Here is a 61,606-nt window from a genome sequence, read left to right on the forward strand (position 1 = left end):
AAACATCTAAATAGGATAGACGTTAAGAAAACTGAGTTAGAAAACACACTATAGTCCAAATATATTAAAAAAAAACCATCTAAACAAGATAGACGTTAAGAAAACTGAGTTATGAAATACACTATCGGCCAAATATATTTTAAAAACCATCTAAATAGGATAGACGTTAAGAAAACTGAGTTATAAAATACACTATAGTCCAAATATATTTTAAAAACCATCTGAAGAGGATAGACGTTAAGAAAACTGAGTTATGAAATACACTATAGTCCAAATATATTTAAAAAAAAATCTAAATAGGATAGACGTTAAGAAAACTGAGTTAGAAAATACACTATAGGCCAAATATATTTAAAAAAACATCTAAATAGGATAGACGTTAAGAAAACTGAGTTAGAAAATACACTATAGTCCAAATATATTAAAAAAAACCCATCTAAACAGGATAGACGTTAAGAAAACTGAGTTATAAAATACACTATAGTCCAAATATATTTAAAAAAAAATCTAAATAGGATAGACGTTAAGAAAACTGAGTTAGAAAATACACTATAGTCCAAATATATTTAAAAAAACATCTAAATAGGATAGACGTTAAGAAAACTGAGTTAGAAAATACACTATAGTCCAAATATATTAAAAAAAAACCATCTAAACAGGATAGACGTTAAGAAAACTGAGTTATGAAATACACTATCGGCCAAATATATTTTAAAAACCATCTAAATAGGATAGACGTTAAGAAAACTGAGTTATAAAATACACTATAGTCCACATATATTTTAAAAACCATCTGAAGAGGATAGACGTTAAGAAAACTGAGTTATAAAATACACTATAATCCAAATATATTTAAAAAAAACATCTAAATAGGATAGACGTTAAGAAAACTAAGTTAGAAAATACACTATAGTCCAAATATATTTTAAAAACCATCTAAATAGGATAAACGTTAAGAAAACTAAGTTAGAAAACACACTATAGTCCAAATATATTAAAAAAAACATCTAAATAGGATAGACGTTAAGAAAACTGAGTTATAAAATACACTATAGTCCAAATATATTTAAAAAAACATCTAAATAGGATAGACGTTAAGAAAACTGAGTTATAAAATACACTATAGTCCAAATATATTTTAAAAACCATCTAAATAGGATAGACGTTAAGGAAACTGAGTTATAAAATACACTATAATCCAAATATGTTTTAAAAACCATCTAAATAGGATAGACGTTAAGAAAACTGAGTTATAAAATACACTATAGTCCAAATATATTTAAAAAAAAATCTAAATAGGATAGACGTTAAGAAAACTGAGTTAGAAAATACACTATAGTCCAAATATATTTAAAAAAACATCTAAATAGGATAGACGTTAAGAAAACTGAGTTAGAAAATACACTATAGTCCAAATATATTAAAAAAAAACATCTAAATAGGATAGACGTTAAGAAAACTGAGATATAAAATACACTATAATCCAAATATATTTTAAAAACCATCTAAATAGGATAGACGTTAAGAAAACAAAGTTAGAAAATACACTATAGTCCAAATATATTTTAAAAAACATCTAAATAGGATAGACGTTAAGAAAACTAAGTTAGAAAATACACTATAGTCCAAATATATTTTAAAAAACATCTAAATAGGATAGACGTTAAGAAAACAGAGTTATAAAATACACTATAATCCAAATATATTTTAAAAAACATCTAAATAGGATAGACGTTAAGAAAACTGAGTTAGAAAATACACTATAGTCCAAATATATTTTAGAAACCATCTAAATAGGATAGACGTTAAGAAAACAGAGTTATAAAATCCACTATAATCCAAATATATTTAAAAAAACATCTAAATAGGATAGACGTTAAGAAAACTGAGTTAGAAAATACACTATAGTCCAAATATATTTTAAAAACCATCTAAATAGGATAGACGTTAAGAAAACTGAGTTATAAAATACACTATAATCCAAATATATTTTAAAAACCATCTAAATAGGATAGACGTTAAGAAAACTGAGTTAGAAAACACACTGTAGTCCAAATATATTTAAAAAAAAACATCTAAATAGGATAGATGTTAAGAAAACTAAGTTAGAAAATACACTATAGTCCAAATATATTTAAAAAAAACATCTAAATAGGATAGACGTTAAGAAAACTGAGTTATAAAATACACTATAGTCCAAATATATTTAAAAAAACATCTAAATAGGATAGACGTTAAGAAAACTGAGTTATAAAATACACTATAGTCCAAATATATTTAAAAAAACATCTAAATAGGATAGACGTTAAGAAAACTGAGTTAGAAAATACACTATAGTCCAAAAATATTTTAGAAACCATCTAAATAGGATAGACGTTAAGAAAACTGAGTTAGAAAATACACTATAGTCCAAATATATTTAAAAAACCATCTAAATAGGATAGACGTTAAGAAAACTGAGTTAGAAAATACACTATAGTCCAAATATATTTAAAAAAAACCATCCAAATAGGATAGACGTTAAGAAAACTGAGTTAGAAAATACACTATCGGCCAAATATATTTTAAAAACCATCTAAATAGGATAGACGTTAAGAAAACTGAGTTATAAAATACACTATCGGCCAAATATATTTTAAAAACCATCTAAATAGGATAGACGTTAAGAAAACTGAGTTAGAAAATACACTATAGTCCAAATATATTAAAAAAACATCTAAATAGGATAGACGTTAAGAAAACTGAGGTAGAAAACACACTATAGTCCAAATATATTTAAAAAAACCCATCTAAACAGGATAGACGTTAAGAAAACTGAGTTATGAAATACACTATCGGCCAAATATATTTTAAAAACCATCTAAATAGGATAGACGTTAAGAAAACTGAGTTATAAAATACACTATAGTCCAAATATATTTTAAAAACCATCTGAAGAGGATAGACGTTAAGAAAACTGAGTTATGAAATACACTATAGTCCAAATATATTTAAAAAAAAATCTAAATAGGATAGACGTTAAGAAAACTGAGTTAGAAAATACACTATAGGCCAAATATATTTAAAAAAACATCTAAATAGGATAGACGTTAAGAAAACTGAGTTAGAAAATGCACTATAGTCCAAATATATTAAAAAAAACCCATCTAAACAGGATAGACGTTAAGAAAACTGAGTTATAAAATACACTATAGTCCAAATATATTTAAAAAAAAATCTAAATAGGATAGACGTTAAGAAAACTGAGTTAGAAAATACACTATAGTCCAAATATATTTAAAAAAACATCTAAATAGGATAGACGTTAAGAAAACTGAGTTAGAAAACACACTATAGTCCAAATATATTTAAAAAAAAACATCCAAATAGGATAGACGTTAAGAAAACTGAGTTAGAAAATACACTATAGTCCAAATATATTAAAAAAAAACCATCTAAACAGGATAGACGTTAAGAAAACTGAGTTATGAAATACACTATCGGCCAAATATATTTTAAAAACCATCTAAATAGGATAGACGTTAAGAAAACTGAGTTAGAAAACACACTATAGTCCAAATATATTTAAAAAAAAACATCCAAATAGGATAGACGTTAAGAAAACTGAGTTAGAAAATACACTATAGTCCAAATATATTAAAAAAAAACCATCTAAACAGGATAGACGTTAAGAAAACTGAGTTATGAAATACACTATCGGCCAAATATATTTTAAAAACCATCTAAATAGGATAGACGTTAAGAAAACTGAGTTATAAAATACACTATAGTCCACATATATTTTAAAAACCATCTGAAGAGGATAGACGTTAAGAAAACTGAGTTATAAAATACACTATAGTCCAAATATATTTTAAAAACCATCTGAAGAGGATAGACGTTAAGAAAACTGAGTTATAAAATACACTATAGTCCAAATATATTTAAAAAAAAATCTAAATAGGATAGACGTTAAGAAAACTGAGTTAGAAAATACACTATAGTCCAAATATATTTAAAAAAACATCTAAATAGGATAGACGTTAAGAAAACTGAGTTATAAAATACACTATAGTCCAAATATATAAAAAAAACCCCATCTAAACAGGATAGACGTTAAGAAAACTGAGTTATAAAATACACTATCGGCCAAATATATTTTAAAAACCATCTAAATAGGATAGACGTTAAGAAAACTGAGTTAGAAAATACACTATAGTCCAAATATATTAAAAAAAAACATCTAAATAGGATAGACGTTAAGAAAACTGAGTTGGAAAATACACTATAGTCCAAATATATTTTAAAAACCATCTAAATAGGATAAACTTTAAGAAAACTGATATATAAAATACACTATAGTCCAAATATATTTTAAAAACCATCTAAATAGGATAGACGTTAAGAAAACTGAGTTAGAAAATACACTATAGTCCAAATATTTTAAAAACCAACTATGAAATAGGCAATTATGCGTTGACTGATAGTATGTTTAAGGCAGGAGTGTCCAAAGGTTTTCAACTGAGGGCCATGTAATGAAAAATCAAAAGAATGAGGTAGACACTTTGATATGTTTCATTTTATCAGGCACGGCAAGCTCTGTTCTACTTGGTATCTATCGTATTGAAAAGAACAGTTAGGGTCAGAAGAATCGTTATTGGACAAGTAGTACTGACCAACATTTTAGTCAACAGGATTTTTATTCGTCCAAAAAAGGTAACTGCAACAGGCATGTATCAAAAAGTCGAAAAGAGCAAAAAGCCTTTTACAAAAATCTGGCTCGACACTCAAGTCTTCCTAAAAAAAAATGGCTGTCGCGACAAATTGTAAACAGTTTCATCAACAGTCTTACAGCACTTTATAACAGCCAAAACACACATCAGCTAAAGTAACTACAACAACAAAAAGCACCTGTTGAGAAAGGTGGAGTTGTGCCGCTGTACAGAATTGGAGAAAGTAAAAAGATGAAACCCAAACAAAATGGAATGTTTAACTGGAGTAGTTCTAGCGCTAATATTCATAACAACAGAAGGCAAAAGGGATGGAAGGACAGTGCATTCAAAGACAAGCACACCATGCACTTGATGGGAACAGGAGTGGGTTTGGTCACTTAGCGTGGTTTGTGCATAGTTCTAAGGCATCCACGGAGCAAGTCGGACTGCTTGCATGCGGCCGCGCAGGACACAACACAACCTAATCCCACCGCCTCCTTTCTTCCTCTTCTTTATGGTAGAACCCTGAGCGACTTGTTTCAGGTGAGATGCAACCTGCAAGAGTGGAAGAATCCTCAAACTCCATCGCCGAGTGTCTTCTGCACACTCCACATTGGGGAGTACTTATGGCATCTGGTGCGTGTGTGTGTGTGTGTGTGTGTGTAAGGTTCTGCTCATGGCTTCAACAACGCTTCTTCACATTTATGCTTCCAAGGCAAATGTGTGAAGCCGCGGCGGGAGAGAAAGAAGAAAAAGCGTAAACAGTCTTAGTAGAGGCAGCAAAACGACTCGGGCTTGTCACGTTTTGTTTTTACAAAAAAAGGTGAGGAAGAATCTTCGATACAAACGCAATACTCGGCTTGTCAAAATGGCACTTATGAAAGTTTCCATACTGCTTTCAAATCGGGTGGCGTCACTATAATGCCACAAAAAAAACAACAACAACCCCAAGACAAATAAATAAAAAGTGAAGTAAAAGAAATTACAGCAGGAGCCAAATGAGGTATCTATGTATTGCTATGTGTCCAAACAAAAAGGAGGAATTAAAACTTAAATAAATTAAATAAAATCAGTGGTTTATCAAGATGGGAAGTGGAAAAGAAAAAAAGTGTTCGGATCAGGCTGCGGACGCCCCGCCCGCTCCCCCAGTGTGTGGCGAAACCCCGACGAGGGGGCGTCAGGATGCGCCGCTTCCCTGAGGTATGTCTTTGGAGGCTCCGGTGGCGGCGGCAGCGCCGAGCTCCGCCTCCTCGGCGGCAGATGAGCTTTGTTCCTGCTGCTGGAGGCTGACCCAGCTGGCCTTGTTCAGTCCCATGTGACCCAGCATGGTCTGGGACAAGCGGGTGTCGGAGAAACGGGCCCACTCGGCGAACAGCGGCTTTGCTACGTACGTCATGAAGCCTGGAGGAGGGACAAAACCACAAAAGGATATCATTTAATACATACAACTTTTATGTGGCACTCCTTATTGATTGTGGTCAAAATGCTTGAAAAGACATGCTAGCATACATAATAGTGGCCGTTGTTTATTACTACTACCAGAGCCTGCTCGAGGCTTTTTAAAACACACCTAAAACCCTGAATAAGATTAACCTATCTCGATGAGGTAATTTTAAACCCGTTCCCTGCATGATTACACTCCCATCCATCGATCATCTGATCCGGCGTTCTACCAGGGTTTCCCACACATTCCCACCACCATTCGGGGTGGTACAGCTCAATTGGTGCAGGTTCGAATCCCGCTTCCGCCATTCTAGTCGCTGCCATTGTGTCCTTGGGCAAGACACTTTACCCACCTGCTCCCAGTGCCACCCACACTGGTTTGAATGTAAATTAAAAAAAAAAAAATTAGATATTGGGTTTCACTATGTAAAGCGCTTTGAGTCACTAGAGAAAAAGCGCTATATAAAATATAATTCACTTCACTTCACTTCATTTATTTGTGGTGGCCCGCCACAAAAAAAATACAAATAAATAAATAAATAAAATTAAATCAGTTTTCTTTTTTTCCGGCTTTGGACTCGCTCGACCGCTCATAAAAGCAATGGGACTGTCTGTGAATGGCGCTTGTAGTTACATATTATGTAAATATGTAAATATTATATAAATATGTATATAAATATGTACATAAAGTGTTGTAATTATATTCCAACTCCGCGTTCTTCTTGGTCTTCGCTGCCACCACTTTTTAAAATGTTTATCATTGTGGCAATATGGTTGATAAAGTAAAGAATTTTTGTGATTTCTGATCATTAGTGAAGGCATCAGAGGGACTTCTACAGTGCCCTCCATAATTATTGGCACCCCTGGTTGAGATGTGTTAAAAGCCTTAAAATAAATTCAGTGTTTATTGCAGAAGAATACTGTCACACTGAAAATTGTAGGAAAATGTAGCCTTCAACTCAAATGAATTGTAAGAAAATAAAAAAATCCCTGACTAAAAAATAATTATTTTTCATTAAATCACCTGTTCCACAATTATTGGCACCCTTAACAATTCCCAGGAAATAAATATAATTGAAGCATTTCTGTCATTTCTACAGTAGTTTACAAAGTTTACCAGAGTACGTAGGAACATTTAATTAGTAATTCATCACTTCCTGTTTCCCTGGGGTATAAATATGACGTGACACCGAGGCCATTTCTCTTATCCACTCTTAAACATGGGAAAGACAAAGGAACACAGCATACAAGTGAGGCAGATGTGCGTCGACCTTCACAGGTCAGGCAGAGGCTACAAGAAGATTGCCACTCAACTGCAGCTGCCCATATCCACTGTGAGAGGAATAATTAAGAAGTTCAAAACAACTGGAACAGTGGTAAATAAGCCTGGACGAGGACCCAAGTTTATTTTGCCACCACGCACAGTGAGGAGGATGGTAAGAGAAATCAAAAGATCTCCAAAGCTCACTGTTACAGAATTACAACAAATGGTAGCATCCTGGGGTCACAAAGTCTCCAAATCAACCATCAGGCGCTGTCTACACGCCAACAAGCTGTTTGGGAGGCATGCACGGAGAAAACCTTTCCTCACTCACAATCATAAACGCAAGCGTCTGGAGTTCGCCAAACGGTATTGGGGCTTCAACTGGGACCGTGTGCTTTGGTCAGATGAGACCAAGATTGAGCTTTTTGGCAACAAACACTCTAAGTGGGTCTGGCGTACCACGAAAGATGCGCATGCTGAAAAGCACCTCATACCCACTGTGAAGTATGGGGGTGGGTCAGTGATGCTGTGGGGCTGTTTCACTTCCAAAGGCCCTGGGAACCTTGTTAGGGTGCATGGCATCATGAATGCTTTGAAATACCAGGACATTTTAAATCAAAATCTGTTGCCCTCTGCCCGAAAGCTGAAGCTGGGTCGTCACTGGGTCTTTCAGCAAGACAATGACCCTAAACATATGGCCAAATCTACACAGAAATGGTTCACCAGACACAAAATCAAGCTCCTCCCATGGCCATCTCAGTCCCCTGACCTCAACCCCATTGAGAACCTGTGGGGTGAGCTGAAAAGGAGAGTACAGAGGAGAGGACCCAGGTCTCTGGATGATTTAGAGAGATTCTGCAAAGAGGAATGGCTGAAAATCCCTCTTTCTGTCTTTGCCCATCTTGTGAAACATTATAGGAGAAGATTAGGTGCTGTTTTGTTGGCAAAAGGGGGTTGTACAAAATATTAACACCAGGGGTGCTAATAATTGTGACACACATTATTTGATGTCAAATAATTATTTCTTTATGTGGGATTTTTTCCCCACTGAATAAATGCACTTGTATTGAAGGTTGGATTTTTCTCTTTTTTTCCATTAAGGTCCCATATTATTTAGAAAAAAAATAAAATAATTGGAAGCTAAAAAACACATCTCAACCAGGGGTGCCAATAATTATGGAGGGCACTGTATGTGCGCGCTCGTGTTGGCAAAGCAGTGCATGCAGCAGTTACGCTTGTTGTCGTTTTGGCTTGTTATCAAATAAAACGTTGATCCAGCTCTTCGTTTTGTTTGTTTGGTATACAGTAATGTATATCACTTTATATTGTGTTCAAAGATATACAGTACTGTATGGCTCTTTATATTGTGTTCAAAGTATATCAAAATGTATATACAGTATCGTATAGCACTTTATATTGTGTTCAAAGTGTACAACCATTGATATACAGTACTGTATGGCACTTTATATTGTGTTCGAAGTATATCAAAATTGATATACAGTATCGTATAGCACTTTATATTGTGTTCAAAGTGTACAAACATTGATAAACAGTACCGTATAGCACTTTATATTGTGTTGAAAAGTATACCAACATTGATATACGGTACTGTGTGGCACTTTATATTGTGTTCAAAGTATATCAACATTGATATGCAGTACCGTATAGCAGTGGTTCTCAAATGGGGGTACACGTACCCCTGAGGGTACTTGAAGGTATGCCAAGGGGTATGTGAGATTTTTTTTTAATATTTTAAAAATAACAACAATTCAAATATCATTTATAAATATATTTATTGAATAATACTTCAACAAAATATGAATGTAAGTTAAAAAACAGTGAAAAGAAATACAACAATGCTGTATTCAGTGTTGACAGCTAGATTTTTTGTGGACATGTTCCATAAATATTGATGTTAAAGATTTCTTTTTTTGTCAAGAAATGTTTAGAATTAAGTTCATGAATCCAGATGGATCTCTGTTACGATTCCCAAAGAGGGAACTTTAAGTTGATGATTACCTCTATGTGTACAAATCTTTATTTATAATCGAATCACATGTTTATTTTTCAACAAGTTCTTAGTTATTTTTATATATATTTTTTTCAAATAGTTCAAGAAAGACCACTACAAATGAGCAGTATTTTGCACTGTTATACAATTTATTAAATCAGAAACTGATGACGTAGTGCTGTATTTTACTTCTCTATCTCTTTTTTTCAACCAAAAATGCTTTGCTCTGATTAGGGGGTAATTGAATTTAAAAAATGTTCAGAGGGGGTACATCCCTGAAAAAAGGTTGAGAACCACTGCCGTTTACCACTTTATATTGTGTTCAAACATTCACTAAAATATGGACTTTTAACTAGGCTGGAGCCCAATATTCATAATTACATTGTTCCTTATGGAGAAATTAGCTTCGATATACAAACCTTTTGATCCAACCAAGGGCTGCGCGATGAATTGCTATCGAATTGACGTCAAGGTTTTAATTAATAAGATAAATAACCGCAAGAGGCAGAGTTGAATTTTTTCCGCCGTCAGCGGCATTTTTTTTCCTCTGCCGTCACCAGCGTTTTGAATTACAGACATGTTTGCCAATCAGAATTGAGGCAGGCAGGACGCTATTTGTAAAAGGTTTTAATGGTGACTCGTGCCTGTGCTGATAGTCAATCAGCCAATAAATTTAACAATAAATTAAAATGAGGTTGAAATACTTTGCCGGCATCGATAAACTGCTATGTCAACGTGTGTTTGTTTTCTTAGTGGAAGAAGGAGAAAGCGAAGGAGGTCTCACTCTGGGCATCACTTTCAGCACCTGAGTATGTTTATTTAACAGTAGAAATAAGAAGTCAGTCCTCCTCTGAGTCATTCACAATCTTTGTCTTGGTGGGCGGAGAGCAAAACCGCTTGCTAACACACACAGGAAGCACAACAGAGAGCCTCGCTCCTCATGATTCACTAGTGAGAAGTCACGCAAAGTAACACAATTTAAGAGGAAAAAAATATGTTTACAAAGCCAAATATCCCTTGGCAGGAATTTTCAGCTTCAAATTGAATGGGCAATATGAGCCCAACAACACAAATGAACGAGTGAGAATGCCGTGATAACGTGATGGCAATACACTGTATAAAATGGAAAAAGATGGGGCGAAAAATATATATTTTTTGTTATAATATGGTTTCTGTATGAGGACAAACATGACACAAACCTCCCTCAATGTTAGAAATCCCACTGTTTGTATTAAACATGCTTCACTGATGAGAGTATTTGGCAAGCGTCGTTTTGTTGTACTCATTTTGGCGGCCTTTGAACTCACCGTACTTTGTATACATTTACAACTTTCTCCAATGCTGCCACAGAAAACAAGTGTTTTATGCCGCTCCACCTTTGTCTCCTTTTGTCCATCAAACTTTTTATGCTGTGCGTGAATGCACAGAGGTGTTCACATTATTAACTTGTTGGAGTGCTAATCAGGTATATTTGGTCAGTGCATGACTGCAAGCTAATCAATGCCTCGTTTGTAGGTATATTTGAGCTCATTTAATTTCCTTTACTTGTGTCCTCTCTGTATTTAATTTATATTTGCATGTCTCATGACACATTTTCTGTTTTAATATTGACTGCATTTCTGATAGTTGTTTGAGTGCTGTTATAGACCACAGCAAACTTACCCAGCTTGCACAGATTGTAATAAATCCATTTGAAAAAGATGAACTGACATTGTCGTTAACTTGGACACACACATCTATACCTTTGGCCATTGTAAACCAGTATTTTCCAGGAGTTATCTCACCCTCTGAGAAGGCTCCGTTTTATTAAAGTTTTCTAATGTTGTAAAAAAGTGTAGAATAAATATTACATTTCAACATTTCTGTCAACAAAGATTTGCGTCAGCCTGCAACACACAGTCATTTTGATAGTAGGCTAATATAGCTAATAAAGACACTTACATCATGTGATGCCTTCATTATAACACTTATATAAGGCTTGTAATTTTTGCGGCTCCAGACAGATTTTTTTGTATTTTAGAAATCAAAGTTTGAACCATTTTAAATTGTTACTTTTATTATTATGATCCATTTTGATTATATTACATTATCATCACTGTATCAGGGTCTCTGCAGGTTTTAACAAGTCAAATTTAAGACTTTTTTAAGACCACCTTGAAAATAATTTAAGACCATTTCACATCCATAAGGACAAACAATACAACAACATAGTAAAATCAGAGGTCCAGAATGAATTGTAACTACCGTATTTTACGAACTATAAGGCGAACTTAAAATCCCTTAATTTTCTCAAAATTTGACAGTGTGCCTTATGTATGGAATGATTTTGGTTTTGTTGACCGACCTCAAAGCAATTTTATTTGGTACATGGTGTAATGCTAAGTGTGACCAGCAGATGACAGTCACACATAAGAGATAGTGTAGACTACAATATGATGGCATCATACATAAGAGATACGTGTAGACTGTACTCCCAACTAAATCATTGAACTTTTACTTACCCATCTTATGCAAGTAATTTGGCTTTGCTGTGGGCTTTCGTAAATTTTTTTCCGCTGCTATGCTTAGCTGTAACAACACTACGCTGCGCGCAAAGCACACTAGCTGGTGGTGGTCTATAAATTTTGACGGGTCAGCACAGGTAGCTTTAGTTCCGTTTTGTAGTTACGTTTTAGCATCCTCAATAATCCAAACATTTACAAAGCAAGAGTGAAGTTTATGCATGTTTTAAATAAAAGTAACATCAATAGATTTTAGACCTTTCAAAATCTTATTTAAGATCTTTTATGAGATTTTAGAAACATTTTTATACAAAATTCTAATTATTGGATTTAAGACTTTTTGAGAATACGCGAATACCCTGTATATTGTTCAGTTGTTTATTCAGTTTAAGAACATGATGTAGACAAAAACGCTAGGTCTTTCTGCATGAAGTGAAATATTTTTTAATGTACATTGTTTTAATGTGTGGCACCTTGAGACAAGAATATGTTGGTTGACAGTCTAAAAGTAACATGTCTTCTTTCACTCGTTATTTTTGCAGTTTTATACATTTATATGTATAAAATCTAAAAATCACAAATCGAATCGCAATCACAGTTTTGGAAAGAAGAATCGGAATTAGTTTTTTTCTCAAAAATCGCGCAGCCCTAATCTAAACCCTGTTCAAGAACCAATTAAATTTGCAAATCGAGGTTGCATTGTACAGTGTTTTTTGGGCACATGAATTTCAAACTGATTTCCATGATGCTGTATTTCCCAATAAAAAGCATGGCGATAGAAATAATCTGATCCAAGGTCAGACCTTTAGGTTTCTTTTTTAACAGTATTACCAGACAAACATTGACGTAAACAACAAGGTAAATACTTACCTATTTGAATGTTGCCGACTGTGTTCACCTCTCTGTCACAAAGCGGGTTGACTTCTAGTTTGTGCTTCTTCTCAATGTCGCCTGCAGAAACAGCACACACAAAGGAGTCACAAGAGGGTGAGGTTGGACAAGAATCAACTGAGGAGTTAAGCTGTGCCACCTTGCTGGAAGAACTCATCCGTGACTTTCTCACTCCACTGCTTGCTCAGCTCCCAGGGTCTGCAGGGGTTGCAGATGTCGGCACACTTCAGAGCCATCTGGAGAGTCGGGAAAGACCAGAATGAGAACCTGGAACTGAGGCGAGGAGGCAGTGGCTGGTGCGAGGAAGCACCTGCAGGACAAAGTGGCGGTGGTTGGCGTTGGTCAAACACAGGTTGCCCTGGTCCAGGTGTAGACGGAAGCGGGACAGGTAGTCGTTCTGCCTGCTGATGTCTGTGGCCAGGATTAAAGAGCCCAGCTCCCGCTCCATGTTCAACCTGGGGGCGGGGGAGTCACAAAGCTTAGTTAATAGAAGAGCTCAATTGTGATGAAGGGGAGAGGGGTGGCATCACGCAGGACAGAAGGACTGACCTGTCTTCTGTGGGCAGGTGGGAGAAGAGCCCGGTCTCTCTGAGCAGACCCACAGCAGACTTCCAGTGGTGGTTCTCCAGAACCGAGGTATTCTTTGCGTGGGAAGAAAGGAGAAACGGATGTAAAAGTGACTTTATTGATGTTTGAACATTAATAAGTTTCCGTAGCGCCAACATCTATCACTTTTGAGAGAAGGCGGCATGGCTCGGATGGTAGAGTGGCCGTGCCAGCAACTTAAGGATACCAAGCTCCATTACAGCTTTCGCCATCCTAATCACGGGCCTTGACTCTCGAGCAAGACACTTCGCCCACTTTGCTCCCAGTGGTACACACACTGCTGTATGAATATGGAGAACTCTCTTGAAAAACTCACTTAATCTCAATAGGTCTTTCTAGGATACATAAAGGATTTTTAAAAAAAGTGGCGCTGATTTTTTTCAAGTGACGGAGAAAGTAACCAGTCTTCTTCAGGCTTCGCTACACATCTCAAAATAAATCCTGGAGCTCTGCCAAGGACAATCGATGAGCTGTAAGTTTGAAAATGTTTTCCTTCATCTGATAGTAACCCGCCTTCCACTCAAATGCAGCTGAGATAGGCTCCATCGACCCCCCGCGACCTCAAAAGGGAAAAGCGGCAGTAAAAAGAAGGATAGATGGATAGGCTAACCTAGCATGATGTTGCTGTTAATATGTGAGTATAATGTTAGCATCCTAGCTTAATCCTGCTCTCCCCCACTCCTGAATGTTGCATTTTATTTAAGTGATGTACGGCATCTGTTAAATTAGACAAGTCTTGCAGTGTATGTGTAAAACAAAAGGAAATCAATTACACAACAGCACTCCTGGACATCTGATCTACTAAAATTCGCATAACTAGTGCTAAATGGTGTGCAACTATAAAATTGCATGCAATATTAGTAATTATTGACAACATAACCTATTTTTAGAACGCCGATAGTGAGGATACCTCCGGATGCTTTCAGAAAAAAACAACAAACACCATTTAAAAAAGCCAGCAAACACTAAATCTAATCAATTGAATTTTTTTTTTTTTTCAGCCCAATAAGTCATCCTGCAGCTATAAAATTATAAAGAGGCATTAGACAACAAAGAGAGCATAGTACCAAGTCAAATTCTTTTTGTTGAACATTCTTAGCCAGTAAAACTGATTCGGATGTGTATTTTTATTTCCGAAAATAAGTTTCCATGCGTGCGAAAGGGACGGGTGTCTATCCCCTCCTTTCTCACAGCTATTTATGGAAGTATTATTGTAGAAAAGTTATTTTCAAGCGTGTATCTCAATCTGTGTGCGTGTAATCCAATTCATGTGCGTGTATACTAATCTGTGTGTCTTTCAATCCATCCATCCATCCATCCATCCATCCATCCATCCATCCATCTTCTTCCGCTTATCCGAGGTCGGGTCGTGGGGGCAACAGCCTAAGCAGGGAAAACCAGACTTTCCCTCTCCCCAGCCACTTCGTCCAGCTCTTCCCGGGGGATCCCGAGGCGTTCCCAGGCCAGCCGGGAGACATAGTCTTCCCAACGGGTCCTGGGTCTTCCCCGTGGCCTCCTACCGGTTGGAAGTGCCCTAAACACCTCCCTAGGGAGGCGTTCGGGTGGCATCCTGACCAGATGCCCGAACCACCTCATCTGGCTCCTCTCGATGTGAAGGAGCAGCGGCTTTACTTTGAGTTCCTCCCGGATGGCAGAGCTTCTCACCCTATCTCTAAGGGAGAGCCCGGCCACACAGCGGAGGAAACTAATTTCGGCCGCTTGTACCCGTGATCTTATCATTTCGGTCATGACCCAAAGCTCATGACCATAGGTGAGGATGGTAACGTAGATCGTCCGGTAAATTGAGAGCTTTGCCTTCCGGCTCAGCTCCTTCTTCACCACAACGGATCGGTACAACGTCCGCATTACTGAAGACGCCGCACCGATCCGCCTGTCGATCTCACGATCCACTCTTCCCTCACTCGTGAACAAGACTCCTAGGTACTTGAACTCCTCCACTTGGGGCAGGGTCTCCTCCCCAACCCGGAGATGGCATTCCACCCTTTTCCGGGCGAGAACCATGGACTCGGACTTGGAGGTGCTGATTTTCATTCCGGTCGCTTCACACTCGGCTGCAAACCGATCCAGTGAGAGCTGAAGATCCCGGTCTGATTAAGCCATCAGGACCACATCGTCTGCAAAAAGCAGAGACCTAATCCTGCGGTCACCAAACCGGAACCCCTCAACGCCTTGACTGCGCCTAGAAATTCTGTCCATAAAAGTTATGAACAGAATCGGTGACGAAGGACACCCTTGGCAGAGTCCAACCCTCACTGGAAATGTGTCCGACTTCCTGCCGGCAATGCGGACCAAGCTCTGACACTGATTGTACAGGGAGCGGACCGCCACAATAAGACAGTCCGATACCCCATACTGTCTGAGCACTCCCCACAGGACTTCCCGAGGGACACGGTCGAATGCCTTCTCCAAGTCCACAAAGCACATGTAGACTGGTTGGGCAAACTCCCATGCACCCTCAAGAAGTTGTCTGTCCCTAATCAGAAAGAACCCTCGTTAGGCTGTCTTAAACGTGACTTTTGCGACACTTCTGGTGTGTAAGATTTGCGCTTGCGCATCCAGATTCGTGAGCGTGCAATACAACTTGTGCGAGTGCATTCAGAAGTGTAATGCAATCTGCACGTGCGTATCTATGATCTGTGACGGAACACTCTTATTTATTGGCTGTCTTTTTTTCCACGTGACTTCTGCAACACTTCTGCCATGTACGATTTGAGAGCGCGCATCCAGATTTGTGAGCATGTAATTGTGTGTTCATTTAGGAGTGTGTGTGTGCGTGTAATCAAATCTGCATGTGTGTATCTGAGGTGTGCCTACATTCAACCAATCACAAAAGACACCACGCAATTTGAACCAATCAGAAACAACGCACAGCTGAGCTGTGTGAAAGAGACGCCAAGACGCGCCTTACGTTGTTTCTGATTGGTTTAAATTACGTAGTGACTTCTGTGGTTGGTTAAATGTAGGCACTGTGGATTGATGACTTGGTCTGGGATTGGTTATTTCGGTCAATCAGAGTTAATTGAACTACGGAAAGCTGCAAAAACCAAAGTTTATTATTATGAGAAAAATATAGAGTAGTGAATGGAGATTTTAAGCTTGAGAAATGTAAAGCGCAGCGTGAGAAAGGGTTAAATTGCATGACTGTCACCTCAAAGCTTGAAGCTTGGCAGAGCAAGTGTTCCAGTATGGTCCATCACTGAATAACATGAGGCGCCAACTAGTGGTGAGTATAAGGAAAGGCAAGGGGGAGTTACAGACAGACAACTCTTTATACGTTCAAATGGCTGTACAGATAGACAACTCTTCCATGGCAGAAGTGTCGCAAAAGTCAGGTGCTTCTCACAAATTACAGATAGGCACGCGCAGATTATATTACACGCATGTACTTCTGAATGGGCTCGCACAAGTTGTATTACACGCTCACGAATATGGATGCGCTTGCTCAAATCTTACACGGCACAAGTATTGTAAAAGTCACGTGTAAGTAGACAGCCTAGTGAGGGTTTTTTCTGATTAGGGACAGACAGACAACTTAAAATACTCTTCCGCGAATCTGATTACACATATCTAAATTGATATATGAATATACAAATTAGGACACAATTGCACAATGCAATTTGGATTACGCGCTCACAGATTAAGAAAGACATTTGCAGAAAATTTTGCCACAATAATACTTCCATACTACTTGTGCGCAACTTTGCCAGTTTGCACGTAGACACCAAACTTGTTAAAATAGAGATGCATAATATTGGCCGCAAAACAGCTGCAGGTTTGATAAACAAGTTGAAAAACTTATTCGGGTGATACCATGTAGTGTTCAATTGTACGGAATATGTACTGTGCAATCTACTAATAAAAGTTTTAACCAATCAAATAAATCACATTGCGAGTGCTTAATGGTTATATTTGCATATCTTTCTTCCATTATATGTTTATACTCAGCATACATTCTGCATATATTCAGAATTTTGCATATATGCAAAAACCGACATGCTAAATTAATAGAACCCGCCATTTTGCTCATGTAGGAGACTATCGTCTGCGCACAATCTTGGTAAACCAGCTTTGCGCGCTATCACGTTTGGACATGTTATAATACACACATGAGTAGATCAAGCCCATCGGGAGTCACAGCTAATTAGCAATAATGTTACAGGCGCGCAAACGGCGTGTTTCCAGTAGGTCTTACTAAAAGCACTTTTAAACTGCCTCAATTTCAGCATCAGGGTGAGATTTTGGAAAACACACTACCAACAGCACTGTGGGACGAGGCGTGGAATAAATATAGATTTTGACTGTACAATTATTATGTGCCACCCACACTGGTTTAAATGTAACTAGATATTGGGTTTCACAATGTAAAGTGCTTTGAGTCACTTGAGAAAAGCGCTATATAAATATAATTCACTTAAAAAAATTCACTTCACAGTTTCACAATTACCACAATAATTATGCATTGATTCATTTCACAACAAAAACAAAGTCACAGACATTCCTTAGAGCTTTTGATGTTTTTTTTTAATTATTGTCGGACATAACAGTAATTCAAAAAGTAACATTGTAATAGTTAATTATAGCAAGTAGAGCATCCTAACCAATCTTATAGTTGGTTCATTATAGCAAGTATATAATCGTGACCATCCTTATAGACTAGTTCCTTATACCAAGTATATCATATTGACCATCCTTATAGATTAGTTCATTATAGCAAGTATAGCATCCTAACCATCCTTATAGATTATACATTCATTATAGCAAGTATAGAATCCTAACCATCCTAATAGTTTTCTTATAGGTTAGTTCATTATAGCAAGTATATCCTTCTAACCATCCTTATAGATTATAAATTAATTATAGCATCCTAACCATCATTATATGTTAGTTCATTATAGCAAGTATAGCATCCTAACCACCCTTATCTATTAGTTCATTATAGCAAGTATAACATCCTAACCATCCTTATAGATTATTTCATTATAGCAAGTATAGCATCCTAACCATCTTTTTAGATTAGTTTCCTTATAGATTAGTTCATTATGGCAAGTATAGCATCCTAACCATCCTTTTAGATTAGTTAATAATATAGCAAGTATAGAAAGGATGGTTAGGATGCTATATTTGCTATAATGAACATAATCTATAAGGATGGTTATGATGATATACTTGCTATAATGAACTAATCCATAAGGATGGTTCGGATGCTATACTTGCTATAATGAACTCATTCATTATAGCAAGTATAGCATCCGAACCATCCATATGGATTAGTTCATTATAGCAAGTATAAAAAGGATGGTTAGGATGATATACTTGCTATATTAATACAAAATAATAAATACACAAGACAAGTGTTATCATAATAAATTATTTTTTTTATTAATAATTGTATTATCAACATATGAATAAGGTTGGGGGAAAATATTACTCTAAACCAGTTCTTCTCAAATAATGGGGTGTGCCTCCTAGGCGAGGGGCTGTGGTGCAGAGCTAGGGGTGACACAAGTCATCCTGCTTTATCAGTATCATGCTTCAAACCCCGCTTTGAAAAGCCGTGCACTCCAAAATGTGCTCATTGTAGCCATTAATCCTGAATTAATTTGGATTAAAAAAAAAAAACAGAACAATTTGTTCTAATAATTTTTACTTTGTAAGTCAATGTGTTTTATATTTTGTGGTCTGAGTTAATATTTTATTGTTCAGTATGAAATCGTTTAAGTCTGCCCAAAAATGTTTAAAGTTTAAACAAAGATTTTAAAAGATTGTATTTCAGGCAAATTACATTATTTACAATCGCAGCAAAGTGTGTGTGTGTGTGTGTGTGTGTGTGTGTGTGTGTGCGCGCGCGCTAATAAGGGGGGTTCCTTCTTATGGTGGCTTAAAAGAAAATATAAAATAGTTTATTTTATTTCTTTTTACGGCTAAATGTAAAGCTGGTTAATTGTTGTGTCCCTATGTGGGACCTCTCCAGTTGTTGAAAAATGCGGATATTGGACATTTCAATGAGACGAGTTCATTTATAAAGTACATATTTAAGCAATAATATAAACAGAAAAACAATGCAGAGTCAACTTTACCCTGTAGAGTGACGCTAGGTAGTGGTCAGTCTTTATGAGGAAAGGCTGGTTGACACCGGGATGATCCAGGTCATGAGTGGCGGCGGCCAGCAGTCCCAGCAAGATGTCATAAGAGGTCAAAGACTTGGCCAGCTGCATTCAGCGACAATACAACCATTCACTCACTATAAAGGCTAAACATTAATCACGTCGGTTTGGTAAGAGTGTGTAAACCTTACCAAGGGCTCGTGCATATAGCAGTACATGGCCTGCGTGACGTCGGCGGCGTGCACGGCGTTGTGGTAGGGGTTGTTGCTGTGGTAGTCCTCCTGGACCAGGACCAGGAACCGCCACAGTTTGACCATGTCCAGCTGGAAGAGCTCCACCAGGCCGTACTGGTTCAGCAGGTGAAAGGTCAGAGTGATCAGGCTGTTTCCTGCAACACAACACGGGCCAACAACAACATGTTAAACATTCGTTTGTGTGTAGGTCCATTTTTGAACCCTGGAGTGGGGAACACAAGTGTTTTGAAAGATAACAGTTGAATGAATGGAGACTTTGTTCTTCTGCCATCTTACTTATCTCATCAAGGAAGTTGGCGAAAACTTCATGACAAACATTTTTTTGTGGTTATGCTTTAGAAGAAGTTGTTGCACTAGTAACTTCTAGAGGACAACCACACAATTAAACACACTTGTACTGTAGCTTCAATTGTAAACTGTGTGTGTAGTAGTCAAATGATGTGGCGCCATCAGGATACGGTCTTCAGAGTGGTGTATGAAGAGTATTGCCAACTGAGCAACAGGCGCCATGACTGCTACAAAGGACGTGTGTGGCTGTGCCCAGCAGAATGCATGTAATTGTTGTCGTTTTGACGTTACTTTTTCTGAGAAAATAAACCAAAATAATGTGTGTTTAGTCTGGGCTTCCCTGCTTAGGCTGCTGCCCCCGCGACCCGACCTCGGATAAGCGGAATAAGATGGATGGTTGGATGAATATGTGTATTTATAGTTGTAAACATACTCCAACTCATTAACTTACAATAAAGTATGCTTTTATTTCATGAAACTATAATATCCATCCATCCATCCATTTTCTACCGCTTATTCCCTTTCGGGGTCGCGGGGGGCGCTGGCGCCTATCTCAGCTACAATCGGGCGGAAGGCAGGGTACACCCTGGACAAGTCGCCACCTCATCGCAGGGCCTGCTGCTATATTTGACGCACTCGGCTGCTACATTCCTGCAGGGTTTTATGACCAGCAGGCACAATAACGCCCACCCAAAGGTGCAATAAGCGTAAAAAAATACACAGACCAAAAAGAATAATAACTTAATAACTTAATTTTGCCAGAATGTTCATTAGCTTTGGACCAACAATCACAGAGAAATAGTAATTTTAGTATGAAGTATGTCAACTGTGGTGGCTGCCTCCAATGTATTTGTAATCACTGTATGCGTCACTCATTACGTATTATTTTAACTGATATTTTTGTCACACATGCACAAGTGTACTTTTGTACTAATTTCCCCATATTTCTGCACAATAGCTCAGATATGGCAACACTGGCGAGCAGGAGAGAATATGGAGTGATTTTTGGTCCAGAACATATTTTGTATTATTCATTATTGACATATTTCTTGCCACTTTGTTGCATATTTATGAGATGTTCAGTTCATTTTCTCCTCTATTATTACACCCAAAATGTTTTTTTTTTAACTCTTTCAATGTCCGTCAATTTGTATTTGACTCTCTCTTCTGCTGTTACTAAATTGCATTATTTTAGTTTTACTGAGATTCAAAAATAGTTTGTTTTTGCCAAACCATCTCTTTAATTTGTTTATTTCTTCTGTTATTGGGCGGCATGCATGGTGGGTAGAGCAGCCGTGCCAGAAACTTGTGGGTTGCAGGTTCGCTCCCTGCCTCTTGCCTTTCAAATCACTGCCGTTGTGTCTTTGGGCAGGGCGGCAGTGAAACTTCAACCTTGCCCCCAGTGCCGCTCATACTGGTAAAGGAATGATGGGTGGTGGTCAGAGGGGCCGTAGGTGCAAACTGGCAGCCACGCTTCCGTCAGTCTACCCAAGGGTAGCTGTGGCTACAAATGTAGCTTACCACCACCAGGTGTGAATTTGGAGTGAATGAATGAGGGTTTCTCACTTCTCTGTGACACGTTTTGAATGTCTAGAAAAGCGCTATATAAATCTAATCAATTATTATTATTATTTGTATTAGCGTGTGTTCTCTCCTGAACAAAACACAGATGTGTGTTTATTTGGCACAAGACAATGTGCCTCTACAGTGTTGTTCGCGGACTTTAACTTCCCATACTTGTCTTCAAGCGATGTAAAAGCTCAAAGTTAGTCGCAGTCATGGCGCCCTAAAGCCTTTTTACCAATCATTGAGAAGATCGACTGAAACCTAGTTGGCCATACCCTCTTTATACACGACTGTTTTTATGTGTCACTTCCAAGTTTCTCACGTTTTACATACCGTTTGTCAACCTGTCGAAGAGGAAAATGTCAAAATTCCAGTTCCCGACTTTTTCCAGCATGCACTACAAAACAAGAGAGCAGCATGATGAGTAAAGATTGTATACTGAAGAGAAGTTTTGCTCCAATTGTCAAAGTGTGTCGTACTCGGGCCTGTCCAGTGTAGTCTTCATCAAGGATGGGGAGGGGGATCTGCTGGGGGGCTCCCCGCAGCAGGCGGGACGAGTGCAGGTACCTCTGGAGGCTGAGCAGTCTGCGGACCCTCCTCTCGGGGGTGGAGCTTGCTGGCGTGGCACCGCAGCCGAGACGAGCTGTGCGAAACATGCACGCAAACAAACACAAAAAATAGAGTAGGATTGTGTTATTGTGCAAGGACTGTTGGCAAAATCTGCAAATTCGTCAGGGGGGTCAGGGGTCACGCGGTCAGCGACACACAAAGGTGCTGACAAAGCCACCCACTTGTTCAGCTTTTTTGTCTGCAGCAACCTGCTTTGTCAGTATTCTCTCGCACAAGCACACAAAAGCAGCATGTCAGAATCAGCGGTGGCTGCAAGCTTGAAACACAGCAGCATGAGGTGGGGCACACACACACACGCACACACACTCAAACGGACATACAATGTGTCTGTGTAGGCATGTGATGTCATTGACAAAGTGTTAATGGGGTAAAAAAAAAGTACATCTTTGGCTTTATCATGAGTGTGTGAAGGTGGACGGCACAAGGTGGTACACCATCTGGAAGTGGTGGTGGCGGCGGAGGCTTGTACTCACTGTGAAGGTTTCGAAAGTCGATGCCCATATATGGGTGGGAGCTTCGCTGTTCCGGTTCAAATCCAACCTGACTTCTCACTCTCACATCTCCTGGAAGAAATTGGCACTTATTTCTTCAAGGCTGATGCACTTCCAACAGAAACGTGTGTGTGTGTGTGTGTGTGTGTGCGCGCGGGCGCATATGGTCAAATTATTAGGAACATATAGAATTGAGGTAAAGAGCCACAATGATGAGCGATACCACAGGGCAGGCGAACAAAGCACTACAGTAACACATTCTTAGAAATGTAAATGAAGCAGATAAGGAGATGGTAAGACTTTTTTTGTTGACTACCAATATCATATTCTCTATCATTTCCCCCATGCATAATTAACTCATTATAGTATACAGTACCAGACAAATATGATATTTTTCCGCATATGGATGCGCTTTCTTAACTTCACTGTAAACCACAGCTTTACAGATGCCAATTCTGCTGTGTGGCGGGTGGTGTGTGTTTTAGTAAAGATGGCTAATGCAATATAAAAAGGTAAGAATTGATGGCAAAATATTGGCACACTATTTGTAAAAGTGCTACCGGGAATAAAAGGAGGCACGGCATCTATTGGATGAAATACATCCTCTGGCACGTTTGAAGTTAGATCAGGTGTCTGCACCTTTACTACCAAACAAGCCATTTTGCTGCCTCTTCCACTAAAGAAAAATAGTACACAGCCCAACAATGTAACACAGCTTATTAACATTTAAAAGCTTTCATCTTTTTCATATTTCATTTTATAGGAAAACCAATTTGTCCATATGAAATTATAACTTTTTCCTGTTCTCTTCTTTGGCAAGTATTCATAGTTAGCTCACCCAAGGGGTTAAACACTCAAGAAGCTGAACTAAACATACAGGCTTACAGTCTTTTACTTGCCTCAGGATTCTGCCTGTTCACAAGCACGGCCCCACAGACATTCAGATATTATACAACTCTTTTTAAAAATGCAAACTTGCCTCACTTTGGGGTTAAAACAAGTCAGAGAGCTACAACAGAGCTTGAGAGCCAAGGGTTGCAGTCCCCTGAGTTTGATGATAAAAATAAGTAAACTTAAAATGTTTTTTTTTATTGGTTTTGGACAGAAATTTGATGATTGTCACATTCGCATGATAATTTCACCCTCTGTATGATCAATAATTCTAAAAAGCCCATCAGGCAACATCCTGCACTGCTGTGCTTTGTCCCACGTTCCTCTTTACAGCCAGATGGGGGCACTGTTCTATCCCCCATATAGTTTATTTTTCAAAGATGCAATTGCATTATAAAAACTAGACTAAACATGGCCTGTGGTCTTTTTTTAACTGTAGCTGATGATTAATGTTAAATCCGTTATATAAAACAATTTTCCTCGAATGGAAGCTGCAAATAAAGAAGGTTTTCGTTTTGTGTTAAAACAAACTGCACTATTCCGGCTTCACACGGTAGACAGAACAGCCCCCCTACCCGCATCCCAAACCACTCAGTCATGTTTGATTGAGCAAATAAACCCTCTTAAACCGAGCCCTGAGAAGTGGATTGGGACTTTGGTGCTCTATCCCCTTATTGTGGTAAACCCCCACCATTGTGGCAGTAAAAGGAGAACAAGCCAAAGATGTGATTTTTGGAAAGTCAGACATGCGTGGTATTATTATTATTATGTGTATGAAATGTTTCCCATGTGCAACACACACGCACGCACACGCACACACACATTGAAGAGGATATGACAAACAAAAAGCTAGACTTGCAATGTAACCAGCTTCGCTTTCAGGACCCAAAAAGGTGATCTTAAACCAGGGGTACTCACAGTAGGGTTCAGGGGCAAAATTAGGTCCGTTGTGCGGTTTTCTTTGGCCCTCAAAGAATGGCTTACCAAATACATATTAATACTGACCTCTTTCAAGCTCACTATGGGTGTCCCGATCCGATATCGATATCGAATATCTGGCTAATATTCACAATTAGCTTCCAAAAACATGTGTACGTCCAAATAGCAGCAGTCCTACTTGTGCAAAGATCGACACTCTTTTCTTGTATTTTAGTGAAGTCAGTTACAAAATGTAGCAAAAAAGGGCTACTAGGAGCTAGCAGCTACACAATAGCTAAGCACGCAAGTTAAACATATGTAATAAATGTCCTTAACTGAACAATATTGCAGTGTAAAAAATGACATTTGTCAATACAAACAAGTATGAAACAATTATAGTTGCATATTAATCACACATACAAAGTTAAAAAGCGTCCAGTAACAATAAAGAAACAGCATCGCTTTTTTCATAGCTACAATTATTCTCTGGCTAATTTTACTTGATTGTAGGGGTGTAACGGTATGTGTATTTGTACTGAACCGTTTCGGTACGGAGGTTTCGGAGGTGTACCGAACGACATGGACATATTAAGTAGCGCACTGCACGTTGTGTATACAATGCACACCGAGGCACCATGATTTGATTTACGTGGACCCCGACTTAAAGAAGTTGAAAAACTTATTCGGGTGTTTCCATTTAGTGGTCAATTGTACAGAATATGTACTGTACTGTGCAATCCACTAATACAAGTTTCAATCAATCAAAAAAACAACAACACAGGGCATGCTTGCAACGACTGGGCTATGATAGACTGACCACACCTCCTCTTTTCACGGGATATGTCCTCTTTGCGGAGCTGTCCAGGTGGAGTTTCTTAAATGCCTCAAATGTCCGGCATTTTAAGTTTGGGTTGCGTGTATTTTCAATGTACGTTCAGGTTTAAGAAGGGGTTAAAAACAACAACAAAAAGTGCTGCACGCAGCAACATTTGTGAGCGAGGGGGATAGACAGAGAGAGCAGAGCGAGAGAGTTATGATAAACGCGCATGCGTCCCCAGGCTCTGCTTTTTACCCATAGATGTATCAGATTTTATTTTTTATTATCTATAGCAGGGGTGTCAAAAGTGTGCCCCGGAGGCCATTTGCGGCCCGTGGCTAATGTTTTAAAGGCCCACGGCACATTGTAAAATTACTATTAAAATAAACAAAAACAAACAAAAGTGTAATTAAAAAGCTTAAAAGCTTAATGTAATTTAGAAAAACTTGCAACGTTGACTAATAAAACAAAGCTGTTTTTTTTCTTTCAAACTTTCATTGCTCTAAACATAATATTGAATCAAAATCAATGTTATTATGAATTATTGACCTATCCAAGTTTCCGATTACTTCACATCAAATATTTCACTAAGAAAAATATTTTTGGTGGAAGATTTAGCAAATTTGTTAAATAAATAATCAAAAAATGTATATTTTGTTGTTTTCTTACTGTACTGAAAATAAACCTAACCGTGACCTTTGAACCGAGGTACGTACCGAACTGAAATTGTTGTGTATCGTTAAACCCCTACTTGATTGACAAAAAAATATAAATATTCCTGTTGGTATTGTATCAGATTAATATCGGTATCTGCCAATACTCTAGGTTCCAATGTCGGCATTGCACCGGGACACCCCTAAAGCTCACACAAACTATTTGTGGAAGAAGGTTTATTATTTACATTTAGAGATGTGTGTTTAACACTTAAAATCACTGTTTGGTCCGTGGCCCATTGGCACATTAACACTTTGGCCTTTGGAGGCAAAACATTTGGGCACCCCCGTTTTAAACCCAGATAAGACTATAAATGCGTTACTAAACATTAGTCGTTTCCGGGTGTTCCTCATCATTGGAAAGTGGTGTGTTTCCAGCATAGCACTTGTGATTGTGTAACATGTGCAATCACTCACATTTATACATTCATACATGTGTGGCCCCCCCAAGCGACAAACGGCTCTTTGAATACAACACAAAATAACAGAAACTAAGATGTACAACCCAAGCTATTGAGTAAAGATGCTCAACAATTGTCATCATAAAGGAATGCGTGTCTAATCTGCGGCGCTGCACGTGTGAATCATAAATCCAACACAACAATTCATGCAGCCCGAGGCCATCAATTCATGCGTGCGTGCGTGCATCAGGCCCATCTGCACGACGCATGTGCCCGGCCTCGGCACGTGCGCGCACTTGACTACGTGATTGCTGCACATTTGGAGCGTTGCAAGGCTTTTCGCTCCCATCCACAGTGCATCAGAGGCGTGGATGTAGGTCATGCCATCCCCGAGCGATGTGCTTCAACATGGCGGGCTGAACCCTTGCCTGCATTAGCGTGCCACTGCTCACGCTCAGCTTTAATACAGCGCGTCCACAAAGACAGATGCTTTGTGCTGGTGACGTATGAAAGCACGTCATCATACTTGCTGGCCCCAGCCAAGCGATTATGAAGGCTACACACAAACACACACACTCACACACACAAAGCAGCTGTTGACTCACAAGCATCAACCACTGGAAGGTAAACATACAAGTGAAGATTAAGCAAAGCCATTCAGAGTTCCTTTGTTTCGCCATCAGATATTAAGACACAAATGTTGTGACGCTTTTGTGTCTTTTGTTGCTTGCAAACACCGTACCATCTATGCAAATACCTGAAAAAATAGATACCATATTTACTCATGCTACGGCCAAACCCAGAAATTCTATTAACTCACCCCCAGAAAGAACAGTGCATCTGTTTAGATTTAGGCATTTATAAGAATGAAATACATTCTTAAACATATCAAATAATATTCATATTTTAAACAAAAGGTACTCAGATTATTTTTCATAACGTTATTAATTTCTTCACTGTGTGGGGAAGAAATGGAGGCGTCTATTATTGGTACAGCGTCCATTTGTTCAGGTTGATAATGAAGCAGAGGAATTGAGGATAAATTGTATGTATCAAACATTCCACTATGCTAAATGCAAGTTGGTCAACTACATAAAACAAAAGGTATTTATTAGTGGGGACGCACTTACTTGTATGAATGATTTTTAAAATTGATATCAAATAATCTAATATGTTCTAATACTGTTTGCAAAAGCAGTAATACATAATAATGACTTTTTTTTTTTCTCTGAATACAGGAGAAATGGCGTTGTCTATTTGAGGTGTGCCGTTTTAAGTTCATGCTGACGATGCTAACCCGGTGTCTGTTGGAGTGGAGAAAAATACAACTTTCAAAGATGCTAAATGGAATTTACCATACATAACACCAAACAATACCAGCCATTAATTCGGGGCGAGGTATTTATTGGTAGGCGGCCATTATTTGTAGGAATGTATTTTCAAGTTAAAAGTTACCTTTTAAAAAATGTACATGATTCATAATAACTACCAGTTATATTTTCTCTGAGCGAAATTAAAAAGTGTGTAGTTCATATGTTTAGGTTGGCGATGCTAACCCCTTGTTTGAACGGAGGCCACTAATTGAGGAATTATGGTGTCTACCTACAGTACATACATTTTCACAATATTGGCCCTTGTGTGTGAATGTGACTGTGAATGTTGTCTGTCTATCTGATGAGGTGCCGACTTGTCCAGGGTGTACCTTGTTTTACTCCCAAGTGCAGCTAGGATAGGCTACAGCACCCCCTGCAACCCCGAAAGGGACAAGCGGTAGAAAATGGATGGATGGATAATTATTTGGCCAATTACATAAAACAGATGTATTTATTAGTGGGGGGGGATTCAGTTTGAAGGAATGCATTTATAAAATGATCTCAAATTATCTTAGATCTTTAAAAGTAAGAACAGGAAACCTAAGCTATTTAAGGCACAGTGTTTACATGTTCAGGTTGATGACGTTAACCCGGTGTTAGAGCGGAGAAAACTGGTGTCGAGTTAAAACTTTCCTCGATATATAATATCTGCTTTCAAAGGAAATAACATCAAACATGATAAAGACCATTCCCTTTCTCTCTGCCTATTTGAGGTGCGGTGTTTGTACGCTCAGGTTGACAAACTATGCATTTAGGGCCACAACCACTTGGAGGGGCCACATGAATATGGCAAACGGTCACTTCAGTAGCATGTGTCTTCACCCATGTGGTCTTCATGCTTGGCAGATCTTTGTTTGTTCTACTTTTGTATTTTGATGGACTGAATTACCACATGTATACATCAATACTAAACTTCGGTTCGGCAGCATAGTGGACGCGTTCATTCCAAAGCTCAAAGAGATAATCGCTAATTTAGCATTGCTTTGAACGCCATTATTGTGACAGAATTACAGCCGTATTTCTATTTCTGAATTTTTTCCTCCAAGATAGGGCGTCTAAAAAAAGACTGGATTTTAGTAGTTGTTGCCAATTTATTGTGTTTTGTTACTTTTTCAATTAATGTCAAAGACATTATCTGAAATACAAACATGACTATTGACCATATTGGATTGAACTGAACTAAAGTTGTCAATGTAGTCTTTTTGGTTATTGCTCATCATGCACGTTTATTTATTAGTACCCGTAAATAAAAATCCTTACAAAACTTGTAAAATACTAATTATACATTATTTCTTAGTATACATGTTATGAATAAACCCAAACAGCATTTTTGCGGGTTGTTTCCTTTATGCATATTAAAAAAACGAAATGAGGATACACTCCTCTCTGAGCTGCAACCTTATCGTGGTAGAGGAGTTTGCCTGTCCCAATGATCCTAGGAGCTGTGTTGTCCGGGGTAATAAAGCCCCCTGGTAGGGTCTCCCAAGGCAAACAGGTTATAGGTGAGGGATCAGACAAAGAGCAGCTCGAAGACCTTTATGAAGAAGAAAAAGCATGGACCCAGATTTCCCTCGCCCGGACGCGGGTCACCGGGGCCCCCCTCTTGAGCCAGGCCCAGAGGGGGGCACGATGGCCGGGACTGTTGCCCGAAGAGGCAACGTGGGTCACCCCTCCAATGGGCTCACCACCCATAGCAGGGGCCATAGAGGTCAGGTGCAATGTGAGCTGGGCGGCAGCCGAAGGCAGGGCACTTGGCGGTCCGATCCTCGGCTACAGAAGCTAGCTCTTGGGACGTGGAACGTCACGTCACTGGGGGGGAAAGAGCCTGAGCTAGTGCACGAAGTCGAGAAATTCCGGCTGGATATAGTCGGACTCACTTCGACGCACAGCAAGGGCTCTGGAACCACTTCTCTCGAGAGGGATTGGACCCTCTTCCACTCTGGCGTTGCCGGCAGTGAGAGGCGACGGGCTGGGGTGGCAATTCTTGTTTCTCCCCGGCTCAAAGCCTGTACGTTGGAGTTCAACCCAGTGGACGAAAGGGTAGCCTCCCTCCGCCTTCAGGTGGGTGGACGGGTCCTGACTGTTGTTTGTGCTTACGCACCAAGCAGCAGTTCAGAGTACCCACCCTTTTTGGGAACACTCGAGGGAGTACTGGAAAGTGCTCCCCCGGGTGATTCCCTTGTCCTACTGGGAGACTTCAACGCTCACGTTGGCAACGACAGTGAAACCTGGAGAGGCGTGATTGGGAACAATGGCCGCCCGGATCTGAACCCGAGTGTTGTTTTGTTATTGGACTTTTGTGCTCGTCACAGTTTGTTCATAACAAACACCATGTTCAAACAGGGTGTCCATATGTGCACTTGGCACCAGGACACCCTAGGCCGCAGTTCCATGATCAACTTTGTAGTTGTGTCATCGGATTTGCGGCCTTATGTTTTGGACACTCGGGTGAAGAGAGGGGCGGAGCTTTCTACCGATCACCACCTGGTGGGGAGTTGGCTGCGATGGTGGGGGAGGATGCCGGACAGACCTGGCAGGCCCAAACGCATTGTGAGGGTCTGCTGGGAACGTCTGGCAGAGTCTCCTGTCAGAAAAAGTTTCAATTCCCACCTCCGGAAGAACTTTGAACATGTCACGAGGGAGGTGCTGGACATTGAGTGCGAGTGGACCATGTTCCGCACCTCTATTGTCGAGGCGGCAGATCGGAGCTGTGGCCGCAAGGTAGTTGGTGCCTGTCGGGGCGGCAATCCTAAAACCCCTTGGTGGACACCAGCGGTGAGGGATGCCGTCAAGCTGAAGAAGGAGTCCTATCGGGTCCTTTTGGCTCATAGGACTCCGGAGGGAGTGGACAGGTACCGACAGGCCAAGCGGTGTGCAGCTTCAGCAGTCACGGAGGCAAAAACTCGGACATGGGAGGAGTTCGGGGAAGCCATGGAAAACGACTTCCGGACGGCTTCGAAGCGATTCTGGACCACCGTCCGCCGCCGCAGCATCGCGTGGACATCGGGGGCGGTACCTCTGGATTGGCAGACCGGGGTGGTGGTTCCTCTCTTTAAGAAGGGGGACCGGAGGGTGTGTTCCAACTATCGTGGGATCACACTCCTCAGCCTTCCCGGTAAGGTTTATTCAGGTGTACTGGAGAGGAGGCTACGCCGGATAGTCGAACCTTGGATTCAGGAGGAACAGTGTGGTTTTCGTCCTGGTCGTGGAACTGTGGACCAGCTTTATACTCTCGGCAGGGTTCTTGAGGGTGCATGGGAGTTTGCCCAACCAGTCTACATGTGCTTTGTGGACTTGGAGAAGGCATTCGACAGTGTCCCTCGGGAAGTCCTGTGGGGAGTGCTCAGAGAGTATGGGGTATCGGACTGTCTTATTGTGGCGGTCCGCTCCCTGTACGATCAGTGCCAGAGCTTAAGCCGCATTGCCGGCAGTAAGTCGAACACATTTCCAGTGAGGGTTGGACTCCGCCAAGGCTGTCCTTTGTCACCGATTATGTTCATAACTTTTATGGACAGAATTTCTAGGCGCAGTTGAGGCGTTGAGGGGTTCCGGTTTGGTAACCGCAGGATTAGGTCTCTGCTTTTTGCAGATGATGTGGTCCTGATGGCTTCATCTGACCGGGATCTTCAGCTCTCGCTGGATCGGTTCGCAGCCGAGTGTGAAGCAACCGGAATGAGAATCAGCACCTCCAAGTCCGAGTCCATGGTTCTCGCCTGGAAAAGGATGGAATGCCATCTCCGGGTTGGGGAGGAGACCCTGCCCCAAGTGGAGGAGTTCAAGTACCTAGGAGTCTTGTTCACGAGTGAGGGAAAAGTGGATCGTGAGATCGACAGGCGGATCGGTGCGGCGTCTTCAGTAATGCGGACGTTGTACCGATCCGTTGTGGTGAAGAAGGAGCTGAGCCGGAAGGCAAAGCTCTCAATTTACCGGTCGATCTACGTTCCCATCCTCACCTATGGTCATGACCGAAAGGATAAGATCACGGGTACAAGCGGCCGAAATGAGTTTCCTCCGCCGTGTGGCGGGGCTCTCCCTTAGAGATAGGGTGAGAAGCTCTGCCATCCGGGAGGAACTCAAAGTAAAGCCGCTGCTCCTTCACATCGAGAGGAGCCAGATGAGGTGGTTCGGGCATCTGGTCAGGATGCCACCCGAACGCTTCCCCAGGGAGGTGTTTAGGGCACGTCCAACCGGTAGGAGGCCACGGAGAAGACCCAGGACACGTTGGGAAGACTATGTCTCCCGGCTGGCATGGGAACGCCTCGGGATCCCCCGGGAAGAGCTAGACGTAGTGGCTGGGGAGAGGGAAGTCTGGGTTTCCCTGCTTAGGCTGTTGCCCCCGCGACCCGACCTCGGATAAGCGGAAGATGATGGATGGATGGATGGATGGAAATGAGGATACAAACAAAATCTTCTTTAGCGCCACAAAACGCCTTTTGTGGCATACTTCCGCCAATGACGATATATACTAACATTCTTTGATTACGCTACATATTTCATAAGTATTTGACATTTACATTTTAAACATAACTGCTACATTCATCCGTCTGTAATGTATACCCGTTAGAGATGCGCGGGTAGGCAATTATATCATCCGCAACCGCATCACTAAAGTCGTCATTCACCCGCCACCCACCCGAACCAACATTTCATCAAACACACACCCGCCCGCCACCCGCCCGTTGTTATATATCTAATATAGACGATGCAAGGCATTAGTGAGGTTAGAAAGTGTAACTCCCTCCAAATAGCACGGACACAATGGCTTTCTTGAACTGATTTATTTGAAGGCTTCCTTTCCCTTCAAATTCACCGTGAAAACTGTAATAAATAAAGCATGTTACAAACGTAAAAATAATAACATGCACAGCATGTGGATCAAACATTTTACCAAGTAAAAATACCAACAAATGACAAACACCTCGTTGGCCATACCCGGAAGTAGCTTCCTTACATCCGTCGACAGACCAAACGAGACACTTCAAAATAAAAGTATGCCCACATACTGTTTCAAAGAGTGCTGCTCGTTTTACGTATGTGGGTAACGACATTTAACTATTTATAAATGGTTGATTTCTATAGGCTAGTAAGGTAAAGTGTTGTACCTGACAAGTTTGGGCTACCTTGCTTCTGCAGCCTTCATCAGAGGTGTCACGTGATGTTAGCGTGACGTTGTCTGTGACGTGTTATATGGATTGTACCATCAAGAGTTGTCAGGTACAACACTTTACCTACTAGCCTATATAAATCAACCATTTATAAATACACGTCAGTAGGCTAAATGAACCTCTTCAACATAACATTTAACTATGTATAATGTAGCGGCTGGCTACGGGGTGTTAGCCAATGACTTTGACTGGGGGGCGGGAGTTCCGGGAGAGATAGGGAAGTGACGTTATCGACAGGAAGTGAGAGTTTGAGTTGTCCCTGGAAAAGCGTTAGAGACATGAGAGCTGTTGTGTGGTTGTATTACATCTTGTGCAATAAAGACAAGACAAACGAAGAAGTTTTATGAGCCTACATTCCTGGGATTATTACAATATATATTTCCGAATTGGTTCAACCGCCACCCGCCCGAATATATTTAAAATCTATTTTTTCGTCATGTCACCCGCCCGACCCGCGATTTATCCGCGGACTCCACGGTTGTGACCGCAAACCGCGCATCTCTAATACCCGTTCAATATTTTATTTTAAAATACTGTTTTATTAGTATAGGTAGGATGGTGTTCACTGCAGGCATGGTACAAAACACAACTTCCCTGGATGACTCCAACCATGTCATGACTACAAGCGGTCTTCAGGTGAAAAGCCAACACACACTTATTTCAACCTGCCTCCTCAGCCTCTATTTAACCTGCTTATGTGTTTACTTTTGCAAAATGACACAGTAAAATCACAGTATGCACAAACACAAATGAGCACATGAACATAAATGCTGACTTGTCTGTGGTAAAATGCAATCAAATAGCATCAATTGAACTCCACATAAGCCTATTGTGATGGAGAGATTACAAAGGATTTATTGGACATGCGCTTTAAAGATGCATCTTTCCATAATCTCACTCGACCAACCTCCCCACTGAATGCTGAGCCAACCTTTCCCCATCTTGTTGCGTTTACAGGCCAAAAGTGTGTTTGTTTTTGTGTACACCAACACTTACCCAGCATACGGATGTACAGTGCGGTCTGGTCCGAGCTGTCATAGGAGATGGCCCCGCGTCTCTGCACAAACACACAGAAACAAAAGACGATTAAGCCAGTTGTAAAAAAGAAAAAACCCTCTCAATGTGTCCAGTTTAGAGTTTAATAAAAAGTTGGGTTGCGCTGTGTTGCGACAGTTGGGGTGTAATCTCATGTGTGTGTCTGTGTGTACATAAACACTGATAAACGTGTCGCAAGACCATATGATCTGCCTGATACCTCACTCACACCACCGTTATCAGTCATGAGAGTCCAAACGTGACACAGGCATGCCTCCTGAAAACAGGCATTTCAATACAACGACGTATGCCAATATTAAAATGTATTACATTAATCAAAATGGACATTTTAATGATGTTATACCAGTAGTGTGTGCCCACAATATGGCTGAAAACTAGATCACAAAATATGTTTTTAATTTGGTAGATATCGATAATTATTGATGCTTCTTATTATCTATAGAAAACATGCACCAGAAGAAAAATATTTTAAATGTTAACACTTTTATTTCAAATGTAACCTTCCTCGGATTATACAGTAATCCCCTTAGATATCAAGGCAGAAAGGAAAGGAAATGTCAACACTAAAACAATTCATGTAAACCCAATTCTAAAATCAGAATAACCACCTAATAATAACCTCTTTAAATTAAGATGCAAAAATAAGGAATATGTAATAAATGCTTAATAAAGTGTAACAAAATAGTGGAAAGGGAGAAAAAGTAAACATCGAGAAACCTCAAAATAACTTTTTGCACCTTACCGCCAGGAAGTTACGTGGTATGTGTAACATTTGATTTGGCTGTTATTTAAGTATGGAAATTAATTTATGTTATGCAATAAATATTATTGGACCAGATTCCATCCATGTTCTTCTGCTTTTCCAAAATCGGGTCGCAGCCTAAGCAGAGAAGCCCTGACTTCCCCTCTCCCCAGATACTTTGTCCAGCTTTTTCTCGGTTATCCCGAGGCCTTTCAATGCCAGCCGGGGGACACAGTCTTCCCAACGTGTCCTGGGTCTTCCCCGTGGCCTCCTACCGGTCGAACGTGCCCTTCGAACGTGCCCTAAACAGTTCCACAGGGAGGCGTCCGAGTGGCATCCTGACCAGATGCCCGAACCACCTCATCTGGCTCCTCTTGATGTGGAGGAGCAACGGCTTTACTTTGAGCTCCACCCGAATGACAGAGCTTCTCACCCTAACTCTAAGAGAGAACCCGCTACCCAACGAAGGAAACTAATTTTGCCCACTTGCGCCTGTGAGCCTGTCCTTTCGGTCATAACCCAAAGGTCATGACCAAAGGTCATGACCAAAGGTGAGGATAGGGACCTAGATCGACTGGTAAATTGAGAGCTTTGCCTTTTGGCTTAGCTCCTTCACCAAGACGGACCGACACAGGGTCTGCATCAAGTGGTTTCAGTGCACATACAGTGAATGTAGAAAATGGTTTCAGTGCACAATAGCTTTTCTTGAACACAGCTCATGAGCATAAAGGTTCCCAGTAGTGCTTATTAAAATCACTTTTAAACTGCCTAAATTCCAGCACCAAGGCTAGATTTTGCACAATACACTTCCAATATGGTTGAAAAATACAATACTATGGGACCCTAAAGATAATACATGAATAATTTGGGGTACTTTCCAAGCAGATTTAGCCCACTCACAAAAGTTTCTGTTCCCTTCTACAGCCTCCTTGTCTGAAAGTACAGTCTGTGAAGTTTCATTTTACGTAAGAGTCAGCATGCTCCTGTTGACCTTGTCACAGGAACACGACGCCAGACCCGGGTGGCTGCGTTGTTGCATGTTTTGCAGCGTCTCGCGCTAATGGCATCGCTTGGTAGAGGCTGAGTCACAAGCGCGGACACACGAGGCAGTCGTGGCAACTGTGGTGAGCGTATATTTGCTCTGTCAACACACACCTGCTGTGAAGGGATGTGGGGCTACACTCAAGCGCCGTCTCCACTCGCCCGGACTGTCCTCCAGGCTGACCTGCCTTCTTCTGGGAGCTCCCCCAAGTGTAGGGTTTCAACTTCCACAAAAAGCCTGCATGACTGGACACTTGACTAAGCAGGCGCTTGCCGATTGGCTGATGATTGAGCTGCAAGGCTTCTGTTAGCTATCCAATGGGGACAAAAATAAACAGCTACAAAAGTCTCGTCTCATCAGTCGTATGCTGAGCAGTGCACTAATTGATATACACACAAGGACATTGTTACGGTTTATGATATATTAACGTCAAACATAGTAAAACTAAATAAGTATTATCACCCGTTGGCATGCATATTACAGCTTTTTTTCCAATATCCAAAATTACAGGTAAAAAAAAAAAAAAAAAAAAAAAATTCCATTTTAAACCCTGATTTTTCCACCATTCTAGGTTGCTGTTCTATGTAAATGACACGGACCTAGCCCTGGACCATAACACTTTTTGCTGGATGATATATTGCCGATAAAACAATGTTATTGTCAGCATTATTTTAAGACCAATTTAAGCACTAATGCGCAAATACCCCATTCAAACGCAATACATTTACTTACAAACAAAAAAACACCAAAGAGTCACTGCAGAGAAACCATGAACACGACAAGAAGCCGTCAACGGGGCAATACACCTTTACCAGAGGTGGAACCGGACTTAAGAGTTAGAAGGAACTCAACAAAACAATATTAATAAGACACAAAGCAATGTTGACAATCTCCAGGAACAGATGATCAACGGTGTACAAAAAAATGCTGCAGATATTCAAGAACAGATTATCAAAGACAGACAATAATATTGTAAAGATATGATGGAATTTTGAAACTTCAGAGAAAAAAATGAAGATTCTCTGTGAAGACAAAGCATTAAAACGGGTGGTGGAGAAGCTGAAAGAGGAGAATGCAACATTGCGAATGACTTAGCAGCAAGTCAACAACCATTGGGACAACAGTAGTGTTGTGAAGAACATTAAAATGAAGATAGAAAGATTGCAGCGACCCCGTAAGGGATAAGCGGTAGAAAATGGATGGATAGAAACATTGTGGCAACAGTTGCAACTAAATTACACTGATTTGAAGAACTCCAGGGAGGAGACGGCTGCATTGAGACAACAGCTCTATGCCAGGCATTAAGATATCCCCAATCTGGGGAATATCAGTGTTTTGGAAAACATCAAATAGGAAATTGATCAGTTTAAACAAAAAAATGACATCATCATTGCAGGGCTAAGCATCAACCCTCGATCCAATGCAAGAGCAGTTGACAACAGAGGATAACCAGAGGAAATGGACGTCGCTTTAATGGAGCAACAAGTGATCAACTTTCTGCAATCAAAAGGAATTGATCTTTATATTAACACCATTTCACTGAATATAAGTGATACAAAAACGATTAATTGGAATAATAAACAATGTTGGATATAGAGAACATACAAACCCTTCATTCATTGAATCAAAAATATTGAAATACAACGATTTGGTGCATTTGAAAACAGCTAAAACGGTGTACAAAGCAAACTATAACCTGCTACCCAAGAATGTATGATTCGTCTCAACAAAAGAAGGGAAATATAACTTTAGAGGAAAATCTAATTTAAAACGTTTGTATCTGCGTACCAACACTTAAAACCTTCAGCATATCCGTATGTGGAATTAAATTCTGGAATTGATTGCGCAAAGAAATCTAACAGAGCAACAATATTCAAGAGACTGTTCAAAATACAACTGTTCATAAAGTACAAAGATCAATATTTATGATGAACATCTTCAACCTTTTTTTTTTTTTATATAATGATTTTTGCGATGAGGTGGCAACTTGTCCAGGGTGTACCCCGACTACCGCCCGAATGCAGCTGAGATAGGCTCTCGCACTCTCCGCGACCCCGAAAGGGACATGCGGTAGAAAATTAAGACCACCGCTGCTGCCCACTGCTCCCCTCGCCTCCCAGGGGGTGATCAAGGGTGATGGGTCAAATGCAGAGAATAATTTTGCCACACCTAGTGTGTGTGTGACAATCATTGGTACTTTTAACTTTAAAATGGATGGATGGATGAAAGGATGGATTACTTATGTATTTACAAACCCCGTTTCCATATAAGTTGGGAAATTGTGTTAGATGTAAATATAAACGGAATACAATGATTTGCAAATCATTTTCAACCCATATTCAGTTGAATATGCTACAAAGACAACATATTTGCTGTTCAAACTGATAAACACTTTTTTTTATCAAATAATCATTAACTTTAGAATTTGATGCCAGCAACACGTGACAAAGAAGTTGGGAAAGGTGGCAATAAATACTGATAAGGGACGGCGTGGCGCAGTGGGACAGTGGCCGTGCGCAAGGGTTGGAATTGGGGGTTAAATCACCAAAAATGATTCCCGGGCGCAGCACTGCTGCTACCCACTGCTCAAGGGTGATGGGTCAAATGCAGACAATAATTTAGCCACACCTAGTGTGTGTGTGACAATCATTGGTACTTTAACTTTTAACTGCATGAGCAAATAGTCAAACAGTTTAAGAACAATGTTTCTCAAAGTGCAATTGCAAGAAATTTAGGGAATTCAACATCTATCCATAATATCATCAAAAGGTTCAGAGAATCTGGAGAAAATAACTCCACGTAAGCGGCAAGGCCAGAAACCAACATTGAATGACCGTGACCTTCGGTCCCTCAGACGGCACTGTATCAAAAACCGACATCAATCTCTAAAGGATATCACCACATGGGCTCAGGAACACTTCAGAAAACCACTGTCACTAAATACAGTTCGTCGCTACATCTGCAAGTGCAAGTTAAAGCTCTACTATGCAAAGCGAAAACCATTTATCAACAACATCCAGAAACGCCGCCGGCTTCTCTGGGCCTGAGATCATCTAAGATGAACTGATGCAAAGTGGAAAAGTGTTTTGTGGTCTGACGAGTCCACATTTCAAATTGTTTTTGGAAATATTCGACATAGTGTCATCCGGACCAAAGGGGAAGCGAACCATCCAGACTGTTATTGACGCAAAGTTCAAAAGCCAGCTTCTGTGATGGTATGGGGGTGCATTAGTGCCCAAGGCATGGGTAACTTACACATCTGTGAAGGCACCATTAATGCTGAAAGGTACATACAGGTTTTGGAACAAAATATGCTGCCGTCTAAGCGCCGTCTTCTTCATGGACGCCCCTGCTTATTTCAGCACTTGTTACAACAACGTGGCGGGTACATTCCTGGCCCGCCTGCAGTCCAGACATGTCTCCCATCGAAAATGTGTGGCGCATTATGAAGCGTAAAATACATCAGCAGAGACCACGGACTGTTGAACGACTGAAGCTCTACATGAAACAAGAATGGGAAAGAATAGCACTTTCAAAGCTTCAACAATTAGTTTCCTCAGTTCCCAAACGTTTATTGAGTGTTATTAAAAGAAAAGTTGATGTAACACAGTGGTGAACATGCCCTTTCCTAACTACATTGGCACGTGTTGCAGCCATGAAATTCTAAGTTAATTATTATTTGCAAAAAAAAATAAAGTGTATGAGTTTGAACATCAAATACCTTGTCTTTGTGGTGCGTTCAATCGAATATGGGTTAAAAAAGGATTTGAAAATCATTGTATTCAGTTTATATTTACATCTAACACAATTTCCCAACTCATATGGAAATGGGGTTTGTGGTATTTATTTACTTACTTATGGTACATTATTTATCTATTCACTGTTCTGTTAAAAACAGGCAACAAGGAAATGGGATACAATTGCTATAATTAATAAATAAGCTCTGCTTCTTTCTACTCCTTTTTGGATGTGCTGTAATGAAACAACTGAAAATGTGTGATGCATAACATTGTCTCGTACGCATGTTTGAAAAAAACTGAAACTGAACTGAACTGCAATTAAAGATGCTATTTGCATCTCTCTTTGCAGCCCATTTAAGCCCTCGAAATAAACATCCCATTCTGAATTAGTTGATCAATATAGTATACCCAGAAATCTTTTTTATTTGCCTTAAATTAGGATACAATTTTTAAACAATTAACAATTTTATTTAATAAAACAAACATCATAGTAGGAATGCAAATGATGAATGTGTTTTGAAGTGGATGATTGATTTAAAAATTTAAAAAAGAAGAAATGTCAAGAAATTATATTTGGAAAAATGCCAAGAAGCCCTTTCAATGCAATAAAAATAGGCCGAGTCATTTAACATCTTGCACAGATTGTATTATATACCCTCACAGTTGTTTAAAATGGTTACATCAGATAACAAGTTCAGTATAAAATGTCAGGCAGCTGAAGAAGCTATTATTTATTGACTGTGGGAATGTCAGAAAATATGAGTTGTGGTCTGTTGTGAGAATTGCCATGGTTGTCCATCCTCGGCCAGCGTAGGTCATGTGAGGTGCCCGCATCACGAAGGTTGCTAATGTTAGCCAAGCTACCTCATGTGTGTTTAACGGGAAAACACTGAAATAAATGACTTATGTATGCCATTTAAGGCCTTAATGATTGTAAGGGAAGTGAAGTGAATTATATATTATACAGCGCTTTTCTCTCGTGACTCAAAGCGCTTTTACATAGTGAAACCCAATATCTAAGTTACATTTAAAACAGTGTGGGTGGCACTGGGAGCAGGTGGGTAAAGTGTCTTGCCCAAGGACACAACGGCAGTGACTAGGATGGCTGAAGCGAGGATCGAACCTGGCCGCTCTACCAACTGAGCTATACCGCCCCCTGTTGTAATTGATTGTAACCCATCAATAAACTGTAATTGGAAGGTCAAGAACTTTAAAATATCCTAAAAAAGTAAACTAGACTAAAAAAGAAAATTCCCTTAATCTCTAAGGAAAAATTTCAAGAAATACACATTGAAAATAAGCTTTTCCTGACGGGAGGTGGGGGTTTTTTGCCATCACTTTCCAACATATTTGGCATATCTGCTCGATCGTACATGTTGATGGGCTCATTTTGCTCACTTGTTTTAAGATGAAATATTTCCATACAGAGACATTTGGCTTTGCAATCATCCTTTTTCCTCATAATTGCCTCCCTGCTCGGCACTCAGCATCAAGGGTTGGAATTGGGGGTTAAACCACCAAAATGATTCCTGAGCGCAGCCACCGCTGCTGCTCACTGCTCTCCTCACCTCCCAGCCGGTGCAACGAGGGAATGGGTCAAATGCAGAGGGTAATTTCACCACACCAAGTGTGTGTGTGACTATCAATGGTACTTTAACTTTAATTGTTGTTAGCTTGCGGTGCTTCTCACAAGTAGCGACTTGTGAGTAGCGAAGCGCTCTCTCAGTGTGTTTCCTGAGTGTGTAAACAAGCGGTGCCACCGCCACTGACCAAGACAAAGACAAAGATTGTGGATGACTGACAAGATGGTTCACTCTATTCATTCAAATTCCCCTTTTTGAAGTTGTACCACAGCCGTAAAAGGGGCGGATGATGAAATAGGGGTGGTAAGTTGTACTTATTTCTCCTGCCCTATTGTGTTGAAAATATTTGTCACTGCACGATAAAAAGTAGGAAACATTCGGTACTGGGGTTGTATGGTATACTGGTATTAGTACAGTACCGCGATACTAATAAATCATATTCAGTACTATACCGCCTCTGAAAAGTACCAATGTATGACCCTGTAACAACTTGGTATCAGATTGATACTCCAATTTGTGGCATCATCAAAAACTAATGTAAAGTATCAAACAACAGAATAAGTGATTATTACATTTTAACAGAAGTGTAGGTAGAACGTGTTAAAAGAGAAAGTAAGCAGATATTAACAGCAAATGAACAAGTAGATTAATAATTCATTTTCTACCACTTGTCTTTAATATATTTGACAAAATAATAGAATGGAAAATGACGCAATATGTTACTGCATATGTCAGCAGCTAAATTAGGAGTCTATGTGTGCCTACTTACTAATAAAAGACAAGGTGCCTTGTATGTTCAGTATTTTATTCCGGGACAAACTTCCAATAATAAACATAGGTTTAACGTACCGTTAGATTTCTTTTTAAAATAAAGCCAATAATGCAATATTTTGTGGTACCCTTTATTTAGAAAAGTATCAAAAAGTATTGAAATAATTTTGGTGCCGGTACAAGTGTCAGAATGTTGGTGTCAGGACAACATTATTCGGTGCACATTAAAATTGGGAGAACGTGGTGCAAACATCCATTATGGTAAGGCAGTGTATCCGTCCACCTTCAGGTAGCATTTAATGGTTAAGCCTGAACACAAAGACAACATGCTCATATACTCATTACCTCAAGTCCTGAGGATTAGTGAAAGTCTCCCTCACACCCTTGGACAATGTGTGTCCCCTGAAAACACAACAGCGGTCAACATACAGCTAATATTTCACCAACGAGCAAACAGCTCTACACGGGGTGGGTCATCTGCGACGGCGTATTTTAGTGTCAACAAGCCTCCGTGTTTACACACAGCACCGCCGCTGGGTGTGAACATTGTGTAGATTGGGTGCAACTGAGAGCATTTCTTAGCTCTATGTGAAGTGACGTCGGGACAATGTGGTTTTGAGTGACGCAAATGTTACAAATGGGATCGCCTCAACCACAAAAATAAACAATTTCAACATTTTGTCTTAGCAGGTCGTCAACTTAAGTTATGCTACAATTACATAATCCAAGCATGTGTACACTGAGTACACACATTCTGTGTTTGTGGACATTTTGTTCTGTCGGTGCAGCCATATTTCAAAAAGTAGGTATTCAAAACAAAGCGCATCAATGTACTGTTTGGACAAGGTGGTGCTGTGCTCGTACTAATAGCGGTTACACAAAAGGTGTGGCGCCGTAGTGGTTTAACATCTGAAAGTCACTCTCTGGCTGAAGACAGTGGAGATAATATCGGATATGGCATTGGCTAGTAGCTTGGGAAACAGCTGATTCAGGCGTGTGTAAAGTTTCCCTCATGAATATCAGGACAAAATGCCAAGGAAAATAACTAACATGCTGGATGGCCTCCATACTGTGCTTTTTTGTTGTGATATGGCTAAAAACTATCACAATATAGCCGGTTTATATCGGTCTATACCAATGCTTATATTTTTGAAAATATATTGAATGTAAACATTTTTATTTAAAATGAAAAATGTCTTTGATTATAGTCCTTTCAGCTATCAAGAAGGAAATCTAAACACAACCGTGGAAAGCAATGTATAAAAAAAAAAAAATCTAAAATCACGAACAAAAAAAAAAATCCATTCATCCATTTTCTACCGCTGGTCCCTTTCGGACAAGCGGTAGAAAATGAATGAGGTTTGGAAATAAGCAAAATGCAAGAAATGCTTAGTAAAGTGTGACAAAAAGTACAAAGTAGGGTTGTCTGGGTGATATATCGATAACACGATATATTGCGGGTTTGTCTCTGTGCGATATATAAAAAGACTATATCGTGATATTCGAGTATACGTTTTCATGCAGTTCTTTTAGATAGTACTTTATTGATTCCTTCAGGAGAGTTCCTTCAGGAAAATTAGCTGCAGACATTACACTACAGGCTCTCGTTGCTCTATCTTGTCTCTCCTTCTCAGACAGCAAGCGCACCTTCTTACCTACATCACATACGTCACACGCCCTCGCGGAGCAGAGAGGAAGCAGTAGGGCTAGGCGATATGGCCTTTTTTATTATCTCGATATTGTTAGGCCATATCGCCATACACAATATATATCTCGATATTTTGCCTTAGCCTTGAATTAACACTTGATACATATACCGTATTTCCTTGAATTGCCGCCGGGGCGCTAATTAATTTAAAACCTATTCTCACTCCTGCGCTTACCAAAGGCATGCGGTAAAAGTAAGCATGCGCTAATTATTTTAAAACCTCTTCTCACTCCGGCGCTTACCAGAGGCATGCGGTAAATCTAGGCATGCGCTTATACATTTGAGTGTGATGTAAGGATACCATCATGAACAGCACATTTAATAAAAAAACATTAATGTACCGGAGCCTGTAAAGGACTGTATTTTACCTTGGGGGGATGCTCCAACTATTCACTATTTACCCAATAAATCTAGTCTAAGAGAGCGTGAGAGGAGACGGCTTATATAATTGAACAATTTACTATATACACCACATAAACATACAATAACCAGACAATAACACACACACTCATACACTCGTCCCCACTCACACGCTACCTACCCAACTCGCGCTGTCCACTTCCCTTGCAGCAATGTAGCCACGATAGCACACAACTAAACTCTTGAAAATGTTCCAAACTCACTCTCCAAATAGTAAACAGGGGAGAGGGTCTCTTTAACAAACTTAACTAATACGTGACTAAACCGGCCATTCGTGAAGTCACTGTGCAGCAAACAAACACACGTGCGAGCTGCGGTTAGCACACCCCTCTCATCTACTGGCAACGTGAGTGCTCAAACGTCCTAAACTTTAACAAGTGCACCTTATAAACTGTCACTTATAACACACTGAAAAAGAAAGCTTACTGTGGTTATTCCTCTGAACTGCAACTGTGGTGAACTATCTCCTGTGTAGTATTACCGACGCTACGTTTCTTGTTAATGCCGGAGCTCTTTTAACACTTTGTTTAACGTGCCGGCGGAAATTGAAACTGCCCATAACCATAGCAACCGGAAACCATAGCAACGGTTGAACAACTTAAAGAAACACATTTTACCTTTCCGAACGACACATATGTAATAGAAATAAATAATAATAATTAAACCCTTAACAGAAACAATATCCTATTTGTAGAACTAAAGGAACAATTACATAAATATACATACCTTCAGAACAGTTAATATGTAGCATAAAAAATGCAGATGGCCTTAAAATGCCACAACACTCAGTCATTGTATGTAAGTACCCAAAATAAAGACTCGACATAAATATAAATTCAATCGGATCAGGAACATTGGAGGAAACGGGATTAAAACCCCATGCTAACCGCCCATAGAAAATACATGGGTACGGCTAGTAGCTACTATTAGCAAGCAAATTCACTTACCAACTCGGCTTAATATCTTAACATCGCCACACTCTCTCATCGCAAGTCGGCCCTGATGGTCGGCACCTATAAGTTTACAATTAGTTGTAAAATGTCGGACGGTTGTTTTTACAATATCCAGGCAAACGACAACTTTAAAACATAACGGCTTCAGATGTCCCCAGGCGTAGCCACCGCACCTGGCAGCCATCTTGGAACGCTGGATTATATAGAGCGCGATAGGTTGCAGCGGGTCACGTGAGTGCCTGTGTTAAACTCGGGGGATTAAACGTGGAAACGGCGCAGGTAACATGAGGCTATGCCATGACAGGAAATATGGCTTATTTCCCACCCGTGTTACAGACTCGGGACGTGATGAGTTTGACCCGGCGGTAAACCGAGGCATGCACTAATTATTTTGCAAAACAAGTTTGACCCGGCAGTAAATCTAGGCATGCGCTAATTCTAAACATGCGCTAATTATTTTGCAAAACGAGGTTGACCCGGCGGTAACACGAGGCATGCGGAAAACATATGCCCGGCGGCAATTAAAGGAAATATGGTAGTCTAAAAATTCATTTTCTACCATTTGTCCTCAATAATTTTGACAAAATAATAGAAGGGAAAATGACTATATGTTACTGCATACATCATCAGCTAAATTAGGAGCCTTTGTTTGCCTACTTGCTAATATGCCTACTTGCTAATAAAAGACAAGTTATCTTGTATTTTATTTAAGGAAAAAAATTGCGAAAAGAAACATATGTTTAATGTACCGGAAGATTTTTTTGTTACAATAAAGCCAATAATGCAATTTTTTGGGGTCTCCCTTATTTACAAAAGAATCAAAATTTGGTACCGGTACAAAATATTGGTATCGGGATAACCCTAGTACAAAGTGTGAAAATGTAAACAGAGAAAGCTAAGAAGAACAATTTTCTGACGGTTTAGTGCCCTCTGTGCTCTAAAGAGGTAAGCGCTGCTAAGGTTGACCACATTGGTCTGACTATGGTCCGTTTTTAAAAAACAAAACAAAAAACTGCCGTACCGTAGGAGGTGACTTTCCTGTTTTATCGACAATTTCTTTGCGCTCTGCAGCACTCATTTTTACTTAATCTTCTCACTCCATTCAATGAATCAAACAAAAGACAAAAAGAAGGTGCAACCAATCCTGCTAGTTGATACTGTTACCTGATTGGTTGTTACTGTGTCACTCACTGATCAGTGATCACTTCATGCGTTATTTGGTTAACAGAGAGCGAGTGCCTTTGTTTGTGCAACCACCTTGTGCCGCAAAGTTTGCTTCCTTCCAACATAAAGTAAAAATGTAACGTTTTATCAAACACATTTTTTATTGATATCAAGTATGTGTCCATCCCGATATATTATGATACTGTTTTATTGTCCAGCCCAACTGAGTACCTCTGCTGCAATGTCAACCTAAGCACTGATGTAGCTATGCCGCAATTTCCAAGCCGTACCGTAACAAACTGGACCACTTGAGTGGAAATAAGGTTGCCGTACGAATCGCACCTCTCATGACTTGGCGCTTTGGCGTCAAAAGTGAGGCGTGCCGACTGGCAGTTTACATTTCACCCACAGCCTCTGGCATGGAACAAGGCAGGATTAAAATTTATTTCCATCTGTTAACCAATGACCTCCTTTCACTCTGAGGGTGGCATCCAATGGAACAAAGATAATTCGCCGGACTACACCAGAATGAGGTCATTATAAAAATCAGCTCGCCTGATCATTATTGTATTTAAGTTGCAAAAAGACAAAGCAACTTTCGAAAAAATCAATTGTGGATTATTCGTACATAAACACATCCAGAGCCAAACACAGATAGATTTGCTGACAAGAACATAGCCAGGGTTTAGTTATTAGGTTCAGAAATAAGTTAATAAACCTGCAAATGACAAAAGGGGCGCCCCCCATGGATTGTGCTCAAAATGCCTGAAAAGACATACATACAGGGTATACAAAGATCAAGCAATCTGGGGGGGACCACATTTTGCGTGAATAAGCGCATGTAAAATGTCAATAAATAACAGGGTGCTTGATATGAAATTTGCCCACAAACGCATTCCTAGCCTCTTCCTGCTCCGCCATTGATAAGAATATAATGACAAATTTCCCTAAACATTGTCAAGAGTCTAACCATGTAAGTACAGAAGTGCTGGGTTTGAATCCCGGCTGTGTAAAAATGTTTTTTGAATTTGTTATTTTGTACAAAAAAATGACTTCAAATTACATTGAACAGTAAGAAACACTTTTCCCTGTAAATGCAATTCTTACTTCCTGTCTTCAGAATGCAAGATAGTGCAAGATTCAATTAAAAATATCATAAAAAGTATAACATTTACGAATTACAAAAATAATACAAAGGAAAGCTGTGCAATTATTTATGTGCGACTGAAAATGAGACTTTCCAGTTTTATGAGGTCACTCATTAATTGTTTGTTCTAACGTCCTGCCAGCTGTTGAGGAGTCTGATGGCGGCGGACAGAAATTTAAAATTTGCCTTCGTACAAAACATGCATCGAATGAAACTCAAATGTTTCACAATAATAAAACATTGTGAACAGTTGTTATAGGGGAGGGAGGGCGGCGGCAAAATAAAACTGCTTAGGGCCGCAATTTAGCCAGTATACATACTATACAGGTTATCCTCAAAGCAGGGATGTAACAATATTACAATTTCATATCATAATTTTTGAGACAACAATCATCACAGTATTGTGCTCAAAAAGTAATTATACATACACAAACTAAAATATGTTAACCAACTTTTATTTTAACCAAATAAGAAACACACACATAAATAAAAACATTTTTGGCAGGAGATATATTATTTTTCTTTTATTATTGGAGTTTTTAAATATGTTTAGCTTCTTCTGTTTTGATTTGTATAGGTTTTAGAGTGTTTAATACTAAAGCAAAATGTCTGTTTGTAATGGGGAAAGATGTTGATGTGTTTTGGATTCATGTAAGTTTTTGAGCTACCTAACCATTAGCACGCAAGATGCTTCTCCAAAGAAATGAGCAGTATATCCAAGAGTTCTTCAAAGTAAGGTAATCAATCTTGGTTTCACAAGAATAGCATTGTGAAACAGTAATGCTAACGGGAATTATCAATAATATCGCAGTTTACAATTATAACCAAATTAATTACATCCTTACATTTGACGAATAGGCAATTCATTAGGTACCATTGCAAAGTCATTTTGCTTGATGGCAGGTATTTTTTTAACCAATCTTGCTCAAATTTTACACATTTTCTGTCAGTCCCATACAATTTATGTGCCAAAAATTGTGGCCATTTGCCTTAACACTCTAAAGTTACATACTTGGTTTTGTAGAGTAAATTGAGCTGTGTGAGAAATTTCCAAGTCAATCCAACTTATGATAGCTTTTGTTCAGAAAAATAATACCACAAACAGTACAGGAGAAGTGCACTTTTTGACAAATGTTCACCCTTTCGTGTACAACGGTTCAGGAGTAGAAGTGTATGAATGATTATGTAAGAACCACAAACAGTGAGTAGGCAAGCAGGTATTCAACAAACATGGCTCCAATGAAATTGATATATAAAAAATTATTAATTTCAAACTTGTTCTCAGTAGTTTTTCTTTAGAAAGTAAATTCACAGAAAACAGGTCTGGACTGCAGCCCCATTTCGATACTCCTAACATAAGTGAGTCCATTGTGCACGCTGCTTTTCCATGAAATTTGTATATATGTGGCTCTGTTTCTTATCTCAGCTCATCCGCTCTGCCTGGGGTTGTGATACTCAGGTTTCTGAGGTCATGGACGGTTGGGGGAGGGGTGGGGTAACAGGGGTCACATGGTGTTTAAAAACCTCTGAGTATGCAAGTAACCCCAGGGCTTCTTTGTCAGAAAAGAGCTATATGCTGTGGTTAAATAGATGCTAACAATATCCCAAGGGCCTGAGACGCAAACTGGAATGACCTCGCTAGAGCAGAAGTGAAATACCGTCTGTTCTGTTGAATATCTGTCACGAACCATTAGAAACAGCTGTTGTCTTATACATACAACATTTTATGGTGAAAATACAAGCTCTTGGTGGTTGTGTCAAACAAGATTCCTGTCGTTTTTCAATGCTAGTCAAGCGTACAGTGTCCGTTGCAGAATTCTCACACAGGTGCCGTTCAGCCTGAGTCAGAGACGACAGTTATTCTTATGATGGCATGCACACGCACGTAAATTCTTCAAAGAAAAGCTGTGCAGTTTCAAACAGAACACTCGTTTCGAAGTTACATGACCTCTTGCAGCACTCTGCCGTGCGGGACGGCACATTCCAGTAACTGTGTGCTAAGCCTCAACCGCGAGTAGATTCGGACCAGGCCTGTGTGCGTTTGGCACAGGCGGACGCATACACAAAAAGCACTAAATGGAATCTTGTTGAGAGTGTTTTACGAGATCGCCGTCCGCTCTGATGCACTCCAGCTGTGCTTGCTTTCTGAAGAGGTGAATTGGTCCCTGACCAAGGAGCAACCAATCTGCAACCTTTTCCCCTCCATGTTAAACTGGTATATAAAGTGCCATAAAGACACTTACAGTTGTGATCAAAATTATTCAACCCCCACACAATTTTGGTGTTTTAGCAAGTTGGAAATTTATTCCGTATTTTGTTTATAGTCAAATAAAGATGTGTCAAATAGACAAATGCAACTTAAATTGTAACACTGTATTTTACAAAATTCCAAAAAAGGACATTTTTCTTAATATCTCATTGACAGAATTATTCAACCCCTTAGTTACATGCATCTTTAGTACTTAGAAGAACACCCTTTGGCAGTAATTACATCCTTCTAACGTGATACATAACCGGACACAAGCTTCTTGCAACGATCTACAGGTATTTTAGCCCATTCCTCTTGGGCAAAGGCCTCCAGTTCATTCATATTCTTGGGCTTGCGTGCTGCAACTGCCTTCTTCAAGTCCCACCACAGGTTTTCTATAGGATTTAGGTCTGGCGACTGTGAAGGCCACTCCAGAGTCTTCCAGACCTTCTTCTGCAACTACTCTGATGTTGATTTGGAGGTATGCTTGGGATCGTTGTCCTGTTGGAAGGTCCGACGTCTCCCAAGCCTCAGCTTCGTCACTGACTTCATGATATTTGCAGCTAATATATCCTGGTAGGAAATAGAATTCATAATGCCTTGAACGCGCTGGAGATTCCCGGTACCTGAGGCGGATAAACAGCCCAAGAGCATGATTGACCCCACACCATGCTTAACAGTAGGAAAAGTGTTCTTCTCTTTGTATGCTTCATTTTTTCTCCAGCAGACATAACGTTGATTCAAAGGCCCAAAGAGTTCCAGTTTTGTCTCATCACTCCATAGTACAGTTTCCCAAAACCTTTGATGTTTGTCCAGATTATTTTTGGCATACTGGAGTCTATTTTTCTTGTGCCTGGTCATCAGAAGTGGGGTGCGCCTGGGAGTTCTGGCATGGAGGCCTTCATCTCGTAGTGCGCGCCTTATTGTGTGGGACGAAACCTGCGTTCCCCCCTCTGCAATGTCCTGTTGTAGTTCCTCAGCTGTTACCCGGGGGTTTTTCACCACTGTACGCTTGAAATACCGGACAGCAGTTGCACACAGCATCCTCTTTCTACCACGTCCAGGTAGTGTTTACACTGTGCCTTTACCTTTAAACTTGCGAGTTATGCTCCCAACTGTGTCTCTTGGAATGTGTAATGTCTTTGCTATTTTCTTATATCTATATCCTTTCTTATGAAGATAAATTACCTCCTCTCTTGACTTCTTTGACCACTCCCTGGACTTCACCATGTTGCAAATACACCATTGACCATCTACAAGAAGCTGAGCGTCACAGTCTTTTTCAATCAGTTTAATTGTTGCTCGTTATGGTTCTAATCACATCTACAGGTGTTTTTCGACACCTGATTGAAAAGACCATCCTTTCTTATGAAGATAAATTACCTCCTCTCTTGACTTCTTTGACCACTCCCTGGACTTCACCATGTTGCAAATACACCATTGACCTTCTACAAGAAGCTGAGCATCACAGTCTTTTTCAATCAGTTTAATTGTTGCTCGTTATGGTTCTAATCACATCTACAGGTGTTTTTCAACACCTGATTGAAAAGACCTTATTCATATTCTGTTCTTAAGATTTATGATCTTCAAGGGGTTGAATAATTTTGTCAATGAGATATTAAGAGAAATGACACTGTTTGGTTACAAAATATGTTGTAATTCAAGTTGCATTTGTCTATTTAATGCATCTTTATTTGATATGACTATAGACAAAATACGGAATAAATGTCCAACTTGCTAAAACACCAAAATTGTGTGGGGGTTGAATAATTTTGATCACAACTGTATGAGGGCTTTTATACCAGTGTTCTATAAATGCACTACAGTAAAAGGTGCAGGGGGAAGGGAGAGTTGCTTCATTTTCTCACTGGCTGTCTACTCTGCAAAGGAATTTCATTCATCCCCAGGCTCTAATTGCTTTCCTGGGTCATCTTATTCCCCCGCAATGCTAGTCTTCACCTCCCAAGAAAGGCTTGTTGACTATTTGGGGGTCGCAAATACACAAGAAAGGTAAATAAGCATGATTAACGGTGAGCTGCATTGACAGTTTGTCCAGTCACATTCACATGGCCGACTGCACTCGACACTGCAGCACAAAAACAGACTGGTCATGTGATAAGAGGGGCCCCCCTCGCAGAGACAAACATAGGGGCAAAGAAAGAGAGAGTGTCTGCGTCCGAATGAAGGCAGGATGTGAGGGCTCAGTCCCGTTTATTTACCAAATACTACACATCCCTGCTTGGTGACAAACACTACCGCAGACTCCAGGAAAGTCCGAAAAATTTCACTGACGTTGGCAGTGTGAGGGTTAAAAAGCTTTTGAGGACGGTTGTGAAACACTTGGCTTCTTCAGCATTCTTACCACATCCTGAACCAACGTCAATGCGAGGGCCCTGCGCAGACACAGCACCTTATCGCTGCAGTTAAAATCAACAAAAAAATGTTTTTCCCTCTTACAGCTGTGGCTTATCAAATAGCTGCACAGAAACATATATAGTGTGGATGCAACAAGCAGCACTATCTGCAGTGCTTACGCACAAGCTTATCGTTTGGTGTCTAAACATCCAAAATGAGGAAAGAGCTGATGATTTGGCTGGCGATGATATGCTGCTGATAGCAGATTGACGTTTGAACTGCAAACAGCTGGCTCTATTATCCGCCAATGCCACGTGACTTACATTAAAGTCCAGCTTCATCCTATCACTACTGTTCGTAACAAAAAATTTCTTAAAATGCGATTTTCAAAAGTAGTCAACCGTACCAAAAGCGTTTAAATTAGCGCTATCTTACCCGTACTGTCCATAACAAACCATCATTTCTACCTTTAACATCAAAAATATCCCAGAAGACTTACATCAACTTAATTCAAACAGGGTCGTTGGTAACATCCATCCAGCCATCCATCCATTCATTTCTACTTGGGTTAGAGCCCATCCAGCTGTACTCGGGCAGATGGCAGGGCACACACTGGACAAATCGCCACCTCATCACAGGGCCAACACAGACAAGACAACCATTAACACTCACAATTACACACTAAGGCCAATTTAGTGTTGCCAATCAGCACAGGTGCATGTATTTTATTGTAAATGTATTGTTTTTCTGTTACCAGAAGTCATAAAGGGTACCAAAAATGTCTTTTTGGGCTTACTCTGACAGCAACTTTTAAAATAGCATCATTTATCATGCTTCCATTGTCAAAAGTTGCAAAAGGTACTACCTTAACATTAACCCAAGATTAGCGTTACAATAAGATACTGTAATTTCTTTTGTTCGACCCCTGGTGATTAAAGCAGAGGGCATGGGTTTCATCAGGAACAGCATTTGGGGGTAAAAACAGAGTCCAAACCATTCATGCGATTGACTCATTGCAGGGGTGAAACAATTCCAAGAGTAATTCAAGTACCTTGATTATCTCTTGATTTTTCTCTGCCTCAAGGAATCACTTATTGGTAAAGCTAAAACCCCTATTAGTGTTAGCCATGCTAGCTAAAACTTAGCATGAGTGTACAAGACCAACTGGCCTTACTGATGTTCGCTAAGCTCATAGAATGTATGATGACAGTGATGTTTGTTTAAATACATCTTATAGCGATGTGACATCTTAAGTCTTAGAACGATTATTATCCCTAATCGTTAATTGGCAAACCAACGCTGCTTCCACTTTGAGAGTAAACCCCCTTTTTACAGTAAAATAAATCCATTACTTACGGTTTAAAGGTCAAAACGTAATTTCTAAATGAAAGCATGGTCTAGTGCAGGGGTCAGGAACCTTTTTGGCTGAGAGAGCCATGAAAGCCAAATATTTCAAAATGTATTTTCGTGAGAGCCATTGAATATTTTTTTAACACTGAATACAACTAAATGCCTGCATTTTTTAAGTAGGACCAACATTTTGAGTATAGTAAGTCTTTTATTTTTTTAAACAACATAGTTATTCTAAAGCTAACCAATAGTAAATATAATATTTCTTACCATTAATGCGACTTCTTGAACAGGTGCGATAGAAAACAGATGGTTGGATTAAAATGCATGAGAATGATTTATAATTTGAACGTTATTTTTAACCAGCGGAATTATTCATTACTTATCGTGTTAAGCAATGTCAGCTAAGATTTATCTGAGAGCCAGGTGCAGTCATCAAAAGAGCCACATTTGGCTCTAGAGCCATAGGTTCCCTACCCCTGCTCTAGTGTAATGACCGATTACTCGATTTACCGAAATAATTTTCAGAAGAGTATCTATTTATTCAAATAATTCATAGCTGCAGCCTTAATTCGCTGTGATGACCACTTTGATTGATTGAAACTTTTATTAGTAGTACAGTTCATATTCCGTACAACTGATCACTAAATGGTAACACCCGAATAAGTTTTTCAACTTGTTTAAGTTGGGTCCACGTTAATGAATTCATTGAATAGGAAAATGCAGAAAGTGAACAAAAACCCCTGACATTTTCTAAGTTCATATTTTTTTAAAGTTGTAAAGAGTACCCAATCCTCAATCCTTGTATTACTATTGGTAACATACGACTAATTTCTTGCGTTTCCATTCCATGAAGAAAACGTCCAATCCAGCGCCATCCTACCTCTACAGCTGGTAACTATTTTTCCATTGTCAAATGCCGTAAAGAGCACCAAAGTCCCCTCCTTTTCTGCACTGCTTTTGTTGCGGTATGGAACATGCTGGAAAGATATGGTTAGATTATAGAAGGCTGTGCCAAGTACACTACAGTGTGCGGATAACAACAAAGGGAGGATTGAAAGACAACTGTGTTTTGGATAATGCCAGCACACTATTTACGCAGCCATCGCCATCCCGCCTACACACCAAGTGGTGGAAAGACAGACCAGATCGGGGCTCTCAGTATTGAACAGTACCATGGATGAGCTGAAGTGAACCATATAGTGCTTGGCAGAAAGGCAGCTTTTGTGTTTTGTGAAAGCAAAGCCACAAGGTGATGAGGAGAATGTGTGTCTCTGAACGTGAAGACAAGATTGGAACCACATGATTCTTACGCCACGCCTGGTCCTAATAATCAAAGCACGATGCAAGGAGAAGAATCTACAGAGAAGATGACTTACACCAACATAAAAGCATTGTGAATCAATGAGGCCTTTTGTTTTGCAGCGCAACGCCTCCTCTTACACCCCATTATAAACATTCCACGACCACAAAGTGACATATTTCCCTGAGACTCGCTCGTGTCTTCAACTCGATTTTACCCCGTTTACAAAATGGATTGTCATCAGCGGAGGCACGAACATTGTGGTGTGGAGTGAAAAATTGTTAGAAAGAGGGGACTGTGTTTGTTTGTGAGAGTGAGAGCAGAACAAAACAGCAAAAAGAGAAAGGACAGAGACTCGGGCCATCTGTGAGTCTGGCTAAAAGCCAAACCTTTGCCCACAGCGCCTATCTATGCACATGCCTAACTGTCTTTGTGTGCCTCATGCCAGTCCACAAACAACAGGCCTGTGGAACCGCACATAAAAGCACAACCGCCACAAAGGACATGCACACACTCTTAAAAGTCGTAAAAACGCCTCGGCACAAAGGACTTGCGCACGTGTAATTGTGACGGATTGGCCTTTGCGTTTTTTGCCTTTTCATGCATATCACTTAATAACGAGAGTGGCCAGTGGACTAAAATTTACTTCTGGCCTCAATGAAGGATGTTTCCACCGTGCAGTTCATCCATGCATCCATCCATTTTCTACCGCTTATTCCCTTTCGGGGTCGCGGGGGGCGCTGGCGCCTATCTCAGCTACAATCGGGCGGAAGGCAGGGTACACCCTGGACAAGTCGCCACCTCATCGCAGGGCCCCGTGCAGTTCAGTTCCACCCAATCCGGTGTCCCAAATGGGATGGCGATAGCTGCGTCAGCTACACAAATAGCATGATGTCATACAACTGCGACACAGTGTAATTCACCCTTAACATAAAAGACGAATGGGTGCAGAGCACATTGCTTTAAACTACAAATGGCTTTGAAAACCATCATAAGCCAGTGAATATTTGGTATGTTGTCCATGCACGTGACCAGTCTGTCTGGCTGCGCACTAGTCAAACACTGAGGTGCAAAAAGAAAACCATAGTTTGCATATGTAAACCCTGAATCAGGCTTGCATTTACCTAGCAATTTCCCTTGTATAGGCCGCTACAACCGCTAATAAAAATTATATTCAGTGCTAAATTTTTAGCAACAAAAAATAGCAGCACAAGAGTACCTAGATGAATGCAGCACATGAGTATTGCATGTTTACATCATCTGTATTTTTTTCTCAAACAAATGAAGCTTTTTTTGGTTTGTCTTGCACAGATTAATTGACAGCTGAACGTGCCATTATACAAAATGCACAGTTCAAAGCGCCATAATATGCAAGCAAACTTTATGGACTATCTTGGGAACCATTTACAATTAAAACTGTACCCCATAGGCCTTTACCATTTTTTTCCACATAATAGTGAATTAAATTCGCGGTGCCCTCTATAAGCGGTCCGTATGACTTGGAAGACATTTAGCTTGCATGTAATATCTAATTACTTGACAAATAGGCAATGACTTATGGACAATGTGATAGGTGCACCTGCAAAGATTCTTTGCTTGATTGCAGCACTCTTTTTCAAGCAATATTTGTTAAATTTAACACCGCTATATTCATGTCAGTACACTACAGGAGTTGTCTGAATTTTTATGGTGAACGGGTTAAACACCCCTAAGTTACAGCAGGTGCGTTTGTAGCGAGCATTGAGCTGTGGGAGAAATTTCAAGTCAATCTGATATTGTATGTTTGGTCAAACATTGGAGTATTTGTCAGAAAAATAATAGCACAGGCAAAACGGTGCGACTGCATGTTTTGACATATTATCACCCTTTTATGTGCAGCAGTTCAGCAGAAGAGTTGGTTTACCCATACTGTAAATGTCTTCTGAGGGCATTGAATCAATCGCACCTGAAATGATCAGATTGCCTTAAAAGACGTTGTGACAAGACTGAACGGTTTTCCTATCTAGAATGAATATTGTCATTCATCCAAGCCAATCACTTTACATGCAATAATTGTATTGATAATAAGCTCTAATCGTGGGATTTCAAAAGGGTTACAGTTTATTCCTTTGGCTGTATAAACAAAACTAAGGACCATTGATAGCCTGAAACAGGGCTATTGAACTGACGGCCCGGGGGCCAAATCCGACCCAGGGATGACGCCTTACCAGCCCACAGGGTTAAGCTCAAAACTTGGGAGACAAATATTTTTTCAGCAGATTCCTAAAAACACTACAGTGCTCCTGTTTAGAGGAACTTGGAGCATAAAAACACATTGCCAGATCCTTGCATTGACACTTTAACCTGGCTAGCAAACATACAACACTGGGGTACAAACTAGTGATTTACATAACTGAAGCATAACACAAAGCATACCTTTAAGTCCTCTCCTTTTTGGCAGTTTTCGTTAATGTGATTTATAAAACTAAGGTGTTCCTGTAGCTTGTTTACTTCAGATGCAGTCAATAGTCATTTGTCCAACTTCTCTAGTTACACTTGTGGTGTTCCTCAAGATTACATTTTAGGTCCTCTCTTTTTTATCATTTGGGCTATTCAACTGGTGGATTCTTAGAACGCTCTCATAACTTTTGTCAAAAATGAATACACCAAAATCAAATGTCTACTGTGGAGAATGTGGTTCTCCAGAATATACGCAATAAAACTGACAATAATAAGTCCGGCCTTTCGGTCCACAGCTTTCTGGAAATGTGAACCCTTAAACAATTTTGTTTTACATCCCTGACCCAGAGTATGGTTTTGTCTTAAAAAAACATTGCCATGAAAGTTTGCCAGTTTAAAAAAAGAATACACAAGGTTAGCTATGTAGGGCAGGGTCACACACAAGGCACCGATGGACGGCAAAGAGGGTGCTTTCGGGGTCATACGATGACTTCATGCTTACGTTGAAAGGCAAGCAATGCAACATTCTCTTCTTGAGGGGAAGCCAAGGGAAGTGACCTGAACGGACTGCTGTTGCTTTTGTGCAACCACAGAGGGGGTTAAGAAAACAGACCGTACCAAAGGCCTAACAGCATGCTGGAAATGTTCTGCACTCTACCAATGGAAAAGAAACATCTTGTGATGAGCATAGCTGCTGTGTACATGTTGTACTTTACCTATAAATAATTTTGAGTCAGTTGAAGCATGTAATTTCTGCCAACGTGACATGGGATGTTGGCGGAGGGAACAGTGCGGCGTTTTACTGCAAACCCAAAGTAGTACAAGTGGTGTTGTGACGCGAGCTCGAGGTGACTATCTGTAGATAACATGCACATCTTTTGGTGGCGTGTGGTCAAAGGCTAAAAAGATAAGACAAATGTGAGAGCCTTGCAGGTGTTTGTTGGGCCTGGGGATCTGACAACCACCTGCAAGATTCCTATGGACCTATTTGGTGAAGGGGTGCTTTGAAAAAAAGCCACATGAATGATGGGACAAAAGGGTGTTCTGCATTTGTTTACCTGGGACAGCTGTCTTGGATCAGGGGCCCCAAAGAGAGAGGAGCTGGAGCTGAAACTGATGGCTCCTCTCCGGCTAAGGACATGCTTGGGAACCGGCCTGTCTAGAGGCAACACTGGCAGCTGATAGCATACTTCCATTGAATAGTCTCGATAAAAAAAGCAGATAGCAAAAATACTTGTAAAGCTGTAGAAAAAAAAAAATATTTCAATATCTGCAATCGAAGTGAAAATTGTTCATTGTGGGCGTCTCAGAAGTTGCAAAAAATGAATCGTTTTCATTTATCTCCACCGTTGGACCTCCATGATGGGGGGCAATGAAGAATAAAGGTGAAGAATCATGCTGCTGCTCCTTCTGCGGAGGATCCTCTCCTTCTCGTTCTGCTCAAATGCAGGCCCGCGGACAACGAGACCTTCTTGCCATTTTCAGGGGCTTTATGGAGACGCTTCCTCATGTTTTTTTTTTTTCAAAGCAGAACTAAACGTCCGCTGCTTTGCCTTCGGCTCAACATATTCAAAAAAGACAACAAAAGGATACTTTTAAAAACAAAAAACACAACAACAAAGCGCTTCAACGTATCACATCGACATATTGACGCCAAAAGCGATCTTAACTCCGGGATGGGAGAGCTCGTCAGTCTCGGCGTGGGGGCTTTTTCTCCCCCCACTCTCTGTCCGTTGTCTCTCCTTCCCCGGCCTTGACGAATTATCTACAATATTCAGTTTTTTTAGGCCGTATTTCTCCAAAAATTGCAAGAGGTGAAGCCAAACCTCGGTGGAAGACAAAACAAGGGGGGAACCCCGATGGTTCCTTTAGCTCATTCTCCACGTTTCCGGTGCCTTGTTTTGGCCACGCCACAACTGCCTATTCCAAAAAAATAAAGGTATCTTAAAAACTTGTCGCTTTTCTCGAATTCGCTCTAACTACTCCCCAAAACGACATTAACGGTAGCCAAGCGTACGCTTTAAAAAGCACCACCTGCCAGAGATGGTGCTGTTGGGGAGCAAAAAAAAGACAACAACACGCCTTTATCAGGAGTGGACCAATAGGAGAGAGGCGGCGTTTGTTACCTCATTGTCGATTGGACACTGGCCCTCAAAGGAGATAAACAGGCTAATTTGATTGGTTTAACACCAGGGTGATCCCCAAGACCTATGTGAGTCGCGGTTTGCAAGCGGTGTGTACTTTCTCAAGGGTATTCCTCCACAACCGGGCTTGCCCTGCAGCGGTCCACACACATCGTTGCCTGTGATTACCTTCCTCGGATGACTCATACTCCTTGGGAGCTCAGCGGGAAATACAGAAGCTACGCTTGCAAGTGACTCAAGAAGACATATGGCACATAAAACAAGCTGCCTCCTTTACTCATTTTCGAGTCAGCATGTCTTCTTTGGCGTTTGTCTAGCATGGCACCAACATGCTGAGAAACTGATTGATTGTATTTTCTTTTTTTAAGTTTGATAAAGTGCAGCTGAGCACAAGACTGAGTGCTGACTAGATCACATTTCCAAGATAAACACAGCATTAAAGGCCTACTGAAATTAGATTTTCTTATTTAAACGGGGATAGCAGGTCCATTCTATGTGTCATACTTGATCATTTCGCGATATTGCCATATTTTTGCTGAAAGGATTTAGTAGAGAACATCGACGATAAAGTTCGCAACTTTTGGTCGCTAATAAAAAAGCCCTGCCTTTACCGGAAGTCGCAGACGATGACTTCACCCGTTGATGGGTCCTCACATCCTCACATTGTTTTTAATGGGAGCCTCCAACAAAAAGAGCTATTCGGACCGAGAAAACGACAATTTCCCCATTAATTTGAGCGAGGATGAAAGATTCGTGTTTGAGGATATTGATAGCGACAAACTAGAGAAAATAAAAAATAAAAACAAGTAAAAAAAAAAACGCAATTGCATTGGGACGGATTCAGATGTTTTTAGATACATTTACTAGGATCATTCTGGGAAATCCCCTATCTTTCTATTGTGTTGCTACTGTTTTAGTGAGTTTAATATTACCTGATAGTAGGAAGGGTGTATCCACGGGTGTGTTGACGCCAGTGTCTGATGGAAGTCGACGGCAGCTGTACGGACGGCACAAGCTCAGCTGATCTCCGGTAAGTGGCGACTTTTTACCACAATTTTCTCACCGAAAACTGCTGGTTGACAAGTGGTCGGGATCCATGTTCGCTTGACCGCTCTGATCCATAGTAAAGTTTCACCTCCGGGAATTTTAAACAAGGAATCACAGTGTGTTTTTGTGGGTAAAGGCTAAAGCTTCCCAACTCCATCTTTCTGCTGTGACTTCTCCAATAGTAATTTAACAAATTGCAAAAGATTCAGCAACACAGATCTCCAAAAACTGTGTAATTATGCGGTTAAAGCAGACGACTTTTAGCTGTGTGTGTGCGCAGCGCTAATATTTCCTAACAGTCCGTGACGTCACGCGTACACGTCAGCATTCTGCGACGTTCTCAACAGGACATTTCGCGGGAAATTTAAAATTGCAATTTAGTTAACTAAAAAGGCCGTATTGGCATGTGTTGCAATGTTAATATTTCATCATTGATATATAAACTATCAGACTGCGTGGTCGGTAGTAGTGGGTTTCAGTAGGCCTTTAATAGACCATTTTAATGAGAGGGGGAATGGGGGGTACATGTGCACAATGGATGTGTCATGTTAACAACCAGGCTCTGAATTACACTCCCCTCCCAATGTTCATGTTTCTGAATGTAGTCCCCCACTATCATACCCAGATAAGGACGAAACCACACTAATTCTAGGACCGTATAGGCAACAGAAAGAGTAATAGAATATCTAATTAAAGGTGAGTCATGCAGTGATTCCATTAAAAACATTGCAGTGGTCCCTCATCGCCACGTCATATATTGCGGCTTCACCACATCGCTATTCTTTCTAAGCATGTTCTACAACATTTTTGGCCTTATCTTTTCAAGCATAAAAGTGGCTAAATGAACCACAAACATCAATACTACAGTAGTAGTGGCTACTGGAAAAGACCAAACCAAAGAGAGCGTGCTGTTCAGTATCGTGGCCACTGATTGGCTAAGCCTCAGGCAGCAATGTTACATTGGATATAAAGGCTATAATGTTATTTCCAAATGCATTTCATATCGTTGGATTTTTTTTAGATGGATTTAAACAGGGTTTTTTTTTTAATGCTTTAACTATGAGTATCCCTAGTTCAGCTGGAAAAGGCTCCAGCCCCCCTGCGACCCTGATTGGCCCAAGCGGTAGAACATGAATGGATAGATGGAACAATACACATATTTGATTTATAATTCCGACTTCGCAGAAATTTCTTTACTGCTGTGAAATCCCTTCCCTCCTGTTCAAAGACAACTAGAATGTTGACTGTTTTATGACACCAAGGGGAGCACCTTCCAAGCTTATCGACAAAACACACACCTATGGACTGCTACCACACAGATATGCAGACATACCCCAAGAACGCCATCCCACGCC

The 61,606-nt window shown here is 40.2% G+C and overlaps 1 protein-coding gene across 3 annotated transcripts; it reads right to left on the bottom strand.

The window, feature by feature from the left end:
• Nucleotides 1-4,660: 4,660 nt before the first annotated feature.
• On the bottom strand, nt 4,661-59,121 carry pde7a (phosphodiesterase 7A). 3 transcript variants are annotated; one of them, XM_061921817.1, is made up of 12 exons: nt 58,119-59,121; nt 34,036-34,096; nt 22,744-22,830; nt 22,120-22,283; nt 21,974-22,037; nt 19,724-19,920; nt 19,506-19,637; nt 13,351-13,442; nt 13,112-13,256; nt 12,941-13,037; nt 12,781-12,861; nt 4,661-6,092 (listed from the first exon to the last, which is right to left on the bottom strand). In XM_061921817.1, exons 1-12 carry the CDS (start codon nt 58,254-58,256, stop codon nt 5,869-5,871), a joined length of 1,482 nt encoding a protein of 493 aa, XP_061777801.1. In that variant the 5' UTR covers nt 58,257-59,121; the 3' UTR covers nt 4,661-5,868. The 3 variants fall into 3 exon arrangements, with proteins under 3 accessions (XP_061777801.1, XP_061777800.1, XP_061777802.1); XM_061921816.1 differs by having other exon boundaries at nt 22,744-22,833; nt 58,119-59,120; XM_061921818.1 differs by lacking the exon at nt 22,744-22,830 and having other exon boundaries at nt 58,119-59,120.
• Between the last annotated feature and the right edge of the window lie 2,485 nt (nt 59,122-61,606).

Source organism: Nerophis ophidion, linkage group LG15 (assembly GCF_033978795.1).
Source record: "Nerophis ophidion isolate RoL-2023_Sa linkage group LG15, RoL_Noph_v1.0, whole genome shotgun sequence".
NCBI lineage: Eukaryota > Metazoa > Chordata > Actinopteri > Syngnathiformes > Syngnathidae > Nerophis > Nerophis ophidion.

Coding starts and splice junctions, on each gene's coding strand:
- pde7a (XM_061921816.1), bottom strand. CDS start 58,256: ATGGAAGTATGCTATCAGCTGCCAGTGTTGCCTCTAGACAGGCCGGTT. Junction 34,097..58,118: donor ATCCAAGACAGCTGTCCCAG/GTAAACAAATGC, acceptor GTGTTTGTGCAG/AGACGCGGGGCCATCTCCTA. Junction 22,038..22,119: donor ACTACACTGGACAGGCCCGA/GTACGACACACT, acceptor CTTGTTTTGTAG/TGCATGCTGGAAAAAGTCGG.